The sequence below is a fragment of the Delphinus delphis genome, chromosome 7, assembly GCF_949987515.2.
Source record: "Delphinus delphis chromosome 7, mDelDel1.2, whole genome shotgun sequence".
Taxonomy (NCBI): Eukaryota; Metazoa; Chordata; class Mammalia; order Artiodactyla; family Delphinidae; genus Delphinus; species Delphinus delphis.
Genome location: NC_082689.1, coordinates 3,080,625 through 3,151,152, shown reverse-complemented (window position 1 = coordinate 3,151,152; position 70,528 = coordinate 3,080,625). Strand labels below are relative to the sequence as shown.

The window sequence follows — 70,528 nt, the reverse complement described above, 5'->3', positions numbered from 1 at the left end:
ACTGTTACAGCTGTCACACGGGTGGGGACAGCCCACTGCCACAATACGTTTCAGTTGCAATGTCACAATTACATGCTATGACATTGATATTATGATATAAAACCTCAGGTTGTTAAATTATTCCCAGACGTTTGGCACAGCCCAAGACTGCTTTTCAATTAACAGTAAACATATAAGGTGCAGAGTTTCAGGACAGCAGTCCTTTTTCTTGTGTCATCCTTAATTCTTATAATTCACGACAATGCCACCCATTTATTGAGCACTTACCATGTTGTACATATTTCTCCCAATGGTCTTCTAAGACAGGCACAATTATAAATACCAATTTACAGATGGAAAGATGAAAATCTGTGGCTTGAATAGGCTTAGACCCTTGTCAAGGGAAGGCTGAGCTGGGACGGCAAGGTCTGTCTGGCACAGAGCCTGGTTCCACCTGCGGGACACCGATACCTATGCGTTATGAGCGCAAACCCCTCACCTGGACCTGTGTGGGCAGCGCCCCTGGGTTGCCCCCATCCTGCGGTGACTGGTTAATGCTGACATGCATCTCTGCAACCTGCGTGAGCGTCGGCCGCCGGAACTACACACAGCCCGCCACTAATGGGTGGAAAATCAGGCGGGACACCTTTAGTTTTCATGGATTAATAGCGCCTGCTCCGCACTCCCTGGTGCAATGATTTCTGCCAGCTTTAATTTTTTTTTTTTAACGTATGTGACGCCAAATGATAACAGGCTCAGTAAAAAAGCGACCCCCCCCCAAAAAAAGCGACCCAAACCTGGCCCTCAGTTTCCCAAGCAAAATTTCCATTTTGACTTTGCCCACCTGGAGTCCTGTTCTTCCATAGCTTTTTTTTTTGGCTACGCCATACGGTATCTTAGTTCTCCAACCAGGGATCAAACCTGTGCGCCTGCACTGGAAGCGCAGAGTCTTAACCACTGGACCGCCAAGGAAGTCCCCTTCCGTGGCTTTTGTGTGTTCACCTTTGACCCGGGACAGGGGAGCTGCTGGCCAAGGGCACTGCCCCCACTGTGTCCCTCCCCCGCAGGTTTCCTCCCCTCAGGCTTGGTCACTGTGCCCCCTCCCGGGTCTGCAGGCCCACCCAACCCTAGGCCTCCACCCACTCTTGCCTCTACTTCTGAGGAAGAACGTGGGGGACTCCCCTAGAGAACTTGGGAGTGGCAAAGATCAAGAACCTCCCTGTTTTCAGGGCACCTGGCAGAGGCCGGGCAGGGGGGCTATTGGGAAGCCTGGCCCCTGCCGCTGGGGTTCATTTCAGGAAGGTGAAGGGCCAGGAGACTCAATTCCTTGGGCCCCAGCCTTAGAGAAGAAATGAATTTTGTGCTCAAAAATGTCTGTCTCAGCACATGTCTAGTCCTACAAACCCGTGACCCCAAGAAGGGCCCTTTGTGCCTCCCAGGGCTACAGAGGAGGGACCAGCCCTCTCCCGGGTCTCTTGAATTCCGCAGCCCTGCTCCTCCCCACTTTCCCCCCTCACTCTCAGCAGATAGCCTGGCTTCCTATGTGACTGACGCACAGCAGGGGCCGTCCCCCGCACCCTGCCTTCCCTGTCACTGTGGCCTTCTGCTTAAAGCCCCACCCTCTCCTGTCAAGGACATCCCATAAGCCATGATCCTCTACCTCTCTCTGGCACCCTCAGTGTTTCCCTCTTTAATGGGATGATTCCTACTGATAGCCTACAAATAAACTACAAAACCTCCCCCCCTTAATGAACCCTCCTTGGACACGCCCACATCTCCCTCGGTTACCCCATTTCTCCACTATCCCTTATAGACAGAGGGGTCAGCTCAGTAGTGGGAATAATTAGCCTAATCTGAGCACTGCTCTGGTCCAGTCTAACAAGTCTTAAAAGCAAGACCCAGGAGAATCAAACGGTTTCCAAGCAACTTAACTGCATCCCAGAACAAAGCTCAAGGATATTTCTAGGAGTCGTCAAATCCACCACTTGACAACGTGAAATTCACAGTATCGGGCATCCAAGCAAATATTACCAGGTATGCAAAGAAACAGGAAAATATGACCCATGATGCGGACAAAACCAATCAATTGAAACTGATGGAGAGTTGACGCAGGTGTTAGAATTAGTAGATGGGAATCTGTAGACAGTTATCCTAATTGATGCCAGTAATCAATTTATCGCCTCTCAGCTCCAAATTCACCCTTCAGTGCCTGCCCTGCAGTGATGGAGTAATTCCTTTAAGCCTTTCCCCTCACAGTGAGCAGTGTTAAGCTCCCCAGCAGAGGGCGCTGTAGGGACACATCAAGAAGAAAGGTTCACCTGCCTGCAGCTGCTGTATGACGGGTCCGTGGGCTGGTGTTCTGTCCCCAGCATGTACCGAGGACACATGGACCCTTAAGAGCCTTGCAGCCTGATCTGGAGACAACTTTCCTATGGTCCCCCTGATACACCACGAGGTCCAGGTCTCCTGCCACACCAGTGCCCCGATCCCTTCTGCTCACCCACACACCTGGCCCATGACTATGTCTTACCTGCATCCCCTTGCACCCAGAGGATTAACACTAGCCCCCACTCCCTCTGTATGCCTGCCTGGGCATTGGTAGCTGATGGCCTGTTCTCAGCCGGAGCTCTGGAGGATAGCTTCCCGCTAGCCCCGTGACTGCAGACCAATTCTGACCAGGATAAACCAGCAAACCTCTCTGGTATCCAGTGGGCTGTGCCTACAGCTTCTCCAACCAGGTCCAAACCCCAGTAGCAATGCCCATGCCAAGCACCCAGACATTGGTTTCTTTTTTTTTTTTTTGGCTGCGTTGGGCCTTCTCTAGTTGCGGCGAGTGGGGGCTACTCTTCCTTGCAGTGCGCGGGCTTATTGTGATGGCTTCTCTCGTCACGGGGGACAGGCTCTAGGCTCACGGGCTTCAGTAGTTGTGGCGCATGGGCTCTAGAGCGCAGGCTCAGTAGTTGTGGCTCGCGGGCTATAGAGAGCAGGCTCAGTAGTTGTGGCTCGTGGGCTATAGAGAGCAGGCTCAGTAGTTGTGGCTCATGGGCTCTAGGGCGCGGGCTCAGTAGTTGTGGTGCATGGGCTTCGTTGCTCCGCGGCGTGTGGGATCTTCCCGGACCAGGTCTCGAACCCGTGTCCCCTGCATCGGCAGGCGGACTCTCAACCACTGCGCCACCAGGGAAGCCCCATCTCTTTTTTTTAAAAAAAAAAAAAAGCTTATCTATTCATAGCCGGCTGTAGTAAGAGGGTCAGCCACCATCACTTGTGTTTGACAGAGACTCAAAGACAGGCAGAGGAGCGGGAGAGCTTTCCAGTGGGAGACAGGGAAGGCTCCAGGGTGCCTGATGGGGCCATGGGCCTGGGGTGGCCCGTGTGATTAGTATTTTTGGCTTTCTCTGGTTGGTCCTAAGCTGGACGTGAGGACAAAAACTAGGGAAGCTGTCAGTTATTAATCCAGTCCTGGCCATTTGGGGCTGATTGTTACAGAAGTACTTGTTTAGCTTCCTGGATTGTTACTAGAAACAACAATCCCATTCCCCGCAAGTCTGACTTACAGCGAGCCGGCTTCCTGCTCTGTGTACCGTCGAGAAGGGGTTAGTGACCTGGGCCGCTGCTGCAGGCTGTGAGCCAGAGTTCTATTTTTATACAGGGGCTAGCCATTGTCTGCTTATATTTCAGTCTCTCTTGTTTTCCGGCTACTGCTGGGCTGGGGAGCCGGGGATGGGACCAGCGTAAGTGGACACCCACACGTTCTAACTGTTCTTGCTGAGATTCACCTGCTCCTTTTTTTTTTTTTTTTTTAGATGTTGGGGGTAGGAGTTTATTAATTTATTTATGTATTTTTGCTGTGTTGGGTCTTCGTTTCTGTGTGAGGCCTTTCTCTAGTTGTGGCAAGCGGGGGCCACTCTTCATCGCGGTGCGCGGGCCTCTCACTATCGCGGCTTCTCTTGTTGCGGAGCACAAGCTCCAGACGTACAGGCTCAGTAGTTGTGGCTCACGGGCTTAGTTGCTCCGCGGCATGTGGGATCCTCCCGGACCAGGGCTCGAACCCGAGTCCCCTGCATCGGCAGGCAGACTCTCAACCACTGCGCCACCAGGGAAGCCCTACCTGCTCCTTTTGATGAGTGCTTCCTGACTTGTTGCTGGTCTTTGGTTAATTTCCAGATTCCAAAAATTGGACTCTGACTCTTTGGGCCAATTTTTTATTGCTCTTTAGAAGCGGCAGAATTTCAGGGTTCCTTACTCCATTTTTACTCATGTCACTTGCCATATTCATTTTTAAAAGGCACAGAGAGGGCTTCCCCGGTGGCTCAGTGGTTAAGAATCCGCCTGCCACGCAGGGGACACGGGTTCGAGAAGATCCCACATGCCGTGGAGGAACTGAGCTCGCATGCCACAACTACTGAAGCCCGCACGCCTAGCACCCATGCTCTGCAACAAGAGAAGCCACAGCAACGAGAAGCCCACGCACCACAACATAGAGTAGCCCCTTCTCGCCGCAACTAGAGAAAGCCCGCATGCAGCAATGAAGACTCAACGCAGTCAAAAATAAAATAAATAAAATAAACTTAAAAGGCACAGAGAATGGTCATTTTATAAGTGGAGTATTCTTTGGAGGTTGTGTTCACATTAGCTGACTTTTGCTTTCCAACCTGATCTTGTCACGGTGGGTAACGAGGCCCCCTCTCTGATTCCTATCTAGGCTGCCCAGGTCCTGTTAAGCATGCAAACTGCCCGCCCTCAACCTTTAGTCAAAAGTACGTGCCTACCTTGTCTTTTTATCAACCCAGCATCAAGGTTTTTATCAACTAGGATAAAAACCTAGCACAAGGTCTGGTGCATGCTATCTAATTAATAAGTTGGGTGGCTAGATAAGCCCCCTCTTGGCTGACATATTATTTCTTGGGACTCGGCACCCACCAGCCCTGTGGCTGGCCACGGGAGCAGATAGACATTGCTGGGCTTCCCACCGGGCAGAGGGAGCCTGATGAGGAGGGAGCGGGTGGTGGAGAGAGGCAGGACCGAGCCAGCCCCCTAGAAGCTTCCATTCCTGAAGGCCTCCTAGTATCCTGAGGCTTGCTGGCTGATCTGCCCCCAGTTTAGAGATGCCAAGTTTGGAAGCAAGTTAGAGTGGGTTTCTGGGTGTTGCTACCAAAGAATCTTGACTAAAGCAAGGTGGATTAACGGAAGGTAGAACCGAAGACCGGACAGTGCGGGCAGCACGCGGATCGTCTGCGTGGCCCAGAGAGGAGCCGTGTCGGTGTTTGCGTGCATTGTGGGCCTCCATGGACATATGCCCTGACCCCTGAGCCCCCAGAAACTCCCCCTCCCCTCTCCCCCTGCTAATGTTACAGAGTAACTGAGCAGCACAGACCATGTCTGCAAGGCAGCTGTGCATTAGGGTGGGGCGGGGCTGGGGGTAGCACTTGGGGGTGGGTGGCCCCACTTCCCCGGGGTCTGGGGTCTGGGGGAGCAGTGGGAATGCTCATGAGCATGTTTACCACGAGTGAGGTGCTCTGCGCGTGCGTATAGGAAAGACCTTCAGGACTGCTGTTAGCTGGGAAGAGGGGCAAAGCGAGCTGCCGCGCTCAGGTAGAGTGTGACCCGGCTGTGTAAGAGATGCTTCTAGAGGTAGCTATGGAGACGAGGCTGTGTGTGCTCTTCTTGCTGCAACAAACGACCCCGATGAAAGTAAATATTATTTAGAATGAGAAAGTAAATTGCAAATACCACAAACATGAAAAAACAGAAAAAGATATAACTCACATATTGTATTTACTTATAATTTTATTTTATATACTATAAAAAATTTTATATTATATATTAAGTAAAATAAATATATTAAATAAATAAATTTTATATTATATGTTACATATATATAAATATTATATGATCATATTTTGGGGGTTTCATAATATTTTTAGTATTTATTAGTTATTTTCTCACTGTAAATGAATATTCACTTTCATCTCTAACATTGAATTCTTTAAGTATACTTTGTATACCAACTTTATATAACTGAGTATAATCTTTCTTAAAGGGCTCCAAACTGTACATTGAGCCATAGACCCCCAAAACCTGATCTGCCCTGGAGTACTGTTTTTTGGGCCACGTGGCTTGCAGGATCTTAGTTCCCTGACCAGGGCACCAGGGGTGCCCTGGCAGTGAAAGCACCAAGTGCTAACCACTGGACTGCCAGGGAATTCCCAAGCCCTGGAGTATTTTTATAAAGAAAAATTTAATTGTTTTCTTAAGTCAAAATCAGGATGTGATTCAATTAAAATCCAATACAAATTCAGAAAGAATTAGAAAAACTGATTTTAAAATTCATATGGAAGAGTAAAGATTTTAGAACTGCTAAGGCATTTCTGGTGGGGTGCGGGGGAAGGATGATGAATTTGTGAAGGGAATTCGTGCTACCTGAGATTAAAATCTACCACTATAAAACTAATAATGAGAAGAGGGTAGTATTGGTAGGAAGATAAATAGCTCAGTGGAACAGAATAGTGAGTCCAGAAACAGGCCCAAACACATTTGGGAACTTGACATATGATTGACATGACATTACGCTTCAGTGGGGAAAGAGCTGACAGCTCAGTGGGGAAAGAGCTGACAGCTCGGTGACATACCGTTGGAACAACTGGTTTTCTGTACAGAAAAAAATGCAATTGGATTCCTATTTACCCATAGCCCAACATAAACGCCAGTTGAATTAAAAGGTTATACACTCAAATATTAACAACTGTAAAACTATTAGAAAAATATATAGGAGAATGTATTTTATAACCTCTGGGAAGAGGAGTTCTTAGTGAAAAAGCACAACTCAAAAGAAAAGACTGGGGACTCCCTGGCAGTCCAGTGGTTAAGACTCTGAGCTTCCAATGCAGGGAGCCCGGGGTTTGATCCCTGGTCTGGGAACCAAGATCCCACGTGCCCTGAGATGCAGCCAAAATTTTTTTTAAAAAAATAAAAGATTGATGAATTTGACATCAACATTGAAAACTTCCATATGACAAAAGAAACCATAAACAAAGCACATACACGCCACTGACCAGGAGAAGATTTTGTGTATTCAACGCAGGATTTGTTCCAGAATGTATAAAGAACTTCTACAAATCAATAAGAAAAAGACAACAGAAAAAGTGGGCAAAGGATATGAAGAGGCCATTCCCTGAATGGCCAATAGACACGAGAAAAGATGCAGAAACTCACCATTCAGGGAAATGCAAATTAAAACCACAGTGAGAGACCATTTCATACCCATCACATGGCAAAAATCACCAAGTCTGTCACTGCCAGGAAGTTATGGGGAAATGCAAGCTCTTATATACTGCTTGTTGGCATGTTAAGTTATGACCACCTGGAAGACCAATTTGGCAATTTTAGCAAGGTTAAAAATGTGTGTCCTCCACCAGTGGCAATTTCACTTCTGGAGGCAGGCCTTGGAGAAGCCCTTTCCCTGTGCCCCAGGTTGCTGTACCGGTGTTCACTGCAGCGCTGTTGTAATACCAGGTAAGTGGAAGCAACCTAAACGTCCAGGAAACGGGAGGAACAATTGTGAAATATTCTTACGAAGTAATAACACAAGCATAGATTAAAATGAATACAATGGATCTCTATATACGGATACGAATAGACTTCAGAAACATACTATTAAGCTTAAAAACCAAGTTGTGGAATAAGTACGTGTGTGTGAATAAACGTATAAACACCTCAGAGTAGAATTGCTTGGTTGTACGGTGAGCATTTGCTCACCACCTATTTTCCAAAGCCAATGTGCCAGTTCTCACTCCCATCTGTGGGGCATGAGAGTTGCAGCTGCCCCACGTCCTTGGTATTGCTTGGTATTCCCAGCCTTTTCGTTTTGGGCATTCTCATGGTGTGAAGGGATGTTACACTGAGGTTTCTATTTGCCTTTCCTGATGACTAGTGAGGAGGCATGTGTCACGTGCTCCTTGCCATTTGAGTAATCTTGTCTGCATGGTGCCTGTCCAAGTCTCTGGCTGGTTTTTCTTTGGGAATTTCTCCCTGTTCTTGTTTATCTGCAGAATCTTTATAGGTTCTGGACTTGAAGCCTTTGTGGAGTACACATATTGCAAATATATTCTTCCCCTCTATGGCTTGTTGGTTTTTTTTTTTACTATCCTAATGGTATCATTTGATGAAGAGAAAGTCTCAATTTTAATGTAGTCCGAGGTATTCTTTTTGTTCTTTAAGGTTAGTGCTTTTTGGGTTCTGTTTAAGGAATCTTTGCCTTCTCCGAGTAAAGTATTCTATGAGTTCTTCTAAAGCATTATTACCGGTCACATTTAGATCTACAATCCACCTGTAACGGAAACCCTTTGCGATCCCTCATGTGAGGTGGTGAGCAATTGTGGCGGGAGGGCTGGGATCGGGGTCCTAAAGTCCATCCTGGGAGGGGTAGCCGCCCTCCCCCGTGCAGGGAAGCTCTTCCCAAAGGTGTATAAAGCGTCTCCCCTCACGGATTTTCCTCTGCTCTGCTTTTCCACGGCTCTTCTAGATGCCCCCTGGAGGCTGGTCCTGCCCCGCAGGCAGCTCCTGCAGCTTCCTCCGAGGCCAGGACAGCTGGCGCGGGAACGCAGTTCGCAGCCCTGGGCTGGGCTGTCGGCCCTGCGGGCCCCGCCCTGCCCGCGACCGTCTCAGGCCCACCCTTGGAGCCACGCTCGGCGGCCCACCGCCCGAGTGCGGTTCCCACCCAGCCCCAGGCGGCCCGGGCTAAGGGATCTGGCAAAGCTGCGGCGCTGGGCCACCTCCTGCGTGGACCCGGGGAGAGGCCACTGCGCTCACCATCCGGAGGGCGCCCGAGAAGGGGGCCCCCGGGGGGTGGTGTCAGCGGCCGGGCGGTGCCCCCAGCCGCGACCCGAGCGACCGCACGCTCCGGACCCCCGCGCCCCCTGTAACCCCACGTCCCGTGTCCCCTAGTCCAGGATAACCGCATGCTCCAGGTCCGCGCGCCCATGGTCCGGGGGAGCATGGCATCTGCGGGGTGGTCACCCGGCCTTCCGGGTCGCACTGAGCCAGAGGCTCCCGAGGGGCTGGACCCCAGCAGCCCGGCCGAGTCTAAGGCCTGAGCCGAGAAGGCATCCAGAGCGGCCGCGAGTGCCCCGCTGGTGTACACGCGGTGGCCCAGGATGCCCGAGGTACCTCCGTGTTCCCCACGGGCTACCCTGGGAGGCAGGCAGGCACCTCGCCCACTATCGCCCTGGTGGAAGGACACCCCTCGTGGCCTGGCCCTGGCGGCGCCTCCACGTGGCCTCAGAGAGGCAACCGGGTTCGGGTGGAGCTGGGGGTGGGCAGCTTCCCCCCCCACCCCCCCCACCCCCCCCACCCCCCCCACCCCCCAGCAGAGGTGGAGAAGCTGTGGGCCTAGCCCTGCCCAGCGGCCTGCCTCCCGTCCCCTCCCCCTCCCTCCCCTCCCCTCCCCCTCCCTCCCCTCCCCTCCCCTCCCCCTCCCTCCCCTCCCCTCCCCCTCCCTCCCTCCCCTCCCCTCCCCTCCCTCCCCTCCCCTCCCCTCCCCCTCCCCTCCCCTCCCCCTCCCCTCCCCTCCCCTCCCCCTCCCCTCCCCTCCCCCTCCCCTCCCCTCCCCCTCCCCTCCCCTCCCCTCCCCCTCCCCTCCCCTCCCCCTCCCCTCCCCTCCCCTCCCCTCCCCCTCCCCTCCCCTCCCCCTCCCCTCCCCTCCCCCTCCCCTCCCCTCCCCTCCCCCTCCCCTCCCCTCCCCCTCCCCTCCCCTCCCCCTCCCCTCCCCTCCCCTCCCCCTCCCCTCCCCTCCCCCTCCCCTCCCCTCCCCCTCCCTCCCCTCCCCCCTCCCCTCCCCTCCCCCCTCCCTCCCCTCCCCCTCCCTCCCCTCCCCCTCCCTCCCCTCCCCTCCCCCTCCCTCTCCCCTCCCCTCCCCCTCCCGCTCCCCTCCCCTCCCCCTCCCCTCCATCTCCCCTCCCCCTCCCCTCCATCTCCCCTCCCCTCCATCTCCCCTCCCCTCCCCCTCCCCTCCCCCTCCTCCAAGAGATGCCAAGTGACAGGAGATGGGGAGAGGCTATCTCGCTCGGGACTGCCTGGTCTCAGACCCTTACCTTCCCAGACCACTTAACAGAGGTCTCTGAGATGCTCTCTGAGTCCCAGGGCTGTTCTGCCCCCAGCTCCCCACGTCATGCGGGCCCAGGGGCCTCCAATTGGGCAGTGCCCCCACCATCCACGGCCGGGCTGCCTATGTGGCTTTGGAACCTGGAAGGTGAGCAGCTCCCACCCCTCTCAGCACTTGATGGGCAATGTTTTGAACAAGGTCGTAGACTCTCCCTCCCTCCCCACCACATACAAATCCCAACAGCACAGGGTTCTAAGAAGTGAAAAGCCAGGTTTCCACCTCCACCCCATCCCATAGCCCAGAGCAACTGTCAGCAGCCGGTGTATAAGTGTTACAAGTGGAATTGTGTCCCCTCCAAATTTATGTTGGAGCCCTAACCCCTGGACCCTCACAATGTTACCTTATTTAGAGATTGGGCCTTTACAGATTTAATTAAAATAAAATGAGGTCATTGAGGCGGGGCCCAATCCAATATGACTGGTGTCCTTGTAAGAAGGGGACATTTGTGCACAGGCACGCACAGAGGGAAGAAGATGTGAGGACAAAGGGAGAAGACACAAGCCAAGGAGAGAGCCCTGAACAGATCCCCTCTCGCGACATCGCCGACACCTTAGTCTCGGGCTTCCAGGCTCCAGAGCTGAGAGACAATGAATTTCTGTTGTTTAAGCCACTCCACTCATAGTACTTTGTTTCATCAGCTCTAGCAAACTAATACAATATGCTTCTAAATATTTTCTAATAGTTTGTAAACTTATCTCTAAACAGACTATTTTTACACAACGTCATTATACTATTCATGCAATTATGCCACTAATTTTTCCATTTTATGATAGACGGTGGACACATTTCCATGCCAGGAGGTGCCCGTCTGCTGCTTCTGTGAGTAGCTACCTAACCTCACCCCCTGAAGCACCTGATTTCCTCAAGGACCTGTGGGTAGAGTCTTAGGTGGCTTCCAGGCTGACGCTGCTGAGAACAGTACAGCAGTGATGGGGTGATAGTAACCTGTTCTCTACCTGACATCCCATGCGGGCTCTGACCAGGCTCAGGTCCCACTCTTCCCTGCTAGCTGGTTCTCAGTGGTTCCTTCATGTGATGTGGGCTTCTCCATGCAGACGATGTCTTCAAACTCCTCCCTGATCCAGACACGTACATTCTGAGAGATGTAAAGTTTGTAATTTTCTTACCCAGGTCATGCCTCTTTGCCATCAAGCTTATTTAAATATGTTACGTCTTTCTTTCCCCTCCCCTGCATTGTGAAAAGGGTTTCTTGATAACTTCTAACCGGCTGATGTTGGTACATAAAATTTACCTATTGATTTTTTTTTTTAATTCGAGTCACTTTGCTCAGTTTTAGTTTTTTACTCTTCAGTTGCCTCTTGGATATTCTAGGGAGCCAATCACATTGTCTCATTATGTAACGGTCACCTTGCCTAGTCCTTTCTATTAACTATCTTCTGTTTCTGGCACGTGCCTTACAGCGGTAGCCAGATTAGGTAATAATGATGGTGAGGGTGGATATCTGAGTCTTTCTTCATCCTATTGACTGTGCCCTCTCCATCATCTCTCTTCATTGTAACCTGCCCCAGTGCTCCCTGGGTCTTTCTCCTGGCCTCTCAGATGGAGGTAGTGTCCCCTTTTTCCTGCAGCATGTGTTTGGGGACTGCCGTGAGGCAGACTGTATTTTCTTGTAGAAAACGTACGTTTAGAATTTCGTTGGACTTGAATGTACTGTACATATAGCATGTGGAGGGGCATTTCTACTGCCATGTGGAGAGTCACCATTTATTTCAAAACAATTTTATCTGTCTTCTTGAAATTTAGAAAGGCTTTGGAAGCCTGGTTTGGATTGCCTGTTTTTTAAACAGTGTGTTCAAGGAAGCTGTATGCTGCCCCATATTTATTTCTCTGGTGAGTCGCAGCATTAAAATCACTTATTTGACGCAAGACCTGTGCTCCAAGGTAAGGGTCAGTCATGTTAAAGGAGACCTTTGTATTGTTATGAAGACAAAATAAAAGTTTGAAGAAAAATGAGGAAAATTCACTCAAAATGTTACCATTCTGACACAAAAATTATATTCATTTTTGTTAATTTACTTCTAGTCTCTGCCCATATATTTGTTTTCCAGAATTGCGGTCATTGAATTTATACAATTTGAATGTTGATTGTTTCATTTAATTTAATAAGTATGTTCATGCTTCTACATAATCTGCATAACAATCAAGTTTACTCACTGTGTAATATTCTTGTAAGTAAATGAATGGTACTTTAGTTAACCTTCCCCTAATACTGAGCTTGAGGTTGCTTCCAAGTTCTGTAACAATGGACATTCTTGTGCCAGGGCTTTGTCTGCTTTTGGATTACTCCGTGAGGCCAATCCCTACAATAGAATTACTGGGTCAAAAGATCTGAAGGCTTTTAGGACTTTTATTGCCCTCTTAAAGGTTTGTGCTGGGTCACCTGATACCAGCAGAGCAAGCAGTAGCCCAGGTCCACTCTGAACGGCGGCTCCTCCTCTTCACAAATGGGAGCCACAGCATGGCCATCACCAGAGTTCCAGAGCCAGACGTCAGTCATGAGGGTTTAGAAAGGAGTTACTGGGATGTTGGTTCTTCACCCCAGTCTCCAGTGAGATGGAGCTGTGGCTGCAGGGGGAGGGACTCTCCCTGGAGGTGGGACTGCCTTGATGTGCCAGGTGACTGTCTTGGGTGACCCCAGTGTGGTCCCAGGGGTTGCAGCCCAAGATGCAGCCCAATGGATGTCATCTTGGGCTGTTACAGTTGCTCAGAACACAGGATGGTTGCTTCCGATCCTGTTCCTACCTTCTTCCCTCAGGTGTTTACATAAACTCTCATGGATATACATTTTCAACCACAGGGTTCTTTTTTTTTTTTAAAGGGAAAACAGGTTTTGTGGCATTCTTCCCATATCACTCACCGAAACAGACAATGCCAGATACTTAGAACAACAAAAACTATAGGTATTATACAAAATATAAAACCCAGGCAGCAGCACCTCACTGCAGGAGTGGTCTGAGCATCCTGAATCCCTATGAATGTGTCATGATGAGCCCTGGGCTGATGGTACCTGCCCAGTCCTCCAGGGAGTCTCCTTAATACCCAGATCCCAGGCTGCCCTTGAAGCCACCAACCACCATTCTTGGCACGATTCCTGGAGATACTGTGCATGAGCTTCCCATGGGTACCATAACCAACAGTGGTTTAAAACACGTGTTTATTCTCTAGCGGTCCTGAAACTCAGAAATGCAAAATCAGGGTGTCTACAGGTCCCTGTTCCTTCCAGAGGATTCAGGGGAGACATGTTCTTGCCTTTTTCAGCTTCTAGAGGCCACTTGTACTCCTTGGCTCAGGCCTCTTCCTCCAATCACCCCCACCTCTGCTTCCACTGTCACATCCTCTACTAGTGACTGATGTCCTGACTCTCTCCTGTAAGGACCTTGTGATTATGATGGGCCCACCTGGATAATCCCCATTTTAGTCCATTTAGGCTACTATAACAAAATACCACAAACTGGGTGGTTATAAACAACAGAAATTTACTTCTCATGGTTCTGGAGGCTGGAAGTCCAAGATCAAGGTGTCGGCAGATTTGGTAACAGGGGAGGTTCCACTTTCTGATTCATAGATGGCCACCTTCTCTCTGTGTCCCCACATGGCAGGAGGGACAAGGGAACTCTCTGACTTTTTTTTTTATAAAGTCACTAATCCCATTCATGAGGGCTCCACCCTCATGACCTAATCACCTCGCAAAGTCCTCACCTCCTAATATCATCACCTTGGGGGCTAGGATTTCAACATATGAATTTGGGGGGGACATAAACATTCCATGTGTAGCACTCCCCATCTCAAAATCCTTAACTTAATCATAACTGCAAAGTCCATTTTACCATGTAAAGTAACATCTTCACAGGTTCTAGTAATTAGTTCAAGGACACCTTCAGGGGGCTATTAATTCAGCTTAGCATGTATGGTCACTCACACACACACACACACACACACACACACACACACACACACACACACACACACACACACCCCTACTATTCATGTCCCCTACCAGAACTAAACTATAAAAACTTTTCATCAGCAGCATAAAAATACCTGAAAACATGAACAGACTTCAGTCAGTGACTAATACAAAAGAATATGCAACGCAAAACAGGAGAGAGTGTGACAAAGGCAGATGATTTTAATATATTTTCCTGAGAAAGTAAAAGCAAAATCCTCAGAGAAAGGCAGCTTCTCTCTTGTGTAATGTTCCCAGGGCTTTTCCACGTAGGGGCCTGATGTGACAGGGTGACCTGAAGGGGAAGAATCACAGAAGTGCAGTCTGCAGGAAGGGGCAGCAGGGACCACGGGGAGCTGATTGTACGATGTCTCCATTCCAGTTACAACGCACAGCCCTTGTTAAAATGTGCCCAGTGTGGCTTTAGGGTGAGTGAGAAAATCTCAGTCCTGTAATATTTAAAACACTGCTTTGATTCAGTCCCTTTTCAGGAAAGCTGTCACAGCCCATTTATTATTTTTTAAAGGAATAAAAGGAAACATGATGCTTTCCCTGGAGGCCAGTTATGGAGCAGTCAAAAGTTAATTACACTAGATGTGTGGTTAGAGTCATACTACTTCGAATCCAATTGTCTGCTGCCTGGATGATAGCTGCTTCCACCATCATCATCGTCATCACCATCATTCAAGCCCCGATCTGACCCAACTATAAGGGGCTTGCCCCTCCCTCATGTTACAAACGATCCCAGAACTGGTTGAACAAGGATGCTCATGCGTCTTGGTTGACAAGCTCTCCCGGTACCCCACAACCACTGCCAGCCACTGTTTGTCTGGTGTCGTCTTTGCTTCATCCTCTCCTCTCCAAATTAGACCCAGGGCACTGCCTTTCACCATAAAAGGCCCAATAAAGCTTTTCCTAACAATAACGTACCATCTCTACTTTTAGCAACAGAAAGCACCAGGAGGACCTTGGGTTTTGTACGTTCACCTTCAGCCTCCCCAGCTGGACCCTAAGGCATAGCTATCCTCCCTCCCTCCTTCCCCCAACAGTCTCTAAACTCAAGTGGGACTGCGGAGTCGCTGATCTGTTGTGTGCAGAGCAAACCTTGAGTCCCAGTTGTATCCCTCATTCTATCATGATTTACCAGTACTAGTTCTCCAAGAAGCTCGTGGTTTTGGAGGGCAGGGTCTGTGCTGTATACATTCTGTCCCCTCCCAGCACTCAGCACTTGGTAGATGCTCATGATACAGTTCTTGACTTACTGACATATATTTCAGAAGAACCTGTAGGGACACGGGCCTGTGTGTCTCCAGGCTGCTCTTCAGTGCCCTGGGCCTTACTCCTTAGGAGAATAGGGCCTGGTTGGAGGGTAGGATGCGCGCCGTGGAATAACCTGGAGCAACACAGAACAGGTTGGAGCAGGTACCAGCTGAGGGTTGAGCTGGACCCTTCCATCCACGTCTACTCCACACCTAGTGTTGCCAGTGCAGTTTCCCAATCCACGCCAAGGGGCTGCGTTTGGAACATCGCTGAGGTCTTGCCCTGGCAAAGGCTTCGAGTCCATTGGACGGTGTGGGGCAGAGCAGTCTTCCACTGAAACACGGAGCCAGGAACATCTACCCCGATCGGGTGCCACTGGTGTGGGAGAGCTCTGCTCTGTCCACAGCGTGTGCAGGAGGGAAGAGTGGAGGGAATGACTAAGGAAGGCTCGCCCCTTAGGGCTTCCCTAGGCTTTTCCTGCCTAGGAAGCCCTGCCCTAACCCAGCAGGCACCCAGGCCCTCGCACCAGACGATGTTAACCAGCTGGCAGGCTGCCCCAGGCTGAAGAGTGCCCAGAACCCTGGCTTGGTGGTAGCGTGTCACCCAGGTCAGTCCCAGACCAGGCTGGGACAGCTTCTGGGACAGCCTGTGAAGCTGTGACCAGAGATAGGAATGGCTGAAAAGCTAGGGGCCATCTCCCCTTCCCTGTTCCAGCCAGAAGCCCTGGGCTGTGCTTCTCAGGGTAGGGGTGAAAGAGGTGGGAAGGACACCTAATGAGTTGTGTCCACCGGCTCGTCCCCTGGCACCAGTACTATCCTGGGAGGCTTATTGCCGTGTCCAAGCTCATGCTCTCACTGCACGACAGGCCAATAAATCAAGAGACAAGTTGTTGGGGAAAGGAATAGTGACTTTATTCAGAAAGCCAGCAAACTGAGAAGGTGATGGACCAGTGTCCCAAAGAATCATCTCACCCAAGCTAGAATTCAGGCTTCTTTTATACTCAAAGGGGAGGGGGTAAGGTCCTGGTTCTGGTCAGCCTCCCAAAGGGATGTGCTAATTTCTTCCTTTCTGCAGCCATTCACAGGTGGGCCCAGTCAGGATGTTTCCTGTGAGCTAAACATAGGCATTGTAGCTTAATGCTCATTACCTGGGAGGCAGGGTTCCCAGCGATGGACCATTATGTATAATTTAAGCTTCTAGGCAACATCCCTTTCGTGATTAACTTGTAATAAAATACAAAGGTTCTTCCCTATTAGAGGCTCACAATTGGTCCTCTACCCCTTCCTCTTATATGTTCGGGTACGCATGCACACACACACACACACACACACACACACACACACACACACAAACACACACAGGGTGGGCACATGATCTGAGCCCAGCCATCCTCTCCCGGAAAATGTGAAATTGGGAGGGAAGGGACAGCCCCCTCTGTGGCCTGGATTGTAAAGATGTATGAGGCCAGGCCCCAGCTCCACTGAGGCATCTGGGAGGACAAGGCCACCCCCAGAGGCCAGGACTCAGACGGAGCCACCGCGAGCTGGAGGCCGGGCTCCCAGTTGTCTCCTTATATCCTATGAGCATATCTTGTCTTCTAAATGTTTTGTGCTTAAGCTAGTGAAAGTTCAGTTCTGAAGGAGCCGCAGATGAACACAGATTGCTTCTCCAGGAAGCAGGAGGGCCAGCTTTGCCCCTCTCCTGCCACCTATTGGACATGGCGCATTGGTTGAGGGCAAATCCCAGCTCTGCCTTATCAGGCAGACTACTTAACGCCTGTGCCTCGGTGTCCTCATCTGTAAAATGGGGATAATAAAACACCTGTTTCATGAGGTTGTTGTGAGGATTACATGAGTCAATAACTTAGTAAACCCTAAATAAGGCTCAGGTGAACGCATGAGGCAGCCTCATGAAATGAAGCTTCATTTATCCACAGTGGTGAGATTTGGGCCACCGCGGGCCCATGTGCGCTCAGGCTGTCCTACAGACAGTGTTCCTTAGCAAGACAAATACTCAAGCCAATGCCCTGTACCTTAATTTGCTGCCTTGCTTCAGGCCTTATCTTCTCTCGCCAGGACTGCTGCTACAAACTCATGCAATACTTATCCGGCAGATGTGTTTTGACCACCTGTCGCCAGGATCGGGGAGGAGTGTTATGGGAAACACAGAAGAGGACCTGAGGAGCTGAGCTCGGGGAAACAGGCATTGACGGCGTCTTGAGCACCAGGAATGCGGAAGCACTGGGCTTCAGCAAAGTCACAGAGGGGCACCTGCCTCTCCCAGACCTTGGGCCCTCTCTGAGCAAGTGGTGTCTAAGCTTAGGAAAATTTAGGAGTTAGCCAGGTGAAGAAGGAGGAAACTGTTCCCAGACAGAAGGAATACCGTGAATTTTGTCCGTGACTGGTCTTCCTCACTCGGGTCAAGGAAACTTGATATTGTCACTCCACCGTTTAAAACCTATCAGTGGGGCTTCTGGAAATAAAATTCTAACTCCTTGGCTCTTTTGTCCCTGTCCACGAGGTGAACCTCCTCTCTCAGATGGCTCACTCCTCCAGGAGCCCTACCTGACCCTGCCAGAGCGCCTATTACCAACCACACCAGGACGCGAATGGACGTGAGAATAATTTGTATTCAACGAGCTAGAAATTAGAACAATTTGAAACAGATTTTTTAAAGTAAGTACTTTGCAAAAGTGTTAGAGCTAAAACAAGGCATGAAAACCGTAAGACAACAGGAAAGCGCCCACCCATTCCACTGCAGTCTCCCGGAGCACCCGGGGGGGTTGGTGGCTGCACGGCTCACCGCCCGGCCCCGCTCACTCCCAACACTGCGGGCTGTGGGGCGGCCGCTCCTCTGCATCCTGAGCACTGTGATGGGCACACAGCGGGCGCCCCATCCACCGAGGCAGTCAGTACCGGCCTAGCAGCCCCTGCAGGCCACGCTGCGCGGGGATCCTCTCAGCCGCAGGCCCAGACTTAGCACACGGCCAAACGAATGGAGGCAGGAACACCGCGCAGAGAACCCGGCCCTTCGGCGCGCAGGCTCGGAAACTGACTGGGCGACCTCGCCCCCGGTCGCCGCTGACCAATCAGCGCGGGCCGCTAGATCCGTGCCCGCCCCAGGCCGTGCCGTCAGCCAATGAGAGAGGCCCGAGAGGCCGGCCGCCGAGCCCAGCCCCGGCCGGCGCACTCTGCTGTTCGCCTGTCAGGCTCCAAATAAAGTTCTTCGGGGCTTTGAATTTTTTTTTTAAAGCGCCCTCTGCAGTCTCGGCCGCCGCGGGCGAGAGCGGCCGAGTCCCCGCCCCGCCACTTCCGGTCTCGCCGCCCGGAGCCGGTGCGGCTGTGAGGGGCTGCGTTTCGCCGCCGCCGGCCGGCCGGGCATGGTGTTGGGCGCCGGGCCCGCCTCGCCTGTCTCGGGGTGCCCAGGTGAGGAGCGCGCGGCCGTGCGGTGGGCGAGGGGCTGTCACGGGCTGGAGGGTGGCTCGGCTCCCGCGGCGCCGCTGCACCCGGCGGGCGGGCCGGAGGGCGGGCGGCGCCGGGGCCGCCACAGGCCGTGCGGGTCCTCACGGCCGGGCGTCGGGGGCTGGAGGGCGGGCGGACGCTGCGGGGCGTGGGCCGGGGGGCGCGGGGCTGGGTCCGGGGCGCTGGCCGCGGCCGGGCTCCAGGGGCAGTGCGCCCCGAGCCCGGACCTGTGCCGGGCGCACACACGGCCTCGCTCGCGCCCGCCGTCGCGGGGGAGCTGCTAGCCGCATTGTCCAGGAGGAAACGCAGCGCCGAGTGGGCCCAAGGTCACCGGCCCGACGTGGCCGGAGGCAACGGGGCTCGGTCTTAGGCAGCCGGACTCCTGATCATCTGTGAATCGGGCTAGGCCAGGGGGACGCTGAGGGTGAGGGGGAGCCCGGCTGCCGCCTCGCCAACTTGCCTGCGGCTTCCCCACAACCGGGGGAGACCACGGCTGGTTTGGAGGGTCTTCCCGGGCCAGAGGAGCTGGGAGGACATCTTGGACCGATCCGTACGGCCAAGTTTGGTGTGTAATCTTGGGTGTGGCCCCACCCTCCCTGGGTCTCAGTTCCCTCATCCGTCCCACGAGGGGATCGGGTCCGCCCTTCTGCCTTCCCTCCAGCGCCGGAGTGGGGTCAGGATGGACTGGAGTGGCCGGAGAAGGCTTCTTGGAGGAGAGGTAGGAATCTGGGTGGTCATCTGTTATCCTAAAGAGGCAGCAGGTTTAGGTGGTGAAGGGAGGGAGGGCATTCCAGACCTGGATGTCAGGGTGAGCAGAAGCTTCCAGAAACGAGCGGGGTGTTGTTGAGGAACAGGGAGGAGGCCCACCTACCTTGTGTAGAGGATTCATGGCTGAGTAAGGGGATGAAGGTAGGGGAAGGGCACGGGTGGGGGAGATGTTCAGAGACAGAAATCATCACCAGGCTAGGTGGTGCAGGGCTGGACATACCTGCTGCTCAGGTAGTAGGCAGGGCAGTGCAGGAGGAGGCAGGTTTACTGCTCAGGTAAAAGGGTTGGGCTCCAAAGGTCATCAGTCAGCCAGCCATGGAGCCAGGTGGGAGGTTCCTTGGGCCCTGGCGTTCTAAAGGAGAAGGGTGGGGTGTGGGCTTTTTTGTGTCCTGATCTGGGCCTCTTTGGCTGGAGAAGTTGGTTGTCCCCTAGTGACCTGCAGTTCCACCTTTTACACTTAGATTGGGACTTGTCTAGGGCAGGAAGAATCGTAAATGAGGTCCTCACCCCGTGAGCTGACTGGCCCCTGCACGGGTGACAGGGCCTGATTTTGCCACTATAAGCAGGAACACTGAGTCAGTACTGCTCGATGATGAGCCTAGTAAATACGGTACATCAGAATCTTCTCTGAACAGTCTGCAAGCAAGTCCCACCCAGAGGAAGAACTTAAATGGGCCAATTACAACTTGTGGAATTTAGAGACTGAGGGTGCTGTTACCGAAAATGCTGCCCTAGTCGAAGTGTAATTTGCAGTAAAGGGGAAGTTTAGTTTTAAATCAGGTCTTCAAGGGGTGAAGCATACTGAAGAAAGACGAGAGAATTCTGCAGCAAACTGCAGGTGTTCAGCTAACCTGACAGCTTGAATGATTATTTTCGTTCAGATCTCTTTGTACAGAGTTAAATTAGCAGCTATGTAGCAACCCCCGATTAGGCCTTTGCTTTATCCCTAAAGTGGTGTGTGAAAATGATACAGATGATGGAGAAATAGATGGTCATTATATACTTAGATTTCATAGAATGTTAGGAAACTAAGTTTTGTCTTCTACAGGAAACAGACGCCAGTGTTTTCTTTGATATCTTGCATAGTCAGTCCTGTGTATTTTATTAAGGGCCACAAACGTGTTGACGATTGAAAACCAGGAATCTGACTCTAAATGGAATTGAGTATGGGGCATACTCTGCCCACAGAGAAGAATTCGGTGTGGGGTAGGAGTATAAGAATTAAGCAGAGTCCTCAGACTGCAGCCACACAGAAGAGTGTCTTGGTGTGAGCCTTCCTTTGTATGAGTGGGTCTTGCCAGGACCCTCTGAGCAGCTCCTTCAGTGCGGGTCTGCAGGGAGCTGGGTGCGGACCAATCATGTGCCCTAGGACTCCCCTTTCTGTTGGGCTCTTTATTATGGCTTTCCTAGGGTGCTGCCTACAGAACTCTCTTTACACACGCTGTGCTTTTATTGCTTGACATGTTTTTATTACCAAGGTCAGCTAGAGGATAGAAACCAAGGGGACTTCGTGATAGACGCATATCTTGGCCCACCATCAGGCGACCCTGTCGATGTGGTGAGAGTGATGTGTTCAGGTGTGGGTGCCTGGCAGTGGGCTTGCTGGGGAGGCAGACCCTGCTTTGGGATCTAGATCTGCTTGAGGGATTCCTGGCAGGATCGTTCGGGGGCCACTGAGCAGGGGGGTGCTGGCTCTAGCTGGTGCTGCTGTGTCTGGTAGCTTGTGGGCTGGAGCCTCCACAGGAGTTCCCGACTCCTTGCCCCGCTCCCCCCGCCCCGCCCTCCCTTGTGAGGGGGCTTGGTAAACGGAACCGGTAGTCCCTGCCCTGGGTGAAGCTGGGAAGGTGTGTGTCCATCGGTGATGGTCCTCTCCGTGGGTCCAGCTGAGGTAGAGTGGGAGTAAAGAAACTAGCAATGGTTTGGTTTCACATTTTTTTTCAATTTTATTGAGGTATAACTGAAGTACACTAAACTGTACATACTTAAACTATGCAATTTGATCAGTCTTGACGTACGGATATACCCCTGAAACCATCACCACATTCGAGATAAAAACATCCCATCATCTACACGAGGGAAACTAGTGTTTCGTGGTGACCTCTTCTAGCAGCTGAGTGGCCTCAGACAACCCAGTTCCTGGGCCCTGGTTGTCCCAGAGTCCACATCCATAAAATAGAGTGGGAGTCAGGGGAGAAGTCCTTCGCAGGTTTGAAATTCTAGGAGCTTGTGAGTGCTTGTGTGTAATAGAACTATCTCTTGAAGCATTTAGACCAGTGACTCCTCTTAAAAATTGTTTATTTATTTGTTTGTTTATTTATTTATTTAGGCTGCATTGGGTCTTCATTGCTGCGCGTGGGATTTCTCTAGTTGCGGCAAGGGGGGGCTCCTCTTCGCTGTGGTGCGTGGGCTTTTCATTGCCGTGGCTTCTCATTGCAGAGCACGGGCTCTAGGCACGCGGGCTTCAGTAGTTGTGGCACGCGGGCTCAGTAGTTGTGGCACATGGGCTCAGTAGTTGTGGCTCATGGGCTCTAGAGTGCAGGTTTGGTATTTGTAGCGCGTGGGCTTAGTTGCTCTGCGGCATGTGGGATCTTCCCGGACCAGGGCTTGAGCCCGTGTCCCCTGCATTGGCAGGCGGATTCTTAACCACTGTGCCTCCAGGGAAGTCCCTAGACCAGTGACTCTTAAAGGGATTAGATGTGTGTGTGTTTGTGCATAGGTCCTGTACAGTTCAGAAGGTCATATTCAATATGTTGTTTTCATGGTACAAACAATAGAAAATTAAATCTTACAGTCTTTGTGGGGTGGGGGAATACACAGAAGATGGTGTGAAAAGCTATGTGAGGGACCTGGGTTAAAATGGTTAAAAATACTGATGAGGGGAGAGTTATTCTTATAGTTTGGCTTTCGGGATCTTGGCTTCAGCCCCTGGCTGGCAGTGCAGAGGCTGCACGATGCCTGGAGTTTCCTGTAAAAGACGTGAACCAGCGGGAGTTCGTCAGAGCTCTGGCAGCCTTCCTCAGAAAGTCCGGAAGCTGAAAGTCCCTGAATGGGTGGACACTGTCAAGCTGGCCAAGCATAAAGGGCTCACTCCCTACGATGAGAACTGGTTTTACACACGAGCTGCTTCCACAGCACGGCACCTGTACCTCCGGGCGGCGCTGGGGTTGGTGCCATGACCAAGATCTATGGGGGGGCGTCAGAGACATGGCGTCATGCCCAGCCACTTAAGCAGAGGCTCCAAGAGCGTGGCCCGTCGGGTCCTCCAAGCCCTGGAGGGGCTGAAAATGGTGGAAAAGGACCAAGATGGGGGCCACAAACTAACACCTCAGGGACAGAGAGATCTGGACAGAATCGCTGGACAGGTGACAGCCGCCAAGAAGCAGCATCAGAACAAATGATGCTCATTCGTAAAAACAAACAAACAAACAAACAAGATCTTGGCTTCAAACTAAAAGTTCTGTGCTTAGGTCATGTTTTTCATCTGGAAGTTTTTAGATCATTTTCTTTTGAAAATGATCAGAGTGGTACTGAAAGGAAATTACATTAAAGCAACAAAGGAAATTATGAAAATATTGAGCTGGTGACCAATTTTTGTCCTCAATCAAAAGAAGTTCCAGGGCTTCCCTGGTGGCGCAGTGGTTAAGCATCTGCCTGCCAATGCAGGGGACACGGGTTCGAGCCCTGGTCCGGGAAGATCCCACATGGCACGGAGCAGCTAAGCCCGTGCACCACAACTACTGACCCTGCACTCTAGAGCCCGTGACCCACAACTACTGACCTCCTGCGCCTAGAGCCCGTGCTCTGCAACAAGAGAAGCCACCACAGTGAGAAGCCTACGCACCACAATGAAGAGTAGCCCCCGCTCGCTGCAGCTAGAGAAAGCCCATGCGCAGGAACGAAGACCCAACACAGCCAAAAATAAAAAATAAAATTTAAAAATTAAAAAAAAAAAAGTTCCAGAATTCCTCTCCAACTGGTAAAGCAAGCAAGAAGAGTTAGGAGGCCTGTCAGATGAATGGCGGTTTATGTTAGAAACAGAAGGCAGATTCTAGAGGACAGTTCTATCTGTAAACATCGTTGACATCTTTAGTCCTTTCTCCGAAGCAGTCAGGTGCATCACCTATTTTTGGTCTTTATTATCCTTCCCAGTGAGCTGTCAGTGAGGGAACCTGAAACATAGGTGGGTTGGAAGTAGCCAAGTGAAAATAATCTAGTTTGGAACATTAATTATAACTTAATTATGTTGCTATTGCCTAACAATATAAATACAGTACAACGTAAATAAATGTGAAGATGCTTATTAAGGTTCTAGCCACACCTTTATTAAAGGAAGGAGGAAAGAAAGCATTGCGGTGCTCCCTCCTCACCAGAGGTGGACACTCCCTTCAGTCTGTGCTGGGCCAGGCCCTGGGGCCACACCCTCAGGTGCATGGTCCACACAGCAGGGATGGGCAGACTTACCAGTGGACAGCGGTGGGCCTACGTGAGGCCCGTCAGCGGAGGTTGCCCTAGACCATGAGCGCCCAGGAGCATTGCCACTGCTACATCCCGGGGCCTGGCGCCCAGTGAGTGTTAAATGCTTGGCTCACCCTTGTTGAATTTTCATTCATACTTTAAAACATCAGATTTAGAGAGGCATAGAGATTATCCACATTCATTATGAAGGAATGCAGTGTTATTGTATCTTACATGCTAAATTTTTCTGTAACTAAATTATGGGAAAAATATTAAAAAGCACCTTACATCATTGTCTTCACTGTCCAGTCACTGTCTTAACCTGCTTTTGGCCTTTCAGGATAAAGGTAGCAGTGATGCTGACACTGGCAAGCAAACTGAAGCGGGATGACGGTCTCAAAGGGTCCCGGGCGTCAGCCACAGCCTCCGACTCCACTCGGCGGGTTTCTGTGAGAGACAGGCTGCTTGTCAAAGGTAATGACCATCCGTGTGAGCTGTTTTTCTATCCCATAACAAAATGAAGTCTGCCTGGAGGCTCTTCTGGGATACGCAGCAGCCTGTTGTTGAATAGAAGTACCTGTTTGAAAATATTTTGAAATATAATTGCTGTCACATACAACAGAAGAACTTTGTACTCTGCACACACTATGGGAATGCTGATGGCAAGAAAACGGTATTAAAACTGGTGTGTCTTATGCCCTTGGGATATTCTCTGCAGGGGCTGCCAGAATGCTAGGAGAAGGAGTAAGGTACTCCTTCAGCAGACTGACGACTCTGGTCTCAGTGCTGTCATTATCCGGCTGGTGTGTGTGTCGGGGTGGGGAGTCGGGGAGGTTCTTCCTTTCTGGACTCCTCAGCAGCAGAGTGTCTGACCTGTAGAGGGAGGGACTGGAGATCGGTAATCTCTTGGGATCCTTCTCTCTTTTATTTATTCACAGCCTGAGGACAGCCTTGTGCAAAATTGGTTCTTGTCCCAGAATTAATAATAGAGTGTCCTAGCAGTAGTCTTTGGAGAAGGGTTACGTGATGTATGTGTGTGACTATGCGAGTGTTTGTGTGGAACTTTTGCATGTATCCGTTGAACAGATTTACAACTATTGAGTGCAAAGGCAGTTTCCTAGGGTCATGAGGACCACGAAAGATCAAACAGTTTCTGCCTTGAAGGAGCACTCTACTTTATGACACATGTTTACATTTTTTAAGTGTAAGGAGCTAGGAAGCACAGAGGGTTAAATGATTTGTTAGAACTGTCTGTTTTCATGTTGTGTTAGGTGGACACGGTGGGGGTGGCTGCCATCTGCATGTCCGAGAACAGATCTGCTGGTGGGAGACCTGGCGTTTATGAATGCCCCGTGTTGGGCCTTCTCAGAAGCAAAGCACAGCTGCGTTTGGGAAGGGGTGGGCACAGGAGATGCCGGGTTCCGGGACGCGTCACTGGTGTACTCTCCCCTGTTCTCCCTCTGCCCCTGGATCGTGACTGAGCTTTGGCTTTCCCAGCCTGATGGGTGATAGGTTAAAGATGGAGTCAGAATCGTTTTTGACATTTTGGCAAAATACCTTCTGTGTCAGGGAGAGCGTTAGACGGTATTTAGTTTGTTACAACGCAGGAAGGTTTACCCTGCGGGGTTTGGGGCTGTGGCCTGGGCTGCAGCCCCTCACTTGGGTGGCCTGATAGGACTTGAGTCTCTTTCCTGGGTGCTGGCTCAAGGGTTCCATCTGCAGAGGAAGCCAGGAGCCAAGCAAGCCAGGGAAGGGGTTTGACGCGTGGGTCAAAGTCCTTCGAGGGGAGGGTGTTCTAATGCCAGGGAGTTGCGGTGAGGAAGGGGGTTGCAGCTGAGGAGGAGCGGGGGGGAAGCTGGCAAATGGACGGCGCCATCTTCTTTCCCGCCTCCTGTCACGGCGGACAGCAGCACTTGTCTGCTGAGCGCCTGCGGCCAGGCCCTCTGTTGGGTGCTTTATAGGGGCAGCTCTTGTTTGACTTTTGCTAAGCCTTGCCAGGTGGGTGGTTCATTTTACAGCTCAAGAACTGAGACTCAGAGGTTCAAAAGCTTGCCCAGGTCACAGCTTTATTGCAGCAAGACAGCCAGACCCACATTTTGGGGTAGGGCAGGCACTTGGGGAACAGACCCAGCAAGCAGAACCCGAAGGAGCAGAACAGAAGTGTGAGTCCCCAGAAGAGAGAACTCAGGGAGGCACAGAGGCTCCACCACACGCCCTCCCGCTCAGGGATTCCCTGAGAGCTCTCAAATGACTCGAGGCCCTGACGCAGCCCAGGGGAGCCCCCTGAGGCCCATGGAGCTGGACTCTGCCCCAGCTCCTAGGACAGGAGATGTCTTTGGCTGGGTTTACAGGACCCAGCTGAGGTCCTTTGATTTTGTGAGGCTTATCGAGGAGAGGTGCAAAACCTCCTCGAGAGGCCACCTGTTTCCATTCTCCCAGAGACACTGGGGGTTATTAGGTTTCCGGGCCCAGAGCACTTGCAGTTGGCGGTGGTTGTGTACCAAGCTTCAGTGTAACACGCCCCTCATGTGGCCTGCTCTCCATCTGCCTCGGGGTGGCCAGCCCAGTGTGGGCCGGCTGACTGAGTGGTGAGTAGTTTGGGCTCGTGGTGGAGGGTAGGTGGAGATGAAGGGTGGGCCTGACCTGAGAGAGGAGGCTGTAATAAAGAACGCTCTCATGGCTGATGACTGTTTGGGCTGCACCTAGAGCGCTCCTTCAGAATGCGGCAGCACCTCCATTCTGGGGGTTTCTGATGGTCAGGTGGAGCCCGGCGGAGTCCATGGCTGTCGTGGGCCTGGTGAGGCACTTGGAGGGGTGGTTACTGTGAGAGTGCCTCCTAGCTGAAACTCCCCTTGGGGACTTTGAGAAAAGTCAGTTGTCCGGGTTCAGTGAGATGGCTGCAGTCAGGACTGTCATCTGGGGCTGTGGCTGTGGCTCACGTGAGGATGTTGCTCGTGAGGATGTTGCTCCTGAGGATCCCTGAGTAGCAGAACAGTGTATTCATGCGCCTTTGGGACTCGGTGCCACGGGCTGGGTTCCCGGGAGTGGGGAATTTGGCGTGCGGTGTAGTTATTAAAGGGTATCCTTGGGACTGATGCCTGTGGAGGGTGGTGGAGGAAGCAGGAGCGGGCAGAGGGAGAGGGAGAGCTCTGACGGAGGCCCCATGACAGCCTCTGCTCCAGAGCAGGCGTGGCCCTTCACAGCTGTCCCCAGTCAGGGGAGATGGTCAGGCCTTCCTGCTCTGCTCGACCAGTCGTCAGATGGGTCTGGCCTGAGGTGGGACTCTGGGCAGCCCACACAGTCCCTGGAAGGGTTGAGAGCTGAAGGCCATCTGCTGAGAGCCCTCGCTGAGAGGACATCTGGGCCATGCGTCCATCGCCCAGAGGAAAGACCACAGACACTTAGAGGCAAAAATATGTTTTTAGCTGGTCCGCTGCCATGCTTGACCATGCACGGTGGAGATCTGGCTTGGTGCGGGTGGCTGTAAGGTTAACGTGGGAGATCGGAGGTTGACAGGGACACTTGTCCCTAGTGGTGAGGGCCAGTGGTAGCTACAAAACTGAAGCTTCTGTTCTTTTTCTTGGGCTAGTGGGCCCCGTTCTGAAGGTGACAGGTGGAGTCAGCTGTCCCTGGAATACTGTGGCCTGCCTCGGAGCCGCTGGCCAGTGTGAGGCTCTACCACACTGGCACCTTGGCCATACCAGCTTTTCATTTGCACCCCTGGGGTCATTCTCAAGGATATCCTCCAGGCTGCAACTGGAGAGATGCTTGCAGCAGCAGTCCCTGGAGGGTATAGAACAATCAGGTGTTTCTGGGCGAGGACTGAGGGCTGCTGTCTGCCCTGAATCCTGGGAGTTGGGGACACTGGGGAGAGAGCGTTTCAGATCTGCGCATTTCCTTTTGGCCCCAGCTCAGGTCTGGGCCTCTCTGGGAGCCATCACCGGTGCTTTCAGCCACAGGGCAGAGGGCACTGCGTTTCCGGTGGACCCTTGTGGTTCCTCCAAGTCCGTCAATTTCTGAGTCTGATGATGCTCCCCACCTTCCAAAAAAGCCTCTGGGCAGAATGACCTACTTTTTTTTCTGTCTGAAGCTTGGCACTTTTCATATAATGGGAACGTGATTGTGTGTCTCCCTGTCCTTTGACTTGTTCACGTGACAAAGATTTTAGTGCCTGGTGTGTGCCAGCCTCCTGTTAGTGGCCCCTGAAGACCTCAAGGGGCTCCAGGCAGGCTGGCAGGAAGCTTTTGCTAAATGTGGAGATTTGGAATTGAGCTGACTGAGTTCAGGGCCAGGGCTGGAGTTGGGAATGAATCTATAGCCATTGTCCCATCAGCCCCTGTGCTCCATGTGGCTCCTGGTGTTCTCTTGTTTTAGCAGCTGTGGCGGCTCTCCATACTCTGAGCCTACTCTGCAGAGCAGAGAGGCCTGGCTGCCCTCCTGCATGGGCTTCCCAGCATCCAAGGTGCAGGTGTCTCCACGAGGTGCCACACGGGGCCTCCTTTGGCTGAGCGCTTCTGTGTCCACATGAGCGGTCTGGTCACGTGATATAGGAACGGCTCCGGTTCAGGGCGCTTCCTGGAAGAGTGGGCAAAAGAGAACCATTTATTGTTCTCCAGAGCTGCTCTCTCCATGCCAGGCCCTGCCCAGGACTCTGGAGGTGGGCTCAGGGTTGGCTTGTCATGTTGGCAGGGTATTCAGAGCATTTAGCAGCATTTGAAGCTGTGGCTGTGTGTTCCAATATGTGTTCTAAAGACGAGGGCAGTGGCCCAAAGAGGAGGAGTCCTGCTAACGTGGAGTAAGGCAGCTGGCCCAAGCCTAACCTTTAAATGCTTGGCTGCAGGGTTAAACACCACTGAAACTGCCCAGGGAATTTGGTGGCCCTCAGGTGTGCCGGATAGCCCAGGAATGGGGGTGGGCAGGGAGGATCTGTAGAAGACACGTGAGGGCTCAAGTCAGCTTTGTCTGCTCATGTTGAAAGTGGGTGATATGAGGCTTTGGGGATCCATTCCCAGAGACTGCTACGGGGGCTGTGCTGGTTTTTGGGGTTACATCCTAGCTTCTCCAGAGTGTGGAGGGAGGGGGCCGTGAGTACTCTGGGCCTGCACTCTGCAGTGTGCTGCTAGAAGGCCCTTGGACTGAGTGGAAGGGCTGATGTGGGGCTTGGTGGGGCTCTTGGGCAGTAGCCATGCCATCTCTGGGAATAGGATGGTGCTGCTGGGGCAAGTGTCTCCCCCATAAGGGCACTGTGCATGGATGCTGGTGATGCAGAAGAGGTGCTCAAGGCATAAAGACAGACGGGAGGCTAAGAGATAAAGTTGTAGTTCAAGAAATCGAAGAGGTAGTGGTTCAGGTGGAAAGAGGTAATCAAGTCTCATGGGACATAGCTGCCAGCTCTTCCTGGGTCAAAGGGCTCAGCTGCCCTGCCTCGTGTTACCTGATGGGGCTCGGAGCTGGCTCTTGCTAAGAACCATCTGCATCTATGATTGGCCTTTGTCTTAGTCAGCTCAGGCTACCATAATAAAAGAGCATAGACTGGGGGGCTTAACCAATACACATTTATTTCTCATGGGTCTGGAGGTTGGAAAGTCCAAGATCAAGGCATCGGCAGATTCAGTTCCTGGTGAGGGCCCTCTTCCTGGCTTGTAAGCACCTGGTGTCTTTTCCCATAAGGGCATGAATCTCGTCATGAGGGCCCCACCCTCCTGACCTCATTTGACCCTAATTACCTCCCAAAGGCCCCACCTCATACCATTACATGGTGGGTAGGGGTTTAGGGCTTCAGCATAAGAACTTGGGCAGGGGACACCGTTCAGTCCTCAGCACCTTTGGAATGCCTCAGTCCCCAGCTGTCTGAGGAGAAAGGCTCCTCGTGTCTCAGGATTTTCACACTGAGAGTACTGCCACCCTGCTGGCAAGTGTGCTTGTTTGTCGAGCATTTCCTGAGCACTCCAAGTGTGCCAAGCTCAGGCCCAGGCACTGGGGTCCCAGGGCTGGGTCAGGATCTACAGTCCCCACCACCAAAAAGGCACAGGTTCAAGTGGCAGGTGGTGCGGAAACAGCTAGAGCACTGTGTTGTGGGCAGCCTACCACAGAAGGGGCTGAGTGCGTGCTGTGTGGGGGCCATTGTGGTAATGGGGCGGATTTTGTAGTCTGACATTTCAGGGCAGTCAGTCGTGCTTCAAGTGGGCTCTGTGGTTTGATGTGTAGTTAGACAGGAAAAGCGTCTAATTTCTCAGGAGGAAGTTGTGCAGCCACTTACTTGTGCCAGGTGCCAGGTGCCTCCCCAGAGGTGGGCCTGTGAGCCGGAGAGGTGTTAGCATCTTTGCAACAGGCGCGACTTCAGCAGTTTAAAAATATCTGAACTTCTTGTTACCTTCCAGGTGGGGTGGTGTCCTTTGGGCAGTGAGGTTATCCAGGGGAGGACTGCTGCTTTGCCAAGAGGCCTCTTGAGCGTGTAAAGCAAATCCCTGGCTTCTTTGGCCATAGTCTGCTTGTAGGTGGGTTCTGAGGTTATTACTATCGATGTCAGTGAATTATTATTTGCCATCATCAAACTACTTGTCATCTGTGACAACTCCCTGAGAGGAACACTGCGTTGTAGTTCGTTTATCTTCCATACTGGGCTGGACTAAAATGCCAGGCATCTTTAATGAAATCCTTCTGCCTCCAAGGTCATATTCCTTGCCCACTCTTGTTCTTGGACCAGAAGTCTGCAGAGGCCCTGACTGTGGTGGGGGTCATCACTGGACTAGGTCTGAGGGCTCTCGTCTTTGGAGTTGAATTCTAGACCACAATGTGAAATTATTGAATCCGTCTGTGTAAATTAGCTGTGTGTAAATAGTTTAGCTTGGCAAAGTAGCCTACAGCAGTTCCTATACCTGGAGGAATAAAACATTCAGAGGCCTAGGCCCCAGCTAGGACTTTTGGTGTAATTGGTCTGGATAGGGTGGGGTGGCAGGGTTTGCTCAGCAGGTGCTAGGTTGTGGGGATGGGTACACAGCTCCAAATGTTACTAAAAATCATTGAATTATACACTTAAAGTTGGTCTATTTTATAGTATGTAAATTGTACCTCACCAAGGCTGTTTATTAAACAAACAAACAAAAAAAACAAAAAAATTCCCCAGATGATTGTGTGCAGCCAGGGCGGAGAACCCCTGTCCTACAGTGAGGCGTCCTCTGGCCCAGAGCCTCTCATCCCCACACTAGGTCCCTGTAATGCAGCATCCGGTTCTGTTGCTCAGTCATCACGACACCCTGGTCAGTGCATCCCTGCCCTCCTGTGTCCGGGCCTCACCTTTTCCCTGTTCCTTGGCAGTAGACTGTCTTCTCAAATTTTTCACTTCTGTCATGTTGCCCCATTTCACATCCTCTGGGCATGTTTTCTATTTCTCTGGGTTTTTGTAAAACTGAATGACAAGAGTTCTCATGACAGGAGTCAGGATAGGCCCGCCAGAGAAAACCAGGTTCCAGTGGCCAGCATCAATCTCTCAAAAGAAGGGTCCTCAAGAAGAGTTTCTTGTGAATACTTATCAACAAAAAGTTAAGTAATAGTGTAATAAATATGTAAATAGTATTCACCTTAAAACCATCTAGATTTAATTATATGGATAGCATATATTTAAAAGTGATTAATATGCATGACTCATTTGATAAGAGGTGTGCTTTTTTGATAAAATGAGTGCCCTGTGTGGGCTGTTGGAGCAGAGCCTGGCTCGGACCCCATCCTGGTCGGAGGGCCGGGGTGGGTGGCCTCAGAGTGTTTCTTTACCCCATGCCCTGCTAGAGTGAAAGGCGAAACTAAAGATCACCATGGTCGTTATAAGTATGATGCTAGTGAACCTTCCATAGGATCTTCATCATTTTGTTTTAAGTGCATATATTCTAGTATACCATAGCACAAGACTGCCAGGACTGCAGTCCTTACTTCCTCCCTCCTCTGCCTCACCTCACTTGTCTGGATACCCATCCCGAGTGCCTGGAACTCAGACCTAATACATTTAGTGGGCCACCCGTCTCTACCGAGATTCTCAGCTAGCTGAGGTCAGAGCCTGTGCCTTTCCTAAAACTTTAGCCTCAAAATAGCCATCTGCCAGTCTCCCCACTAACGCACTCAGCTTTACAAACATTGTGGCCTCTCCCTTCCCACCCATTCTCCCCCTCTCCACCCCCTGCTCTGCACTTGAAGGAGTCATTTGCTTCTTAGTGTTTTGTAGACTGGTTTCATCTTTCCACTTACCTTCCTGTTGTTGTTGTTGTTGTTTTTTACATCTTTTTTGGAATATAGTTGCTTTACAATGGTGTGTTAGTTTCTGCCTTATAACAAAGTGAATCAGTTGTACATATACACATGTTCCCATATCTCTTCCCTCTTGCGTCTCCCTCCCTCCCACCCTCCCTATCCCACCCCTCCAGGCGGTCACAAAGCACTGAGCTGATCTCCCTGTGCTATGCGGTTGCTTCCCACCAGCTATCTACCTTACTGCCAACAAACACATGAAAGAATGCTCAACATCGTTAATCATTAGAGAAATGCAAATCAAAACTACAATGAGGTATCATCTCACACCGGTCAGAGATCCACATCCCAGGCTTGCCTCAGGCCTCATTCCCCTCGGACCAGTCTGTCCTCTCTACTGAATCATTCCTACTGTTCCTCCTGTCTCTCATCGGTGACTTTCCCTGCTCCTGTCCTCTGCTTTCTGCCAAAGTTCTTTCTTCTCACCAGTCTCTCCCCTTCGTTGGTCTCATGACGTCAGGTGGCATCACTCTGCAGGGGCTCCCCAGCCCTGGCCCTGGTCGTGCACCCAGACTTCAACTCTCCCACCCGCCCCCCTCAGCTTCCTCAGCCCTCAAGCCTCGGTGCCATCTCTGATTGCCACACACACACACACACACACACACACACACACACACACACACACACGACAGTTGGCAGAGCCTTCTGTCCCCTTTGCTGTTAGGCACGCTGGCTCTCCCCACCGCTGCTGAGTCCTTGCCGCCTCTCAGAGCACCCACCTCCCAGGTCACCTGGCCTCCGCTTAGGTGTCCTCTTGAGGCAAAGCTTAGGCACTTTTGTTCAGAAACCTCCCCTGGCTCCTGTTGCTGCAGAATAAAGTGGAGAATTCTGCGCCCTCCACCACCCTGGCCCTGGTTTCCCACCTTGTCTCCCATCGCTCTGGCTGCACTGCGTAGCGTCTGGTTTCTGTGCTTGTCTGAGTTCTGTGCTTTTGCACATTGCTAACTTATCTCCTTGAAATACCTTTTCCCCACCTCTGTGGGACTGAATTCTACTGGTTCTTTAACGCCCAGATTGAAAACCTCCTCCTTCCTTCAGTCTCCGCAGCTGGAGAGTCGCCAGAGCACGTTATGTTATGTCAGAGGCGCAGGCGACTTGCCTGCCCGGTTTCTTCTGGGTGCTCCCCCAGACCTCAGCTCGGGAATAGCAGGTTTGGTGGGAGCTCTGCAGCTTTGTCCTGGCAGAGGGGTGCTGGGCCTGAATGCTGAATGAGTGACGGACAGAAGAGGCCCCAGAGGAGAGCACTAGGGCGAAGGAATGCAGCTCCAAGGAGGAGGCTTCCTTGGGTATCAGCTTGCCCACAGGTGGCGGGGCAGCACAGGAGCCCAGCAGGAGGTAGAGAGTTTTCTCTCCCTGGAAAAGTTCTAGCGCAAACTGGGCAAGCCCTCACGGGAAGACAAATCCGGAAAAACTGGAAGAGGCGGAGATATAAATATAAATCAGATTTTGAGGGCAGTAGTTCCACTACTTGGGGGAACAAGATTTTCAAAAACGCTTTAGTGACTGTTTACCTATAGATAATTTCTATGTTAATTTTGAGTAGTTCTCATTCTCGCGGAAGTAAAATTTCAAGGGCCCTCGACTGCACTTGCTGGCATCCTGCAAGTCACTTTGTATCTTTGAAAGCAACTTCCTGGCTTAAAGTCTAACCTTTAGACCAAGTGTAGATTTCTGTTAATTCAGTTTTGTTTGTTTGTTTGTTTGTTTTCTTCATTGTTCTGGAGGGAATTGCCAGTTTAGAGCTGGTGATTTTATGTGGAGCAATTGACTAATATTAACAATAATCTCTTTGTTTCTACAGAGGTTGCAGAACTTGAAGCTAATTTACCTTGTAAGTATAGCATCCCCACACATTAACTGCTGTGAAATAATTGCATGGAGAAGCTTGTTTTATGCTTTGATAACTTTGCGTAGCAAAAAGCCCGTTTTCTATGTATGTTAGGAATAGACAGGAGGATTTTCGAGGCTCTGATAAGGAGGAGAATGTAGCACGGCAGTACTTCCTCTCCTTACTGTTTGTTGCAGAGGTGCGTTTGGTTAGGGTTTGTTCCTCTTACACAGCATTCTGTCCCACGTCCTCTTTTAGTGAAAAGGCATATAAATCAATGGTGGACAGTCCTATTTTTGTTAGTGACAGTACCATGTTTTTGGCCCGAAAAGTGCTTATTTGTAATTTATCATTGTGCCCAAGGTAGGACAGCTGTGCTGCCTTGATGTCTCCAGGTCGCCTCACCTTGCTAGGTCCTTGTGCCCCAGCACACAGGGACTGACTGCGGGCCTCATTCGTCAGCGGGCTTGCTTACCAGCCAGCTAACTCCTGTGATAACGTGTCAGTGTTTCTCTTTTCCCCTATCATTGATGCCTTCCCAAGCCATTATATTTTGTAAGACCATCAAAGTCTGAAAGCTTCGACCATTTTAGTATTTTTTGAAATTAGAACTTTTTATCATTATACTTGGTTAAGGCTGAATATATTTATCAATATGAGTGAACTATTTTATACGTGGGTCTCCTAGTCTGGGCGAATGCTCGAGAGAGTTTGATACGGAGGCCATCTGATACAGGGTGAGAGAGGGCCCATCCCAACCTCCACCTAAAGTTGGAAAGATAATTGTGGGGTGCAACCCTTAAGTGGTTGTGTAATCAGTGTGTAAGGGTAAGTACATATTGTTCCTTGAAAAATTATTTTTAATATATAGTATTTATATATGAGTATAGTGGGTTGTGCTATAAAATATATTTTAGTGTAAGTCAAAAATGTCTGGATTTTTGACTTCAAAGTTGCTTGACTTCAAAGTTTTCTTCTAGTCAGAACTAGAAGGAAATATCTTGGATTTCTATTAAAAGGTTATCTTTCCACCTACTGAAGTATTTACAACTGATTTGCTTTAAAATGTTCCAGGAAAACAAATGACTGTATGTGTGGGTAGGACAGACGAAGCAAGATTAGTAAAATACCGAAGCTGGGTGATGGGTTCATTATACTGTTTTCTCTTTTTTTCTCTATTCTTTTCAGATTATATAATAATCTAATAAGGTCCAATTAAAAAAGAAAATGAAGTAATCCTTCTATTTTCCACGCCCATCATATCTTCCCACTGGCCCTCCATCTTGAACATATATACACATGCAGACATTTAATCAAAGACCATAAAAAACTTCCAACTTACACCCAGTTTATTTTGTCCTTGTATGTTAATCTTACAGAGATTGTTGGTTTGTAACTAATATAGTTTAGCTTTATCTAAATGTTTGGTTTAAAAACAATAAAACTATAATTGGCTTTCAAACCAGGACTTTAACTAAAAACCTTAGGTTTGGAAAAGGCATGCCCCATCTTCCTTGCCTTTATAGCTAAGATGTCAGATTTTAAAAACTACATGCTATATGCTTCCTTTCTCTTCTTCTCCCTGCCTATTCTCTCAAAGTGGGGGGACATATAAATCAGTTTATACAAGTAAGCCAGGCTTTCCAAAAGTATGCAACTCACCAAAGAGGAAACAAGAAACCACCAAAGAATAGATCTTTACTATCTGATTAATAATCTTTCTAAAATATTAAGGCAAACAAAATAACTTGCCATATAGCAGTGCTGCTTAGTAATGATTCAGAACTAGTTCAGGAGCTCTGTTCATGTAAGTTTGTAGAGGTTTCTGTTTGCAAAAAGTAGAAGACATCTCTTTCAGATGGACGGAGATACCGTGAGAGCCTTAGCCTGTGCTTGCAGAGAGGAAAAACTTAGTTCTGGAGTTTTAGTAAAGCTGCTGCACTGAACTAAACAGGCTGACTTTTAACCTTTTGTTGTCATGTTAGAACCTAAGACTTCTTCTTAGCTTTAAAATGTTTGGTTCTTTTTAGAAGTTTTATTGTTATTTTTAATCCATCTCGATAATTTCTTTATTCTTGGTGGGCCAGTCTATATTAGAAGGATTGATTTCTACATCTGTACTTTTATTAAAACAAAGGAGAATACTAGACATTAAAAACAAATGGATGCTGCCAACTTTAATCAATGAAACATTTCCTAAGCCCTTGTCATATGTTTTTGTTACATATATTTCACTAGAAAAATGGTGTTTCTCTTTCCAAGTTAAGATTAGGAAAAACGAATGCCATTTAAATTATTCCACACAGTTCAAATGTGTGGTTTGGGTGAAAGCCTTGAACTCTTTGGCCCCTGGTTTCTTTATTTTGAAAACAAGGAAAATGACAATGTGATCTCTGAGACCCTTTCCTGTTCTTCTAGATGGAGTTACCTTTCACTCTGCAACTATTTTCTGAGGGATCAGTCAAAAAAAGAAACCCCACTAACAGTTTTGCATTGTTTTTATGTGTCATCTCTGGCATGTTCATGAAGTAATGAAATGAGGCATGAACTAGTTTTTTTATTTTATTTTTTTGCAGTACGCGGGCCTCTCACTGTTGTGGCCTCTCCCATTGCGGAGCGCAGGCTCAGCAGCCATGGCTCACGGTCCCAGCCGCTCCGTGGCATGTGGGATCTTCCCGGACCGGGGCACGAACCCGTGTCCCCTGCATCGGCAGGCAGACTCTCAGCTACTGCGCCACCAGGGAAGCCCATGAACTAGTTTTTAATTTGGGAACTAAACTTCCTTCTCTTGATAACCTGTGTGGTCTTGGGCTGGTCACTGAACTTCTCTGGACCTTCATGTCATCTCTCACAATTGATGATGTTAGATTAGATGGTCTCTAAGGCTGTTTCCAAGGCTAAATTTGAATTGTCCTATTTTTGATGAAAATTCATACCATGTAAAACTAGGCAAATATTTTCATCAGGACTTGTAAGAAATAGCAGACGACCCAAGGAATCTAGCATAATATTTTCCAGGTTTATAAAATACAGACAATTTCTACGTATATTCCCTCCACATTCCTTCAGTATTTATCCCTTGGGTGTTTACCCCTCTTCTGCATCGTTTGTCTGAAGGAGGCAGATGTAGGATGTCTTCCCTGTCTGCACCTTTGCAGTAGCTCTTCTCCAGTGGAACTACTTGGGTCTCCTGATCCAGACCGTTCTGGTTCAGTGCACATGCGATTAGAGTGTTGCCGTGCAAGTCAGCAGAGCATCCTGTCACCAGCAAACCAATCTGAATTATCGGTCGGGTTGTGAAGACATTAAAAAAAAAAAAAAAAAGAGGGCTTCCCTGGTGGCGCAGTGATGCAGGGGACACGGGTTTGTGCCCCGGTCCGGGAAGATCCCACATGCCGCGGAGCGGCTGGGCCCGTGAGCCATGGCCGCTGAGCCTGCATGTCTGGAGCCTGGTGGTCCACAACGGGAGAGGCCACAACAGTGAGAGGCCCGCGTACCGCAAAAAAAAAAAAAAAGAAAAGAAAAGAAAGAAAAAAGAAAAGCCGTGGTCTGGGTGTGAGCTACCTTAGCTGGTACAGTTACTTTTAACTTCTCTTTGCTGTGGTGGGTACAGATGACTGTGGTGCTGGGTGAACAGACCAGAAGTTCGGCCTGGGCTCTTTTTCTGGTTTTTCTATGTTTAGTTAGCCTTTACCCACATACATTAATCTCCTTGAGGTACGGTTTCTTCTTTTCAAAGTAAAGTAGCATCATTCTTGAAATTAATGGAAAAATCTCTATTTTAGGGATCATTTAAAGGGTTAAAGATAACATCCCAATTTGGAACTAACTAATAAAAAACTGTAAGGAGGAAAACACATAGCAAATATCACTGGTTTGCAACTTCAGCACATTGGCATAATTATTATTAAACAAATAGGGGAAATATACCGGTTTAGTCTATAGACTCAGCACCGTTAAACTTTCCCATGTGTTTCAAAGTTTGCCTCAACATAAAGACTGCTGCTAACTGTCAGACCTTCCTGACGGCCTGTTTCTTTTGCAGGTACGTGTAAAGTGTATTTTCCTGATCCAAACAAGCTTCATTGCTTTCAGCTAACTGTCACCCCAGGTAATATTCTTACATGTGTAAGTATTTTCAAACAGCAAATTCCAAAGGCTTTTGAAATCTATAATATTTGGTTTGATTTGTCCTCCAACTTTTTGAAAGTTATGACGGTAATGACCATTCCATATGAAGACAGGATACATGCTGTAGTCCAATAAAGCATAGGGAAGTGCTCTGAGGCATGTGGCGTGTACCCAGGAACTAGGTGCAGACATTAACGCCCCCAGCGAATGACGCAGAAGGCTCCTGGTGTAGGGTGGAGAGTATGAGCTCTGAGGACATAACTGGATTCAGATCCTGCTCTGCCATTTAGCAACAGTGTGGCCATGGTTAAATTGCTTAATAACCTCTCAGCTGCAGCCTACCAGCTACAGAGTGGGGATCATATAGAACCTATCTCATGGGACCGTTTGGAGGATTAAATAGATAATGGGTGTGAAGCACTTCAGCCCGGCCTGTTACAGGCACCAGGAAGGAAGCAGATTACCAGCTGTCCTTGTTAGCACTGATCAAGTGTCCAAGCTCCAAGTGCTCCGAGCTGGTAGGTATTTCTCCTTGGTCACGCTGCGCAGCTAGAGGGAGGGCTTGGGTTTTTCCTGGTTACAGTGCAGCTCTGGGAGTTGCACGTTTCAACAGTGCAGCCCTCTGGCTTTATGTTGACAGTGGGTGTCATGGCCAGTGGAGCTGCTGTGGGCTGGCTGGTGAAGGAAGAAAGCAGGACAGAGGGAATTAACAAGAGGGGAAGCAGTGTTGTGGAGGAAGTGGAGGGTGTTATTTTATTTGGGGGAGGGAAAGGGAGTGAGAAACTGAGAATAATGAGTCACTAGCTAATTTAATTAAAAAGTGAAAGAATGCAGAATTTCAGTAGGTGGTAATGAACCCACAAATAACCCCTGGCATTGTCTCCCCGCAGGTAGGATGGTTTTTTCCCATGGAAGATGTTGTATTAGAACAGGAGAAATCCCATTTTCAAAATGTGCTTGAAAACTTAAAAAAATTCATTTAGTTTGTGTGGTGGTTCTATAGACGACTCTGGGGCGTATCCATAAATTCAGTCTGGTACCATTTCCATTTCTAAGATGAGTGAGCACTAGGGTAGATATACTAACATCAGAACATCGTTGTCAGAAACAGGCGTTCCACAAGCCTGACCTCGAGAGAGGACTGAAGCTCAGGACTTGTAACTGTGAAGTGATGGAGGTTCTAACCATTCTTTGACCACCTTCATAAACACATTGCAAGCTCTGCCCTTTTTAGTGAGGGATACTGAGCACACTGTTTCCAGGTGACCAGAGGTCACCATTATGAATGTCAGTTACTCTTACTGTTAAGCATTGCAGGGTGTTTTCAGAAATTGTGGCAATTAAGATCGGTTCTCTGTTTACTAAGTAGTCTCACACTTGAGGGTTTGTAGTAAAGATATTTTCTTCTCTCTGCCTTTTTGGGGCATTTGTGAGAGCTTTGTGATTCTCAGCTATTCAGAACCGTGTTTGCTTTTGCCGGGCTTGTTACTGGCTTACATGAGTGAGTTTGTGTGGAGTCCAACCAGCCTCTGGATAGGTCTTTGTTTTTTAACTGAATTTTTTTTACTAAATTACATGGATGTTGTTCTTATTGAGATTATGTCTATGACGCCATCTTTGATATTATTCTTGAAACTGCAGCACGATTGTTTGTTACAGTTTTTGTGTTCGCTCTTCCATCAAGTAAAGAAGGAATTTGTGTTTTGATGCCTGTAACTGCTTAGTACTTGAGCATTTATATTTGTGGAAGTGCGCACATGGAGTTTTGCGTGGCGTGCTCTTCAGGTGCTGTGTGTGTGCCCATGTTGTGTGGTGTCAGTGACTCAGAAAGCTGCTGTGGTTCTTGTCCTTTGTTATTAAGTGAAGCGTGGCAGAGATCCGCCAACACTAAAAACTTGCCCAACATCCTGGTTTTTTAAAAAACTTTTTGGAGTCATGCTCTTCTTAGTTATTAAAGAAAAATAGGTCTGAGTAGTAAAGTTTTAACAGTATATGGAGCAGATGGTATTGAAACTGGCTCATTTGCAGCCAGTAATACTGGGGCTGAGTCTGAAAACTCAATAATATAGAAGATCTAGATATTTAGGTGATCAGGGTGGAAGAATTGCATCTGCACTTGAAGCTCAAAGCTCTTCTTTATCTGGCTCCTGGCAAGATAGTTCCTGTTCGTACTTGGTAACATTTTTATAGTTTTGTTTGTTTTTGGAATGTCCCTCATGCTTGGGAATAAATGTATTCTTCAGAGAAAAGATGGAAATGTAATTTGGTGATAGAGGAAAAGAAAAGAAATGAACTTAGAAGAAAAAAATCCCCACATCAACTCACAAAACAAGAAACAATACTAGAAAGTAAAATGAAACAAAACAAAGCAAAAATCTAAAGACTGGCTGAAATACCACCGGAGTCTTCTGTGAAGTTAGAGGGATGATTTGAAAAACCGGGCCAGGTCAGAGTTGCCCAGTTGACTTGTGGAGGTCCCCTCAGCCTGCCCCCACTGTGACATGGTGGCTTGTAGGCAGAGGGGACCATGGACCCTTTTTTTTTTAATTTTAGTTTTTACTTTTTAAATAAATTTTGCTGAGGTATAAAATTACAAACAATAAAATGTACTAACTTGAACTGTAGAGTGTAATAAGTTTTGCAGAATGGATACACATCCCTGTGTAACCACAATCCCAGTAAACATCTTTCCAGCATTCCCAAAGTTCCCTTCTTCCCCTTTGCAGTCAATTCCTCACCCCCTGCTACCCACCCAAAATTGCTTTCTGATTTCTCTTATCATAAATTAGTTGTGTCAGTTCTTGAATTTCATATAAATGGAATCATATTATATATTCTTATTCTCTGGCTTCTTTCATGTAACATGTTTTTAAATTCATATGTATTGTTGTGGGCAACAGTATTGGTTGTATAAATATGACCTAATTATTTACCTATTGATGGGCACTTGAATTCTTTCCAGCTTTTGGCTGTGATGAGTAAGACTGCTCTTAGCATTCTCATACCATCCAAAGTTGTTTGGAATATTTTCTTATTAGTCTACTGATGTCTGTGGGATCTGCACTCATGTCCCTGTTTTCATTCCTGATGTTGATTTATTTGGATCTTCTATTTTTTTCCTTGATCATGTTAGCTTGAGGTTTATCCGGTTGATCTCTTACAAAGAGCAAGCTTTTGTTTTTCTCAGTTGTTTATCCATTTTATTGGTTTCTGCTGTTTTCTTTATTATTTCCTTCCTTATACCTTGGGTTTAATTTGCTTTTCTTTTTCTGCTTTCCTAAGGTGGAAACTTAGATTGATTTAAAAAAAAATTTTTAAGCAATGTTGATTGAGCTATAAGTTACATTATTTCAGTCAGCGTAATGCTTCTGAGTTTCATCTATGTGGTATTTTGTATCTTTATTGGTGGGCTGTATTCTATTGTATGGGTTTTATTTGTAACAGGTTATAACAGGCTATTGATGAACCTTTGTGTTATTTCCACTTCTGGGCTGTTGTGAATAAAGCTCCTGTAAACCTTTGTGGGCAGGTCTTCGTTTGCCAACGTTTTTTATTTCTCCTGGCAGTGCAATTACTAGGTTATGTGATAAGAGTAAGTTTAACTGCATAAAACACTGCCATGCTCTTTTCCAAAATGAAAGTACTGTTTTGCATTCCTGCTAGCAATGAATGAGAATTCCAGTTACCCTACATTCTTGCCAATAGCTAGTATTATCAGTCTTTTCAATTTTAGCTATTCTGTTAGGTATGTGTCTCATTGTGACTTTAATTTGCATTTCCCTAGTGACTAAAGATGTTGGGCATCATTTCCCAAGCTTGTTTACTCTCTATCTCCTTTGTTCAAGTGTCTATTCAAATAATTTTACCCATTTAAAAATTGTATTGCTTGTCTCATTACTGAGTTGTAAGTTTTATATACCTGGTGTAAGTTCTTTATTAGATATGTGGGAGGTTGTTTCTTTGTTTTTTTGTTTTTTAATTTTATTTATTTTTGTCTGCGTTGGATCTTCATTGCTGTGCGTGGGCTTTCTCTAGTTGCGGTGAGCACGGGCTACTCTTCAGTGTGGTGCGCGGGCTTCTCATTGTGGTGACTTGTTGCGGAGCACAGGCTCTAGGCGTGCAGGCTCAGTAGTTGTGGCACACGGGCTTAGTTGCTCCGTGGCATGTGGGATCTTGCCCAACCAGGGATCGAACCTGTTTCCCCTGCATTGACAGGCGGATTCTTAACCACTGTGCCACCAGGGAAGTGGGTTTTTTAATGGTTAATAACATCCTTTTTATTATTGTTACATATATTAAAAATTCTGATTGGGGAATTCTATAGCTACATTGTAAATCTTGTATATTTATGTGTATATTCACGTAAGTATGTTTTTAAATGTGTTGGTTATTAGATTTGTCATGTTTTCTTAATTTTAACATTTAATTTATAAAAACTCCCTAACTGATGAGCATGATAATAAAAGTGCGCCTTACACTGAGTCATGAAATTTAAATTGTTTTATCTGTTATCCCCATTATGTTTGGTTCTTAGTTATTCTAAGCTTTGTTTCAGAGCTTTGGAGTTATAGAAGGAAAAATTTCTTAGTATGAAATAAAGTAAGATTCCCAGTTTCTGAGCAAAGAAATACGGTTAGTAAGCCTGAAACACAGGTTTGGTTCCACACATGAACATTTGGAACAACATTTAAATAATCATGGACGTGTTAAAAGATGCGGAAATGGGTCAGAGCACTGAAGCAGGCCTTTGGCTTGACCACCACCCCAGTCTCACAGTAGTGTGTGTGTAGCTTACTGTTAATGTGTCGCGGTTTCGACACAGAATGTGTGCTCTCAGCCCTGGTGCTTTCTAGGGTGATTTTAGCTTTATAGGGATACCCATCATGAGGGACAGACTTTTCCCTGATGGAGTCTTTTCTTTCAAATCATCCTGGAAATGCAGGTGGCAGTTCTCCCCCCTTCATATATAATAGATACGTGGTGATTGCTCTTGAGACAGTCGGTTATCTGCCTTCACATCAGCTAACTTTTGTTAAGGAAACATTCACTGCTCTTTTCCTTGCTGCTTGCAAGAACTGTGTTGATGCAATATGTCTCTGCTTACTGCTGAGTAGGTGACATGTTGTCCGATATATACTGTTTTCTGATTGTCCGATGTATACTGATTTCTGCCCTCTGCCTCGCACGTAAAACTGAGGCAAATTCTCTCTTGGGATGCTCAGGTTTCTAGGAGTGGGTGTGCAATTAAATGTCTGACGTACTGTTTTAGAAGCCATTCGTTACCATGGTTAAATATATATTCTTATGGTTACCAGTAAAAATGTGTATAATTATATAAAATATTTTAAAATGACGTGCTGTTTAAATGTTGAGCTTTTTGGCATTGTAAAATCGCCAGCGCCCCTTCATTTTCCTGGACCACCTGATGGTGCCTTTTATGTAGCAGGATTTACCTGTATCTTTTTTAAAAATCATGTTTAGTAAGGTATAATTTACAGACAGTAGAGCCACTGTTCTTAGGTGTACTGTTCTCTACATTTTGACAGACACATACAGTTGTGTAGACACCAACACAATCAAGATACACATAAAATGTTTCCATCAGCTCAAAAGTTGGGCCCCTTTGTAGTCAGTTTCCTCTCCCCACGCCCAGCCCCTGGCAATCATTGATCTGATTTCTGCCCTGTTGCTTTACCTTTTCCGGAATGTCATGTAAATGGCCCCAGCCAGTGTGTAGCATTTTGTCCATGGCTTCTTGCACTGAGCACAGTGCTTGTGAGAGTCATCCATGTTGGTGCATGTGTTACGATTTCCACTGGCCACCAGTGACTTTGAAGGTGGAGGAAGGAGTACAGGTGGCTGCTTAAAGCTGGAAAGTGAAGGAAGTGGATTTTTCCTAGAGCCACCAGAAAGAAATGCAGCACTGCCAGCTCTTGTGTTAGCCCAGTGAGATTCATTTTGGACAAATGACCTACAAAAGATAGTAATTTTTTATTGTTTAAGCTGCTACGTTTGTGGTAATTTATTACAGCAACCAATACAAAACTAATACAGTGCTTTTTGTGTCCTAAGAAATGCAAAGATTTCCTTTTTTTTTTTTTAAGGAGTTTTATAGCTTTAGGTTTTAAAGTTAGGTCTGTGAGCCATTTTGAGTTAATTTTTGCATATGGTGCAAGATAAGGCTCTAGTTTCTTTCCTTCCCCTCCCCTCCTTACTCTTCCTGGGATGAATGGGGAAGTGTTCCCTTCTGTTTCCTGGAAGAGTTTTATGTAGAATTACTATTAATTCTTTATTAAATGATAGAATTCGCCAGTAAAGCCACCTAGGTCTAGTATTTTATTGTTTTGTTTTTGTGGTAAGAGTTTAAGTACTGTATGAATAAAATTTCTTAGATAGGGGTTAACTTGGGCTTCTTATTTTTGAGTGAGCTTTGGTGATTTGTATGTTTCAAAGAATTTGTTCATACCATTGACATTTTCACATTTATTGGTATAAGGTTGCTCTTAACATCTTCTGACCCTTTTAAGTTCTGTAGAGTCTGTGTTGATAATCCCCTCTTTAATTCCTGCCATTGAAAATGTCCGTTTTCTGTGTTCTTGATCAGGTTAGCTAGAGGTTATCAATTTTATTGGTCTCTGCAAGGAACCAGTTTTCGGTTTCATTGATTTTCCTCGAATATATTTCTTGGTTTCTCGTATTTGCTCGTCTTCAGTTTAATTTGCTCGTCTTTCTTTAGTTCTGAAGGAGGAAGCTTAGGCTTATGTTGCTCTGCTTCCACTTCCCATCCGAGCCTTTATCACGTAGTCTCATTTACTGTACATTTGTTATAACCCACAATACGTTACTACTTTTTAGATAATTATATTTTCTTCATATATTTATCAACATATTTACCACTTAACAGCGTTCATTCCTTTTGGTAGATCTGAGGTCCCATCTGTTATTTTTCTTCTGCCTGAAGAACGTCCTTGGATTTTTTTTTTGTAGTGCAGATTTGCTGAATGATGAATTCTGCCAGCTTTGCTGAATGTTGAATTCTTAAGTTGACAATTTCAGCATTTTAAGGATATCATTCTACTGCCTTCTGACATTTTTTTTTCTTATAAGAAGTTAGTGGTGGGCTTCCCTGGTGGCACAGTGGTTGAGAGTCCGCCTGCCGATGCAGGGTACACGGGTTCGTGCCCCGGTTCGGGAAGATCCCACATGCCGCGGAGCGGCTGGGCCCGTGAGCCATGGCCACTGAGCCTGCGCGTCTGGAGCCTGTGTTCCGCAACGGGAGAAGCCACAGCACTGAGAGGCCCATGTACCGCAAAAAAAAAAAAAAAAAAAGAAGTTAGTGGTGATTCTTTGTTTCATTTTATGTGATATGCATTTTATTCTCTGGCTGTTTTTAATGTTCTCTCTTTGTCACAGTTTTTAGCAGTTTTATTATGATGTGCTTTGATGTGGTTTTCTTTCTGTTTATCTCACTTGGGGTTTATTGACCTTTTTGGATCTGTGAGTTACAGTTTTCATCAAATTTAGAAATAACTGACCGGGGCTTCCCTGGTGGCGCAGTGGTTGAGAGTCCACCTGCTGATGCAGGGGACACGGGTTCGTGCCCCGGTTCGAGAAGATCCCACATGCTGTGGAGTGGCTGAGCCCGTGAGCCGTGGCCGCTGAGCCTGCGCGTCCGGAGCCTGTGCTCCACAACGGGAGAGGCCACAACAGTGAGAGGCCCGCGTACGGCAAAAAAAAAAAGAAAAGAAAAGAAAAGAAGAGAAAAGCATATATAGAAATAACTGACCAACATTTCTTTCAATATTTTATCTATAACCCCTTTATGGGACTCCAGTTAGATATACGAATGTTAATATCTCTTACCTAGGGACTTCTCTGGTGGTCCAGTGGTAAAGAATCCACCTTCCAATGCAGGGAAGCGGGTTCGATCCCTGGTCCGGGAACTAAGATCCCACATACTGCGGGGCATCTAAGCCCCCATGCCACAACTGCTGAGCTCAAGCACTTCAACTAGAGAGCCTGTGTGCCACAAACTACAGAGCCCACGTGCTCTGGAGCCCGTGTGCCACAGCTGGAAAAGAGAAAACCTGCACGCCGGAACTAGAGAGAAGCCCGAGCGCCACAACGAAGAGCCCACACGCAACTAACACCCGACACAGCCAAAAAAAAAATAAAATAAAAAAATAAATAAAATAAATATTTAAAAAGTATGCATATCCCCAAGTAAAACTTTAAAAAAGATATCTCTCTTTTTTTTTTTTTTGCGGTACGCGTGCCTCTCACTGTTGTGGCCTCTCCCGTTGCAGAGCACAGGCTCCGGACGCGCACGCTCAGTGGCCATGGCTCACGTGCCCAGCTGCTCCACGGCATGTGGGATCTTCCCGGACCGGGGCACGAACCCGTGTCCCCTGCATCGGCAGGCGGACTCTCAACCACTGCGCCACCAGGGAAGCCCCCCCAAAATATATATCGCTTACCTGTATATTCCCTATACATATAAACTAGACTTCCATTGGGGTCAGAAGGTTTTGTTCACTTTTCTCTCTGTGCCTCACTGTGGATCGTTTCTATTTCTGCTGAGTTTTGTTTGTTTTGTTTTTGGCCACACTGCACGGCTTGTGGAATCTTAGTTTCCTGACCAGGGATTGAACCTGTGCCCTTGGCAGTGAGAGTGCCGAGTGCTAACCACGGGACGCCAGGCAAATCCCTGCAGCGCTTGATTGACTCTGAGGCTCATCCAGTGAAGTGTTCGTTTCAGATATTATGTTTTTTAGCTCTTGATATTCTGTTTACTACATCTAAAATGTCTTCTCCATTTCTTTCCTCATGTTCGCGGTTTCCTCTGAATCTCAGCACCCCTCTCTCACAGCTGACTCGGGGTCTGTCTGCAGCTCCGCCGGGCCTGGCTCCTCCTCTGCTCCCAGCGGCCTTCCTCTCTCTGCTCCCCTTGCGCCCCCCCACCCCCACTCTGTCTCCTTTCCCTTGACCCGCTCATCCCCCGGTCCCTGTGACACCGCCTGATGTGAAGCGGCCTGCCAGCTGTGGAGCAGCTGGTACTCAGTCCATGTGCCTCAGTGGCTCCTTTAAAGCAGCCGCAGTGTGGCGGACTGGGTACGTGAGCAGAGCTTCCGGCGGCTGCGCGTGGTCCACGCTCCACGTGTCAGCGTGCTTGTTGCTGTGCTGCTGGCGGTGCTTGTCTTCAGGTCTTCCGTAACGCCCGCCCCACAGGCTCTCCCTCTTCAGTGAGCCCGCTGCACGGGCGCTCAGTGTCGCTCAGCTTGGCGCCGCGGTTTTCTTTTGCTATATTTTCACCTGAGTGTGGGCAAGCCAGGCCTGTGAGCCAAAGCCCATCCCGGGCCAGTTGTGCAGCCCTCGAGCCGAGAATGGTTTCTACATTTTCAAAGGGCTATTTAAAAAGATAAAAAATAAAACAAAACAGTACATGACAGAGACCTGTAGCCCAAAGCCCCAGGTACGTAGCGCCTGGCCCTTTTCAGAGAGTTTGCCGACCCCTGATCTACAAGGTTATCTTGGCAGGAATTGTGTTTTTCCTGCCCTTAAGTTTAAAATTTGCATAGAGTGTAATTTCCAGTGTGCTGTAAATATTGACATTTAAAGGGGAAAGTATTATTTTACTCTTTAAAATGTTTCCAGTAGAATCTAAATACCATGGCTACACCCACCATCATGCATTAAAAAAAAACATATGTATATGAACAGGCTCCACTTTAATGGTTGGAAAATGTTCGTGGCTGCCTTTTCTCCTTGCACTCATATATTTTTATTTCACTCGTCTCACAGAATTTTATCCTAATACAAACATTCCTCTGCCTATAAGAATTTTTTCACCCTGTCATACTGTTTTGTAACTATATATTTATATTTATTTAAGAAGTTCCTATCACTGTGAGACTCCTGGGTGTTGAGCATCTTCTTTTGAACGATTGTTACAGTTGTTTGTACCAGCTCCTGGCTCCTGGTTTTCTTCTGTTGCTGCCACTGCCCCTCCTGTCCCGTCTCCTGACCCAAGTCGGGGATGCCTCAAGGCTTTGTACTGTCCTTGGACCTCCATAGTCAGGCCCTTGGGGACCTCGCCAGCTCATGAAATCTGGATGCTCTTATACACAGCTCCCAAACCTCGCATGCAGCCCTGACCTCTCCCCTACACTCCAGAAAGATCTGTCCAGAAAGATCTGCCAGCTGCGGTCAGTGTCTCCGCTTGGTTGTTGACATGAAATCTCAAATTAATCTCAAATCTGATGTTGGACTTGGCGCACCTGTGCCCTCTGCAGTCTTTTTATCTTCGAGGTGACGGCTCTGCCCTTCTCCATTGCAGGGTCAAACAGCGCAGCGCTTCGACTCCTTTCTTCCCCACCCCACCCCTAGTCTGCCAGCAAATCCTGGTGTTGCTACCATCAGAGTATCTCTACTCCAGCTGCTCCTACCCTGCTCCTAACCAGCATGATGTTTCTGTGGTCCTGCCCCTCCTCTGCTCAGGCCCCTCTTGTGGCTCCCTGCCTTGCTGAATAAGAGCCAGTGCACTTAGCAGTGGCCTGCAAGGCCAGGCCTGCTACCTCCGCAGCCGCAGCTTCCCCTTCCCTTGCCTCACCTTCTGGCCTCTGCATGTGCCCTGAATGCATCAGGCGCTCTCATGGGTCTCTCACCACTCTTCCATACCTGGAGTGTTCTTCTCCCGGATACCCTCCGTTTTCCAGCCTTCACTCTCAGACCTCTCTATTTAAAATTGCAGCTCCTCCCACCTCCTGGCCCCTCAGCTCTTTTTCACTTTCTGTTATATGATTAACTTACTTACTTTGTTTCTTCCCACTAGAATGTAAGCTTCATGAGGGCAGGAAGGTCTCTTGCTGGTGGTGCCTAGAACAGTGCCTGACACATAGTAACACTCACCAAATGTTTGTTGGATAAATAGTGATGGTTACTAAACACAATAGCGTTTCATCGGAGATGTATCTGAGAGCGAGAGGCTGCTCTTAGCATTTTTCTGATTTAGTTGATGTGCTTGTGAACGATGTTACTTAATGCCAGAAAGAAGGGGTCAATATCAGTTTTATTCCTTCCTTTTGTCTTTGTAGGTATAGACACTGAGAACTGCTTGTTCATATAAATAAGTAGGCAGGCACGGAAGGTGTTTGTTGTCACTACGTCTTTGTGTCCCTGGACTTCAAAGTTAGGGACCAAAAATCATACAAGGTATTTTACTGTGGTCTTTCAGCTGATTACTAGATTAGGTTCCTTCTTCTATTTTGTTGAAAGCAAAGAGTTGGGAACCACCTGGCTGGAAATGGCTTTACAAACCCAGTCATTAGGATCCCTTTGTGTTGCATTTTCCGAGGTGCGCACCAAAACCACTTTCCTAAGACCTGCCAACCGACCGCTAATCATACCCATCATTCTTCACTTGACGGCCTCTCATGTTACCTGAAATATTCAGAAAGCATTGAGAAAACTGTGATATTAATTTCATCTTACCCCTACCAATATATATTAAACACTTAGGGTTTACAAAGACTCGTGGCTGCAGATTTAGCTCATTCAGCGTATCAGAAATTTCTGCCGTGTGCATCAGTAGGCAGGACCAGTTCTAACTGCCAAGACTCTCTCTCTGGCGAAGCCTCTAAATTAAGATGTGTCTCCAACAGCTGCCTGACTTCCGAGTTTAACCCCTAGTGGAGAGGTGAGGTGCGGGGCTGGCACCGCGCGGGGGAAGGCACGGGCCTCTTGCTTCTTGGCACCCTCTTCGCTTGCTTCTCATGGGGGTGAGGCATTCTTTTCCAGTAGTCCCGTGATTGACATTACTAAATGAAATCTAATCATCCCTGCCATCAGGCTCCACGTGTGTCTAACTTCAAGACATTCCAACTTGAACTGGGACATCTTATCTTTAACGCCATGCTTTGCCCTTTACAGAAATGGGTGTAAGATAGGGAAAGGCACAACCCTGCATAGTGCCTCGATTCAAGGAGCTTTACTGTGACCAGTGCATCACACCTTGGTGCAGTGCATCACAGGGAGAGGCTAGATGAGCAGGAGGCCTTCTGTTACAAGTGGGAGAAAGACAGTGAAAGGGGAGGTGGGAAGGGGCAGCTGGCATGACTCCTTGGCCTCACAAGTACTGTTGGGCAGATTGATTTCATGATAGGGCACTCGTGGACACTGGCCATCTAGAAGTGGATTCTGTTAAAGCTGTCAGTGCCCACATACCCCGTGGACAGTGTGTCCTCCCCGCAGTACCCGTACCCTGGCTGGAAGACACTAGCGTATGGTTCCTGGCAGGAAGGAGGGAGTAGGCTCCAGGGCACAGAGGGCTCCCTGTGTAACACAGCGAGATAAGGCGAGTTCTAACTGCGGGACAGACATAAATGTTGACACAATCTCAACGCCCTTAAAGAAGAAAAATGGTTTTTTAGTGGCTGGTTTGAGACCAACAACTTCCTATTAAATGTTCATTTTATATAAAAAGCTGAGGGAAGTGATAAAATGTAATATTGCTGATTTGTTCACGATGATAATATTTTAGAGGAAGTTGAACATTCGTTTTAAAGATGGTGGTAATTTTATCAAATTGTGAAGTTCAGAGTAATTTAACTCCTGTGGGGGGCATTCGTGCTGGAGCGCCCTCTGTTGGCAGCCACACCAGCAGCGCTTGCAACTCAGCCGAGCCCACCGCCGGCGGACTCCAGGAGAGGCAGAGAGGTGGGCGGTGCAGCGAGGGAGTTGGGACTGAGCTGTGGGGTCTGCAGACCTGGGGCGGCGGGGGGGGCACGGCGGTGCCGCTCTGACCCTGGACATTCTTCTGCGTACCCTCCAGCCCCTTTCCAGAGGGCCTGCTCTGTTCTGAAGGCTGTACCAAGCGCTCGGCCAGCCAGCCCACGAGTGCTGACCGGGCACAGTCGCTGAGACGGTGATTTTGTCTGGCTGGTTCACTGCCGTGTCCCCGGCCAGGGTCTGGAGCAGGGCCTGGCAAAGGGTCCATGCTCAGTCAGTGTTTGCCGAGTGACTGGAAGCCACATGCCGGGCACCGGGGAAAAGCAGTCAGCACAAGCCTGCCTCCCCCGTGGAGCTGATTCTCGTGGGGAGACCAGCGGCACACAGGTGACCGAGCGCTGAAGCAAGGTGGTCACGTGTCATTGAGGGGAGGCACTGGGTGCCGCGGGCCGGGACCGAGGGGCTGAGCGCAGGGAGGGGGCCAGTCTCCCAGGGGAGGCCTCCCTTTTCCCCGAGGGCGCGTGGCCAGTGAGGAGAGCGCTGCAGGCGCCAGTCAGTGTGGGCTGACTTGTAACCGTCAGGTCAGGGGTGAGGCTGGTGGAGTAACAAAGGAGCCCTGCAGTCCTCTTTTTCAACTCTTAATTCTCTGTATTTGCCATATGCTAACATAGTGTTTGCCTTTTGTTTCCTTTTTTTTTTTTTTAATTTAAAGGATTTTTTTGTTTTGTTTTGTGTTTTTTGATAGATGAGGGTTACTACCAGGGTGGAAAATTTCAGTTTGAAACTGAAGTTCCTGATGCATACAACATGGTGGTGAGTAGCCCGCGCTTGAGCCGCTGTTCCCCCTTCTTGTGGCGGGTGGCCGTCACCGGGCCCGGCAGTCCCCCCGCGTTGTGTCCGAGTGCAGCCCACCCAGTCCTGGGACTGAGCACGAGATGGCTGACACTTGTGTGGTTAATGCCCCTCATCAGCATTCTTGAGAGTGTTAGCGGAGAGGCTCCCTTTCTCAGCGAGTGCTTGCGAGTCCCGTGTGCCGGTGTGCGCTGGGGCGCAGCTCTGCCGGGGCTGGAATTACCCCCCCGAGGCTGGCGCCTCCGCAGGGGCTGCCTGGGTAGTTCACGCAAGCCTTGTTAGGTTCTGGCACTGGAGAAAAGAGCATTTTAGTTTAAGCTGTAGTTCTGTTTATGGTATAACAGCACAATTCCAGAAGTGTACAAAATGTGCGTTTTAGAATTTTGGAAAAGAACAATGACCTGTAGTTTCAAATTATGAGTGATGTACACCCCTAGCTACGTGTTGATCCCTCCAGGACCCTCCCAGTAATAACCGTGCCAAGTGCTGTCACATCTGTCTTTGCTTTTAAGGAACATGCCGACCCATTAGGAAGGTGAGAGAAAGTGTAGGAAGTTATCATAAAATGATAAAAGTGGTAAGTAGCAGACAGTGATATTGGTTAATAATAGGAGAATGCTTTAGAGGAATTCAGAGAAGGAAGAGAGAGGGTCCCTTTTGGAAAGTGGTCGGGGCCAGTTAAGCTTCTGAGGAGAACTAGAATTGGAGTCGTCCTGTCTCGGGTTGGCTCATGCACAACTGGGGCGGGTGTTCTAGGTGACGAGGACGTCTCTGCAACTGTGTCAGTGGGTATGGAAATGAGAACTGGCAACCTGTGTACAGGTCAAGTTGACCAGGTCTACTTGAATGAAGAATCAGGCTTGGGGAATAGTGGAGAGGTGAGAAAACTCAGATTTGGGGTTTTGGGGGCATTTTCACTGTGCCTGTGAGAAATCATTGACGGTTCGGAACAGCACCGCACACCCCTGAGTCGGGCGCCGGAGTGGGCGTGGTACGCGGGCCCTCTCCATCCCTGAGCTGCCGAGGTTGGCACGTGGCCAGCTCTGCCGGTGTGATATACATCTTTCCCCCCGTGATGTTCCTCAGCCTTCTCTGGCCTGTCGACTAGGAAAGAAAAATCTGATGGTAAAGTTCAGTCTCCTGTTAACCTGAGGCTGTGGGAATCGGGCACAGCGTGTGTCCCGTTGCTTTCCCTGCAGTAACTGCTCCCTCCTTTTCTGACAGGGGGAATCACCTGCTCCCCGCGACCTCGGCCCATCTCCACCGCCCAAGTCTAGTTCAGTGGCTCTAACACTCGTTTGTTTAAAGCCAAACTTTTATCTATGGAAATTGATCTTTACTGGGCTACTGTATTAAAAGTTCTTTTGGAAGTGTAATTTATGAGGATGGAAGAGTTAGCAGTCCAAGAAAAACAAAAAATAAATTTAATTTTTAAGTGAAGACAGGAAAATATGCATTTCAGGTCTTTGTCAATCCAGCCAACCAGCCACCCGCTGAGACTTCCCCTATTTCCCTGATCACCAACAGGGGAACCTGGCCTGACAGAGCACTGCACTCCCTCAGGTGAGAGCAGTTTGAGAACTTGGTTTAAGTGCACACATATTAAGGATTTGGGGCTGTTTTAATGGTTTCTGGAAACAGCCCGACGTGCGGTACTTAAAACTCTAGACTCTCTAACCTTCTGGACATATGCCATATCCGTGGGTTACTCACCTAGAGAATGTTAAAATTAAAGGGCGGTGAGTTTGTGACAGTCTTCAGAAAAGCAGTGAATTTGGCGGGGCTGAGAACCGTGGTTCGGGTGCACTGGCATCATTTAGTGGCAGAGTGTCTTTTTCCAAGTGTGAGGAGAAAGCAAAACCTCAGAAACGTCAAGGAAGGAACAGAGTTTTGTCGAGGGCTTCTGTGTGTCAGGTGCCTCCACTCAGTTTTACCTTATGTCACTCTCCAGTAGTTCTCTCGGTGACATTAATGTTCATATCTTTCCCATCAGGAAGTTAGGGCTCAGAAAGGTAAAGTTAAGAACTTGTTGGCTTTGCCGGTCTAGGTGGCTCAACTGCCAAAGCTGATTCTTGTCCAGAGCTGCCCGGCTTCCTAATGTGTGTCCTTCCCACCGCACCTGGTGGCCGCTTGGTAGTGAGAAAATGTTTGTCATACTCCCCGTTTAAGAAGCAGAGGAGTAGGAAATGAAATAAACAGAGGATAGAAAGCCACTGAGCCTCCAAGACACTTTTCCTGTATTAACTGGTGGCATATAAAGACCTTACATTTCTAGGTTTTAGTTTCTGTCTCCTTTGGAAAATTTCTAAATGATGGGCTAGTCCTGTTTCATCGGGAAGGAGACCCATGTTCTCCAGCCAGGAAGCCCTGGGAGGCCAGGCCCTCGGGGCTGTATCCAGACGCCACCCTGCTGCCGTGAGGGCCTCTCTGCCTCTCATCCAGGCAGAGGTGGTGCAGCTGCCTTACCAGCAGGCCAGTGAGGGTCACAAACTCACGCAGGGTGCACAGGGCTGCCCTGCCTCCAGGGTGCGTGAGGTAAAGTTCTTCAGTGATACAGAGGTAGCTCTGTTCACCTTTTCTGCGGTTAAGCTTTATCTACAGAATTCTTCTTAGCGTCTTTCTTCACTAGACCATCTGCTCCCTGAAGGAGGAGTCTGGAGGTGTCTTAATCTCACTGTATTTCCAGTGCTGGGCGGGGGCTGCCACACCAGACATCCAGTGCTTGGCATGCTCTCTGCCCCCCAGCAAGTTTATGGTGTTGCAGATTAAACCAGCATATGAAAGGTTACAGGCAAATGGGTAGAGATTATGAGGGCAGACTTGGAGGGATTCATGTTCCATCTGGGTGAGGAGATACAGCCAGTTTTTAGCAAGTCAGCCTGAAAGGGCTTTGCGGAGCTTTCTCAGGATTCATTTGCTCTAATGCCGTAATTTACATGATTTCTGTACTTCATGAGGAATTTGTTTTTAACCCCTAACACTTATAGTTCCTATAATTAAGGTCAGTTATTAAGGTTGTGAATGAAAACCTTTTAAGCAGTAAAGTAGATCATTATTTTAGAATAAACTTTTTTAGAACAGAAAGAATACACCTGTTTGGTGCCCCCTCACCCCTCACACCCCTCTGCCCCAGCAGCTGAAGGGCAGATTTCCTCGGGATCTTTGTCCTTTTTTCCCTGAACTTCATCTCGCAGTCTCCAGCTGCCTCGTAATCTCTCTCAGTCCTAGAAGTAGGCTGCAATGATTGACTGGCGTTTAATGAGCTCCTGAAATGCGCTGGGTTCTGTGTCAGACACTGTAGGCTGGAGATGAGAGTCGAGCGGCCTTTGACGAAGCTCAGTCTCTGGACACAGAAACAGTGACGAACCAATGTGATGGGGATGCCCGGAGGAGGCCTGAGTGCAGATGGCAGCTTGGCTGTGATGTCCCAGGCCTCACGACGCTCCCATGGCATTTTGCTGTGAGTGGTCAGAGGAAACCGTGTGCTGAAGCAGGAGAAAGGAATGCGGCTTTTCTCTCCCCCTGGAAGTGAGGTTATGTGATGCAACCAAATCGAGTAATGTGACCGTGACCAGCCCTGAGAGGGGTCAGGAAGGGCTGCCCTGCCACGTTTCCAGAAGGAGGAGAACCGGAGGTACCACAAGTAACACTTGAATACCCAGTCACCCCTCTTCTTTTTATGTAATTTATTATACTCTGTGGAAAATTGAGAAAATACCACTATGCAAAAGTAGAATGTTAGTCACCTGTTATCTCTCCATCCAGAGATGATCACCGTTAGCTTTTTGATGTATGGTATGCACAATGTATAATCAGACATGCGCGTGGGGCCACGCTGCACGTAGCTTGGTAACATCGTAGATAGGACAGTATGGCATCATAGCGTGAGAACGTATGTTGTCACGTCACTTAATATATAATGACATCATCATTAGTAAGAACACTTAATTGTATGATGTATCATGGTTTTAAACTAATCCTTTATAGTCGATCACTGGCTGACCAATATTTTGATTATGTGAACCAGACTTTATGTAAGGGGCAAAATAGTAAATATTTTAGGCCTTGTGGACCATATATGGTCTCTGTCGTATATTCTTTTTTTAAAACAACCTTTTAAAACTGTAAAGGCCATGCTTAGATTATAGACCACGTGAAAACAGGCCTGGCCTTATTTGGTCCATAGGCTGTAGTTTACTGACCCCTGGAATAAGCAGTGCTGTGATACATGTCCTAGACAGCAGCTTGTGCATGCCTGCCGCTGTCTTTGGATAAATTCTTAGAAGTGGAATTACAGGTACTGAGTAACTGATGCTAATTTTAAGGCTTTTTATCAGTACTATCCAGTTACCCTCCAGAGAGTTTTTCCAGTTGACATCCCCACCATCAGTGTTTGAAAATTCCCTTTTTCCTAAACCCTTACCAACGTGGGATATTTTCATTATTTTTTTTCTTTTTGCTATTTTGGGAGGAAATAAGTGGTATCTAAATGTCATTTGAATTTTCATTTCTTAAATAAGTAGGATGCTAAATTTTTTTCCTACTTATTAGCTCTTTATGTCTTTTATGAGCTGTTGTTATGTGCTTAGCCCTTTTTTTCCTTGGAGGTATTTTTTTTTTATTATAAGAGTTCTTATATAGAAATTATATGAAACTTTTTCTTAGTTTACTTAGCTGTGCTGTAAACATTTTCCTGTTTTTCATTTTTTTTGTTCTATAAAAGTTTGTGGGTTTTTTTTTCACCACTGTAGTCAAATCTACTTTTCCTTCTTGAATTTTTCATGTTGTGAAATGCTTAAAACAGGCCTCAGACCCCAAGACAACTCATCCACGTTTTCTTCTAGTCCTCTTAGAGTTCTGTGTCGTTTATGTGGAATAAAGCTCTAAGTGAATATCTAACTGTACTTTTCCGAATGGTTAGCCAGTTGTCCACTGAAGAATCCCTGCTTTCCCATTGATTTGCACTGCAGTCTTTGTCATATACTAAACCCTTAGCTGTGTGATGGGATGGCTGGTCATGCCACCACTGAGGTAGGAGGTGGAGCTGGTATTTCTTGGTCTTCCTTTGGGGGCGGTAAGGGTCTACAAGAATGGTTCAGTTTAGAAAGTGTGTGTCAGAATCCAGGACCACAGTTCTGGTGCAGAGGTTTGCTCTCTTTGTGGGGTACCGCTGTTACGAGGGCCATTGGCCGGGGGGGCGGCTGCACCAACATCTAACTGTGGACGGTGTGAAGGGACAAGGAGGAGAGGGGCAAGTGCAGTTGGACCCTTGGAGCCGCGTGGACACTCGGCGGGGTGACTGTGTGTTGGGGCCTCAGAGGAGGGAGGGGGTGAGCCTTCAGTCCCTTCAGATCCTGAGTTGGTGATGCGCTCTACCCAGTAGGTTACCTGCGTTCAGTGTTCATTAGAGAGATTTACCAATATGTACAGCGCCAGTGACGCTGACCTTCCCTCTTCAGCCTGAAGGCCCTGCTGAAAGTGCAGGCTGTGCTAGCATTCCTTCTGTCGAATGCATTCCTGTTTACTTGCAGGAAAGCAAATGAGCGTATTCAGTTGATTTCAGCTCACTGTGAACCTAAATTCTGTAATCCTCAGACGCCTACATCTGCATGGTTGGATTAATCATTTTGGGGAGTCTAGGTGACATGACATATTTGACATTCTGATGTCATGGTGTTTTGAAATCAGGAAGAAAACTTACGAGGGTACTGAAAAATATGTTTGTTTTATACAAATAAGGAGCTGAAACTATTAGAGTACTAGAAATAGTACAGGAGAAGATCTGGATGGTGAAAGATTTTCTAGATTGGTATCAAAGATAAAAATTTGATGACGAAGGCTTCGTATCTGTGAGATGAGCTGTCTGGTGAGATTCTGTGAGACGACTGTCAAGCTCCTCAAAGCAAGGCCACCTCGCGGTGGAACTGGGCCTGGGGAGGAGGCGCACCCGCTGCAGTGGGTGGGCTCGCGGCCTCTCTGGAGGCGAGGGCACTTGGCGCTGAGTGCGCAGCCTGCTCTCTGGCAGCCCCTCCCCTTCCTGGCCTTCATCCTGGGGACATATCTCATGGATGCGAATGAAGACAGCGTTGATCCAGCAGGTTTGTAGTGGAAGTGGGAAGCAACCTAAGCGTCCAGTGATAGGGAACTGGCTTGTTAAATACTAGTGTTTGTACCGTGGAATGCACAAAAGCCCAAAGTCATCTGAAATGGTGACAAAAATCAACGTGGAAAAGAAACGTATAGCACATTTCCCTACTTCTGTAAAGAAAAATGAATGTGCATCACACGCACCTGTGTGTCGCCTAGAACAGAGGCTCCAACATGTGCATCAGGTGTTACTAGAGATTATTTCTGGGGAGAGTTTTATATTCTCTATATCTGTAGATGTGCAGATAGCTTTCCTTTTTGTTGTTTTCTTAGGTGAGTATGGATTGCTTTTAAAACAGAGTAATAGTAAAAGAACAGTTTTATGCAAACATGCTTCACCCTGAGTACTGCTGATGTGCCTCATTCCCATGCTTGTGTGCGTTGTCTCCTCCTTTAAGTGTAAAGTGGGCTAGGACATGCACCGAGAAGAAAGTAAATGACAACAGCGCCTTCAGAGACACGCATAGAGGGGGCCAGTGCCGCCGTGAGGGGCAGTATTTCAGCCGTAGCCCAGCTACGTAGCGTCAAGGAGGCTGCGGGCTCCCGTAGGCAGTGGGGCCTGGAGGCTGCAGAGCTCCTCCCGGAGGGCGCCGTGGCTCCTCCTGCACAGGCAGGGTCAGAGGACGCAGAAGCCCGGCCGCCGGCACCAGCCGCCGGCAGCCCCGGGGCCTGCAGAGGGGTCCTGTTCGGGGCGCGGGCAGGCTTTACCCGTGCGAGCGGCGCGGTGCATGCAGTGTGCACACACTGCTGCGGGGGTGGCGGAGCCGGTGCCTGCTGAGCCACGTGAGTGGTGAGACAAGGCCCTGGGCGGGGTACGTGGAAGGCTCTGGAGAGCCTGTGATCTCTTCCTTCTGTGTTGCAGCCTCCTAAAGTGAGATGCCTGACCAGGATCTGGCACCCCAACATCACAGAGACAGGCGAGATATGTCTCAGGTGAGTTTATCTGCGTTCCCGTCTTCCGTGTTGTGAGCGCCGTGTGTGAGTGATGGGCTTTCTACACGGTATCTCCCCCGAGAGGAGATCTTGAGGCTGGGCCGATGTTAGGGAGGCTTCTGGCTGCACTCTGCGGTCCACCCAGGTGCCCCCCTCGAGGGCCCTTACCCTTTTCCCTCCGTCTGGCTGATTTTAGCTAAGAGGGGAGAATATGAGTAATGGAATCCAGGGTGGGGGGATGTGGACGGGAGGCTTCAGAAGACCCAAGCACTTGTATTTAAATGTCCTCTTTCCCAAATCGTCTGGATGCGCATAGGAGCACTTTCGTAGCAGGATACGCTTTCCCAGTCGTGCCTGGGTCCCCACCCTTCCAATGGCAGATGGTCAGGGGTCAGTGACTTCCTGCCGCCTAAGCTTGCCGGTCACTAACGTAGAGAGCTGGAGGAGTTGCGTAGAGTGTTGGTTGTTGTCGTTTTTTAGTAAATTTAGCTTGTGGGCTTTATTTTTCTGCGTCTTGCGCTTTCTCTGGTAGGGCAGTGAGGTTAACTTGTAGAGGCTCTGGTGCTGGACCCCCGGGCCAAGCCCCAGCCCCACCACTGCCAGCTTCGGGACTGCGGGAACCTGGAAGGCAGGCAGACAGGGTTTCTCCGGTGTGTCCTTTGCTTTCTTACTGTGAGCTAGTCCCTCCGCAGGCCCTGCCTCTGTGTCCTGTCCTTTTACCCTCTTCTCCCCACACGTGCACTGTGACCGCTCCTCCCTGCGAGGACAACCACTAGGATTCATCTCCCCATTTTAGTTTGTATGTGGAGCCCCCTGTTCTTTCATATCAGCTTCATTTTTTAATAGCAAGTTAACGGGAATTCCCTGGTGGTCCAGTGGTTAGGTCTCCACGCTCTCACTGCCAAGGACCCAGGTTCAGTCCCTGGTTGGGGAACCACGATCCCGCCAAAAAAAAAAAAAAAAAGTTAAAAATACACTTTATAAGTCAGTCATCCTCCCTTTTAAGTATCTGTCCTTTAAATATTGAAACTTTAAAAATCTATGATCTTCAGGTCCAGATTGTAAGTGGTTTCTGGTCCGGCCTTGTCTCCCCAGGCTTTTCACCTGTGCTCACTCTCCTGGGGGCTCCCCACACTCCACTTCCTGTCACGTCCCCTTCTCCGGTCAGAATTAGGTCCAGAGAGGGCATTTCTCTACTCACTTTTGCAGTCTTCTGAGAAATCAGATTATTAGCAAAGTATAATAGGAATTTAACAGATGGTTAAATGTAAATTTGGCTAAATTTGTAGTTAAATTTGGTTAAATTTGTAGCCTGCTACAAAAGACAGAAACTTTAAAGGAAAATCATTGATAGGTTTAGCCACATTAAAATTAAAAATACAAAAGCACAAAATTGAAAGAGAAAAGATCAGCAAGATTACGTCCTTTGTATGTAAACAGTCCTTTCAATCAATATGAAAACGATGGGACATATCCACCGGAAAATGAGCATTGCCTACAAGTAGGTGATTCATAGGAGAAACACAGCGGGTGGTGAGCGTCTGCTTGATGCTCAGTCTCCTTGGTGATCAGAGGACACGTGGAAGCAAGGGGACGCCGCTCACCACTTCTCAGACTGGCAGATACAAAAGCAAAGGGTGTGTGAGAACAGGCTCCCTCGTTCCACTGGAGAGTGCGTGTACCTGTACACCTTTCATTGGTCCTTCAGCCATAAGGCCTACATTTAACTTGTATATACCCTCGGACCTGTCAGCTGCACCTCTGGGAATTTAACTGAGGGAAGTAGTGTGCCAGGTTTATGTACAAAGACTACCTCTTTGTGAAAAACTAGACAGTGTCCAGCGATGGTTTTGGACATGGCATCTCCTGAATAAAGGAAATGATGTGCCTGGCGCTCCATGGGGTCTGGTCTAGTCACAGGGGTGCTTTTTGCTTCTCTTAGTGAGACTTGCCCTGCTCCCACCAAGGGCCCACACCCTGCTCTTGGCTCAGGGCCAGCAGTGCTATGTCTGTGGGATTGGAGGGACCAGGGCCATGAACCCGGCGGTTGCACTTCAGATTTTTGTTCTCCTAGAACCTGAGTTTCCAGTGTAGTCCCTGGGGCATCCTCTGTCCCCTTGCCTGTACCCTCTCTGATGGCCACGTGGCTGTCACCTGAGCTCCCTCGGGACTGCCATCTGCTCAGGCTGGGCCTGAACCTCCGTGGTGTCACCCTGCTCAGATCTGCGGCCCCCAGACATGGGCACACCTGGCCTCCAGGGGCAGTCCTGCTCTGTCTGTGCTTGTTGACGGGGAAGCTCAGAGGGCGCTGACTGGTCGCCCAGTCTGCCCGCCTGCCTTCCATCAGCTAATGTTGGCTGAGCCCAGACACAGTGGGGAGCAGTTTGCGATCTCTGCTTTATGGGGTCTGCCAGCTGGTGGGGAGACAGGCACTAAACAAGTAAACAAGGGTATAGCTAAAATTGCAATAAGGTCTATAAATGAAAAGGATAAGCTAGATCAGAAATAATTCTTCGCCCGTCTTAGTAAAGAAGTCTCTCGTTGGATCATATAAAGCACCAGGATTGGGCGGTTGGTTCCAAAAAGTTATTCAAAAGTTGTAGAGATTTTATCTCAACAACTCACTGATGCCTCTGCAGGGTGGAAGGACGTGCCCTGGGCAGATGGGATTAGGGTGCATGATGGGAGTTTTCTTTTTGGTGCTCGAAGTAAGCTGTAGGTTAGTTTTATTTACTCTAACTGATCTTCATGGGCAATTAAGATTATGGCATTGATTCAAATTCTGCATATTTGTGTTTTCTCCTGATCGTCATTGATTTTTGTGAATTTGAACGTGTTCTGATTCAAAAATTTTCTTAACAGTAACAAGTATGACCTGGAAAGCCTGACACTGACGTGTTAGCTTAGGAGCTGTTAGGTTCAGGTGAAAGCAGCAGTGTGATGTAATTCAACAATGCCAGGCTCCTTTTTTCACCAGAAGGAAACTAGGCAGTAAGTGGTAACTCTTCAAAGTGTGGGATGCTTATTTATATGCGAGTATATGCTGTGCGTTTGCAGTTGGTAGGACAGTCATGAAAATGACTCTTAGGTCAGCTCACATCACGTACCCCTGGAGCCCACGTGACCTTCCCTGAGCGTGGTCCTCCCACCCGGGGTGAGCACCTTCCAGAATGTTGTGTTCCTCTGCTTTTATTTTTTACACAGCTATTAAAATCACGTGCTGGGTGCTCACGTGGGTGAGTCTGCAGCTCCAGCTGGGGGCGCGTGCCCTGGGGCGGGTGCTGCCCTGCGCCTTGGTTTCTCCTCCGTAGCACGGGACCCCTCCCTCTTTGGTCTTGGGGCACTGGGTGAGTGTTGGGTCCTGCTGACACACAAGCAGGAAGCTCCGCTGTCATTGTTGTCACCATCCTTTTCTGAATGTTAAATTGACAGATGCGCTCTGTATGTTCTGATTTAAGCATGCTTTTCCCCTGCTGAGTGTACAATACATAAAAATAACACTCGCGATTAGACTGGAGGACCCATACAGGCGTGAGGCAGAGAAGGCCTTCTGTGGCGACACAGGAAACTGTGGAGCCACAGAGGAGAGACGGACTGCATGAGACGTGCACCTCCGTTCCGACAGAAATCACGCTGAGCAGCTCGCGGGACTGGAGCCTGCTCCCTGCTGACCGCTGTGCCTTTCTGTGTCTGTTTCAGTTTACTGAGAGAACATTCGATTGACGGCACCGGCTGGGCCCCCACAAGGACACTGAAGGTAGCGTGTCCTTTGCCCACAACTCCCCGGATGCCCCTCCATCGGCAGCCAGCCTCCTGTAAGGACAGCAATGTCCACGCTGTCCTATCTGCATGGGTGGACGGGCCCACGCTGCCCACCCGCCACCGCCTGCCTGGGGCTGCTGGCCAGGCGCTGGCCCTGCTCAGCTCCTCTGCCCCCACTTCTCTTCGGTTGGGGGCGGGGATTAGGGTGTCGGGTCATCTCCTCTCCCCTCTGCCCTTTACCGTTTACGGTTTGTGCTTCGGTGGTTTACTGTTTCTACCCTCGTCTTGCTATTCGCCCCAGTCTTTGATAGTTGTCTCCCCCTTTAAGCAGTGGAGACTCGCCAGGCGTGGGTAGAGACGGAGGAAGGAAAGGCTGGATGTTCTGTGTCTGCTCTGAGTTACACTGGACAGAGGAGGGGTGGCAGGGTGCAGCCAGGTGTGCTGCACGGGGGCCCCTCTGCTGGGGCAGGGGGTGGAAGGGGGAGCCACAGGGACTAAATAAGTGGCCCCAGTTGCTTCTCCAACATGGCTTGAGTGGGTTTCGGGGGTGCGTGTCGTGGGTACCCACGTGAGGCCGCCGGCTGTGCTTCGCCTCAGGGCTTTTCCATGGTGCTGTCCGTAGGCACCTGCAGTTTCTCCCCATGCCTGACCTTTTATCAGAAGGAGTCAGGACTTTTGGGCAGTGTTCACCTAGTAGTAAGCAGCTACCTGACTTTTGCCATCTTCTTTGCCTGAGTAGTGAACTGGTCCCACACGGTCGTAGCCTCTGCCTGTCTGCTGAGGGATCGATCCTGCCCAGAAGAGCGATCGCCTGGGACTGGGTTTAGGGGCAGCCGTGTTCCCAGCCTGCACTTCAGCACAAAGGCGTGGTCTTCTGAGCCAGTCACCGTCTTCCCTGGTGACCGTCCTGCTGCTCTGACACTGATGGTCCCACCTTTCAACTTGAAAGGGCCGTGGGCCTCCAGTCAGCCTGTTTGTGAAGCTCTGAGAGCCGTGTGGCATATCACACGTGCCGTCTCCCTGCCTCTCTCTCTCGTAACGTTTTTCCACACATGTCCACTTTGGCTCAGTCAGGCATGGATTACAAACGCTGTCCCACCTAAAACCACTCGTAGGTCTCAGTCTGTGCCAAGTGCACAAAAAGCGAGCAATGGCTGGTAACAGCTGCTGCGCTGGATGCTGTCCCCCAGGTTGCAAGGGGGAGCCTGAGATTAACTTTCTAGGCCCTACTTTTTTTTTTTTTTTTTTTTGCGGTACGCGGGCCTCTCACTGTTGTGGCCTCTCCCGTTGCGGAGCACAGGATCCGCAGCATGTGGGATCTTCCCAGACCGGGGCACAAACCCGCGTCCCCTGCATCAGCAGGCGACTCTGAACCACTGCGCCACCAGGGAAGCCCTAGGCCCTACCTTTTAAAATAACTCCTGCAGAAAACTAACCTCTTCCACTATATGCTGACTTAACTGGTTCATCTCTTAGAGACCATCCCCACCTGAAACTTGTTTTTGTCTTTCTTTCTCATTTCAGGATGTTGTTTGGGGATTAAACTCTTTGTTTACTGTAAGTATGCTGACCAGAATCCCAAGTTTTTCTTGATTCCTCTGCCTCCTGGTTTTAAAGATCGCATCAAGGATAACATGAGGGGATCAAAACCAGCGGTGTGGGCGCACTAAAACCCCCTTTTCTTTGGCACTTTTGTGAATCAGAGGAGCAGTGAGACAAGAACTGAGGGGGCTTTGGAGTGACACTCTGGGAGGTCCTGGGGCTGGGAGGGGCGGGAGCAGAGCGTCCCCACTTCCGCCCTGCTGTCGTGGCCGCCTCGCTCCCGGGGGCCGGCGTGGGCCAGTTCCGCTCGCTGTGGTCTCCTCCACGCAGGCCCCTCTGGGAGCGCCTGGCCCACCTCACACCGTCCGCTCTCACCGGCAGCCAGTCCACAGCTTCCTTCGCTCCCAGGGGCCCGGTTTGGGAGAAGGAGTGTGTAGTCACCAACCTTTGGGCTTTTCACAAACCCAGAACCTTAGAATTATTCTCTTAATCAGTGAAGTTTGCTGTCCTCAGAGAACAGCACCTCTCAGGCAGGGGCTGGAGGGCGGGAAGAGGTGTAGGAGAAGGGGAAAGGGGGAAAGCTGGTATTTGGAGTTTTATATAGTATTATTCGTTACTTTGAGTTTTGGCTTTTTGATCATAAAGAAGCTTTGAAAGAAATAAGCTTCAGGGATCTGTCTCTGGGCAAAAAAAAAAAAAATCTCTGCTACTTTTGGTAAAACCTAAGTCCCCCCATGAAAACGAGCCATCCTGGACAGCCCCCAGGACGACGGGACTGCTCCCTCACCCTGCCGTCCTCAGCCAGTGAAAGACAGCAGAGCAGAGCCCAGAGGAGACCCCTAAGTGCCTGCCCCCCCTGCCTTCTCGGCTGATGTCACCGGGTGGTCCGGTAACACCTCCTGATTTCGGGACCTGCCGTAATCTCCAGGAGAAGGCAATACCCAAGGGGTACCGGGCCATCTGGACAGGTTTCTGCTGGTCTCAGCTGTTTTGTTGTGATTGTTTTTGGCTTCTCCATTGAAGTGAATGAAGTTTTACTTCTGGAGATGCAGAGGCTGGAGTGTGATTTAAAACCTGCCTGGCAGTTGTGCTGCTTCTCTTTTGAAGGACATCTGATGGGTCCCCATCTCTCCAAGCACTCCAAACCTTCCAAATTCTAAAGAGCCCATCAAACTTGCTAATGAAGTCTATAACGGTTATTCCAACTCACATATTCATTTTAGGTAAAATACATGGTAAAGAAGATGAAGAATTCTGTATGTCTGGTGTGAGTCTTTATATGCACCGGGATTCTCATACAATACGTGCTTTATATTTTTGCCTATTTCTGGGACTTGGAACTAATTTCCCAGCTGTTAATGATCATAGAGATTTAGAATTTTTCCTGGCTGTATTTGTGACATATTGGTCACACCCATATTTATTTCCAAATCAGGAATACAATCCCCAGATTAAACATTGCTCCTCAGGAGAAATAACAGTTGTCTTTACAATGATCCATCAGTGGCTTTGGAAAGCAGTGACTCAACATAACAAATGTTTCTACCCTGACCTTTAAGAAGAGGACTAGGTAGTATAAATCCGTCATTATTCTTGGGGGTGGGGGGAGTAGCATTCCAGGGCTCTTCTAAGGTGGAAAGGGTCTGGTGCTGGTTCCCTGGGGCCAGGGAGCCCTGGCCACAGTGGCACCATCCTACGTTGTTAGGTCGGGTTGCAGACGTCCTTCCTACTGGATTGTGAGTGCCGTGCTTGTGGAGGTGAGTTAAAGGTGAAGGGAGAATCTAGGCAAAGTCAGAATAGAAACATAGACTTAGAAGACAGAGTTGTTAATCACAAAATAAAGGAGAAAATGAATTTTTAAGGAAAAATTAACAGGATTTTTTATTTAGAAATGCTCATAATAAGAGTGGTTTGTCATTCCCCAAGTATCAAAACTAGCATTAGAAATTAGTGTGGTCACTCTTTCCTCACCAAACGTTGGATAATCGTGGGTAAACACATCCCTGCCTTCTTTCAGTGGACCGTTAATCACCATCTGAAAAAAGTATCTCAGGTTCAGTGCTCCTACATCAAAAGGAACTTTAGTTCTCGGGAGTTTTTTCAGCTCTGGGTCGTTCTGTCATTTGCTGATTAGGTTTCTGTTGCCTGCTTCATAAAATGAAGACGTGCAACAGCAGAAAAACAGATTCTTTCCATTGCTTACTTTGAGTTTCTCTCTTTTTAAGGATCTTTTGAATTTTGATGACCCACTGAATATTGAAGCTGCAGAACATCATTTGCGGGACAAGGTAAGCTAGTAACAGGAATATTCTAGGTTGATGTATTTGGTGAAAAGATAATTACTGCCCCTTGATTAAATAAGTATGAAACTGAGAATGGTGACTAGAATTTAACTAGAGTTAAATCCCATTGAATTAAATGGGACTAGAATTTAAAGCAATGTATGAATGATGTATTATAATAAATGTGAGTGGTCTCAGAAAAGCGCTTGACCCGAGGTCAGACAGAAGTGTTTTTAGGTGTGGTTTCCTGGTAGAGTTCAGTATGATGACCTACAGCAGGCGGCCGTCGCTTTACCGCGTGATGGCGTAGGAGCACAGAAGGGAGACCGAACCAAGGGTGTTACCGCCCCCCACCCCCCCACCCCCGCCACCTCTGCCGCCACCCAGCGGGCTGACCGCCCTCCACACCTTCCCAGAGTGCAGGCGCACGCGAGCCCACAGCGATGGGGTCGTGTTTGTTTTGTTGTCGTTGTTCGTGTATTTTCGCTTTTTCCCTCCAAGTCAGTGCATAAACTCTCACTCGTTCATTTTAGGAGCTGTCGAATAATATCCCGTGGTGTGGCTCTACCGTACTTTTCTCAACCATTCTCTTATGGCTGGGCACTCAGGTTTTTCCACGGGATTATTTTCCAGCTACAGACGGCGCTGCAGTAAATGCCCTTCGTACACACATCCTTACAGTGTGCGGGCACAAGGCACAGGGTCCGGGAGGCGGCCGAGTGTGGCCGAGGTGAGGCTGCTGGAGGTTGTTCGGAGCTGGTCGGGCCTAAGCAGACAGCTCTGCGGCGCTGACTCCGTTTAGTCACAGGACCTCACGTTTCGTTTTCTGAGCCACATTCCCTGTGAATCCTTGCCCTGCCCAGGAGTCAGCCACCTAACACTGTTGGATCGGCTGACGTGGCTCTGAACGTAGGACGTTCTAAAGGCCATCAAGCTGGTTCTAAATACCGTGCTTAATGTTGAGGTCAGCTGCTTCTGTACATGTAAGACCTACCGTGTGCCAAAGCGCACGGGCGTTTTAAATGTGCCACGTGTGGTGTTTACCACAGCCGGCCTTAGCAGGGCCCCGAAGGGCAGGCAGGAGGGCCCCCGGCACGTGTCCCGGCACGCGGGGAGCAGAGAGCCAGGCGGTGGCCCCGGAGGGTCGGCGGGTGCCTCTGGTCGGGCAGGCAGAGGAGGCCACGTCCTGCTGAGCAGGCCGGGAGGCGGCCGAGGTCTTCAGTCTCGCCTCACCGGCCTTTGGCAGTCAGCCATCTACACCCTCGGGGCGGCCCTGGCGGGGAGGAGCCTTTGTTTGTCCGCTGTGCTGACAAGCCTTGCTGGCGGGCCCCCAGGAGGCTCTGTTCAAGTTCTAACTCCACCTGTCATTGTCATTGTGCCCAACAAGGATGTCCCCACTCAGCACTAACTAACAGTTGTAGCCCCTGTAGACTAAACCTTGTCGGGAGGGAACACCCTTATAGAGCCAGGAGGAGAAAAAACATGTTACGATTGTTTATTTTTTATTGTTCTCGGAAGGGTGTTTCCTGCTCTTTGTATGAAATAGGAAGAGACTTGCAGCTTACAGGCAGACTTCATTTTATTGTGCTTCGCAGATATGGGTGTTGCTGCTTTATGTCGGGTTCTCAGGGAAAGCCCTTCTGGTAAGATGTGAGTAGAGGCCGGTTGTGAACCAAGTGGACCTCAGGCGGGAGCGTTCCAGAGGCCTCAGCGGCAGCGCAAAGGCCCTGAGGCAGGACTGCGCTCCTGGTGTTCAGCGATGCTTCAGAGGCCCCGTGTGACTGGGGCAGGGCAGCAGGAGGGCAGTGGTGACATGGTGTAGCAGCAGCCCTGCGTGGCCCTCCAGGTGCCAGGCAGTGTCATACCTGCTCCCAGACACACTTGTTTCCCTGACAACCCACGAGGGAGGGACTCTTGCCCCTGATTTGCTGCTGAGGGAGCAGGGCCACCAGGAAGTGAAAGACTTGCCGGGAAGGGGCGGACCCCAAGATTTGAACCCAGGCGGTTTGGCCCCAGGGTTCGTGGTCTTCTCACTGACGAGAGCAAAGGTGATTAAGGCTGAGCTGAGGCACCTGTGGTCCTGGGTGTCTGTGGGATCGTCACTCCACATCCCGGGAGCTTTGGCCGCGGCTGCCTGGGAGCCGATGGTATGTCGGCAGCTGGGTACCGTGGAGGTGACCTTGTGAGAGTTTTGCTGAAGACAGCCAGGGCTTCTGTGCAGCCCGTGTTGGCTGCGGGCAGACAGCTGTGAGGGAGCCTCTGAGCACAGTCCTGGGCCGCCTGGTGGCGACCACAGGGGTCCCCTTCTCCCCTTTCCTTGAACCCGCCCCACCCTGAAAGAGTGACTGCAGCGTGGCCGAGGAGAGCAGGCCCGTTCCGCCCGTGCCTCCCAGGTGGCCCCTGCAGCAGGCAGGGCCCGGGGCTGTGCCTCTTGCTGGATGGGACTGAAGCCTGGGACCCTGTGTGCAGCTGTGGGTGGGGGTGAGAGGGTTGAGAGCCCGCCTTCAGGTCACAGGCCGTCCCGCCACCAAATGCGGACGGGTGTTCTGAGGTGGACAGGCTCCAAGTCACTCGTGGCTCAGACAGTCCCAGGGGCCCTTCCCAGTCCTGTAAGGCCAGGGAATTTTGCTCCTGACCTTAGAGAGAAAAGACCTGGGGACACACTTGGGGCGTTGGCTCAGATCTGAGGTGGCTTTCCCTCTCGCGCTAGCCTGGGAGATACCTGCATCCATACAGCGTTTTTACCCCTGAGGGATCAGCCCAGGCCCCCAGGTGGCCTCTGCTTGATGCCCAAGGAGCGCCCTCTGTAGCAAGCCCACCTCTCGTCTCAGGCAGGGTGGTCACCCTGATGGCGGGCTGCACTTGGGCCATAGGTAGCAGGGTCCTGGGGAGACAGATCAGGACACAAGGGTCTTCCTGAGAGCTGCAGCCAAGGCTCATGCCCATTTGTGGTCCAGAGTCCCGGCCGGACCCGCATCGTGACCTTGACCACACTGGTGGATCTCACTCTCCCCGTCCGCACAACGCAGGGTCTTCGGTTCCCGTCCGCCCAAAGCTTGTTTGTGTCCCCTCCCGGCACCCAGAGTGACAGGGAGGTGGCACTCAGCCCCGTGGGTCTCTGAGTCTCCTGCCACCTTGGCGACTGGAGGATTGGAGGCCGGACCCTTAACGCCCTCCCGAGAGCTGGCGGGGGCCCTTGGCTCGGGGGCACGCAGCTTGTCCCTGAAGTGTCGCCCTGCGCTGACTCACCCCCCCTTCCTCCCCTCTGCCCCACAGGAGGACTTCCGGAATAAAGTTGAAGACTACATTAAGCGCTACGCCAGATGACAGGAGGAGAGGGCTGCGGGGCCGTGGACTGTGCGCTACCAGCTTGTCTCCAGCTGAAACGAGAAGGGAGTCTCCTCCCGTCCCTGGCTCCCCTCAGTCCTGCTGGGCCGCCCCAGTCCCGCGACCATGCCGTCCCGAGGAAGCACCTCTTCACGACCGCCCATTGTAGACAGAGAGTTCCGCATAAATACAGCCAGAAAATGTGCTTCGGGTCCTAAAGAGTTGTCTGCTTACCTTAACATGTTTACTTTTTTGAAACTGTACTGTATAGGCTGTTAATGAGATTCTCGAGAAGTTGTGATGAACTCAGCATTGAGGCTAGAGCTTGCTTCTCCCCTTTCCCCAGTCAGTCCCTGCCCAGGCGATGCTAATGATGTGCTCAGTGTAGCTCGCAGACGGCGGTCAGAACCCGCTGCAAACCGTGATTGGATGCGAATTCCCTTCGCTCCTTCCACGAATGTTGGCCCTGCCCAGGTGTCGTGAAGCTTCCCAGAATGCATATGGTCGTTCACTGTAGATCTCTTACTGAAATGCGTATTTTATTTAATGTAAGTATATTTTGGAACAGATTTGTAATTTGTACAATTTAATGCTTTAATTATTTTTTTCTATTCTCATTTAGTTTGTATTTTCATTGTATAGAGCAGACAG

General features: G+C 49.3%; 1 protein-coding gene and 1 pseudogene across 3 annotated transcripts; both read left to right on the top strand.

Moving 5' to 3' along the window:
- Positions 1 to 18,653: 18,653 nt before the first annotated feature.
- On the top strand, positions 18,654 to 70,023 carry UBE2F (ubiquitin conjugating enzyme E2 F (putative)). Of its 3 annotated transcripts, none has more exons than XM_060015845.2 (10): positions 18,654 to 18,790; positions 24,390 to 24,523; positions 34,149 to 34,178; positions 38,221 to 38,286; positions 51,778 to 51,845; positions 58,894 to 58,964; positions 62,664 to 62,721; positions 64,251 to 64,283; positions 66,494 to 66,556; positions 69,827 to 70,023. In XM_060015845.2, exons 2-10 carry the CDS (start codon positions 24,406 to 24,408, stop codon positions 69,875 to 69,877), a joined length of 558 nt encoding a protein of 185 aa, XP_059871828.1. In that variant the 5' UTR covers positions 18,654 to 18,790; positions 24,390 to 24,405; the 3' UTR covers positions 69,878 to 70,023. The 3 variants fall into 3 exon arrangements, with proteins under 3 accessions (XP_059871828.1, XP_069396927.1, XP_059871826.1); XM_060015843.2 differs by lacking the exon at positions 18,654 to 18,790 and adding an exon at positions 19,236 to 19,544; XM_069540826.1 differs by lacking the exons at positions 34,149 to 34,178; positions 38,221 to 38,286.
- Positions 22,451 to 22,992, top strand: LOC132428755 (small ribosomal subunit protein eS19-like; annotated as a pseudogene).
- Positions 70,024 to 70,528: the final 505 nt, after the last annotated feature.

Coding starts and splice junctions, on each gene's coding strand:
- UBE2F (XM_060015845.2), top strand. CDS start 24,406: ATGCTGACACTGGCAAGCAAACTGAAGCGGGATGACGGTCTCAAAGGG. Junction 24,524..34,148: donor AGACAGGCTGCTTGTCAAAG/GTAATGACCATC, acceptor TTGTTTCTACAG/AGGTTGCAGAACTTGAAGCT. Junction 64,284..66,493: donor GATTAAACTCTTTGTTTACT/GTAAGTATGCTG, acceptor TCTCTTTTTAAG/GATCTTTTGAATTTTGATGA.